General features: G+C 36.5%; 1 long non-coding RNA gene across 1 annotated transcript; it reads left to right on the plus strand.

Annotated features, from left to right (window-relative positions):
* The first annotated feature begins 22,324 nt into the window (after positions 1 to 22,324).
* On the plus strand, positions 22,325 to 22,704 carry LOC141396816 (uncharacterized). Its single transcript, XR_012411248.1, has 2 exons — positions 22,325 to 22,455; positions 22,523 to 22,704. It is a non-coding gene; the product is annotated as an uncharacterized lncRNA (long non-coding RNA).
* Positions 22,705 to 72,089: the final 49,385 nt, after the last annotated feature.

Raw genomic sequence — 72,089 nt, forward strand, 5'->3', positions numbered from 1 at the left:
GGAATATTGCAATCAAATTTTGTTTTAAAAATTGTATTAGGCATTGATGGTAATTATTTTATTGAACTGAGTCGGTGAGAATATTTATGTGGTCTATAACAAATGCATTTTAAATTACATTTCAATTGCATTTTAAATATGCGTAGCTATAAAGTCCGTCATTAAGTTCAATATTTTTCAATATGTAAATACAAAGTCGATTTTTTCGCCTAAAACAAAAGACTAAAGACACATACGTCATAGATTTTAACATTAATGTATTCTATTGGACTTTTAATTTATTTCATTATGCATACTTCCACCTTAGTGGCCTTGAATTGTCAACAAAAATTTGAAGTCATTTTTGGAATTCTTGTTCTGTAAGTCAATGTAAAAACCGATGTCAGTGTCCTAACAATTATCATTTATTTATTTTTTCCAATTAAATGAAGTCCATTTAATTTATCGACTTGTTTAATGCGCTGTAAAAATAATACAAATTGAATTAACTAATCATTCAATCACGTTTGTGCAAAATCTTTACAATGCACTAAATAAATTAATAAATTATATATGCTTGATTTTATTTTATTGTAATTTATTTTATTTTTTTATTTTATTTTATTTTGTTTTATTTAATTTAGTTATGTTCTCTTGTAGATATCCTCTTTTTTAAATCACTTTTAAATGCAGCAGATTTTTTATAAACCAATCTTTTTATTATTTTTTAACAAATATTATTATTAAATATTATTTGATAACAAAACAATTTCACTCTTAACGGCCATAACCTCCGCCACCGCCTCCACCTCCAAAACGTCCGCCGCCACCACCTCCATAGGGACCACCACCTCCTCCATACGGGCCACCACCCCCTCCTCCAGAAGGACCGCCACCACCTCCCCCATAAGGACTTCCTCCACCTCCTAACCTTCCACCACCGCCTCCTCCTCCCACACGACTACCACCTCCACCACCATATTGACCATAGCACAAACAACTGCTGACAAGCAGTAAAGCGATCACAAACAACGTTCTCATTATTATCAGCGTTCAAGTGAAACTGTCAAAGAACTTTCCGCCTATCATTCAAATGGGCCTTTTATACTGCGCAGTTTAAAGTTGTTTTTTCTTTAATATTTATGTAGGTATTTTACTGATAACTAGGGGATAATTTTTTGAGATTTTTGCTAAACAAGCAAACAGATTGCTACAATAAACAATTGTTTTATTACAAATGTTGGCTTTAAATGAATTGGAGTCAATTAGGGGTGCACAGTGCGAAATATGGGAACTTTTGTGGAACTTTACTCAAAAATTAAGTACATAGAACTAATGAGATTCTTTTGGAATTTCATTGCTAAGTATCCCATGACAAATGCCTCATATTCAGGTTTGGAATTTACACCGCGAAACAACTAGAAATGCTCTTAAAAATTGCAATATTGTTTTACAATATTTATTTTCATTAAAAATTGCTTCCAGTTTTGCAAAAGTAATAGGGTGATACAAACAAATGGGAAGTTAGTTGACTATAGTTTTTTTGTCGCTGTTATAATTCTTCACAATTTTTTAATTATTTGGCTTTTATAGAGTTGTAATATCTAATTTAGTTTGGTTGCTATTCGTTCTCCAAAAATGTGTTTTTTTTTTTCTTCTTTGAAGTGACACATCTCGAAAAATCAAGTTTCGAGAAAAACGCGTTTTAAGTTGGCGGTTGAAATTTGACTTCCCAACATAAAAAGATTATTACACTAAAACTAAAATAAATACTTGGACCATATTTTGCAACCAGACAGCCAGATATCAATGTTAAATTTCTGTGTATGATCAAGCATGATTTGAAGTGTTTTAGTGCTTCATAAACTCAAAAAAACTTTTGTGTTGAATTATGCGAAACTCGTAGTAAATGAGCTGTAACGAGTTTTAGAGATATCAGCATGAACATTTGACACAAGATAAAGTAGAAGTCGTAGAAAAAATAGAAATTGCTAACCCAGAAAACGCATTTTTTGAGTTATGTCACTCTTTGAGTAAATGAGCGATATATATTTTTGAAAATTTGATAGAAGGACCGGCATTAGACGTCATTGTTAGTTTAGTTTATGCCATAATGGGTCCACCAATACTAAGAAATGCTGCTTTTTATAGTTTGAAGACTATTCTTGCTAATTTCATTCACATTATATAGAAAAAGTGGTCAAATTTGAGTAGTTTTCGCAGGACATCGTAAAGTACCTAAAACAAAACATAGGTACACCAGATGCTGTTAGGTGATAGACTCATTTGCAGAACCGTCTAATGAGATAAACATATGCCCCTCAATCGATACGTTCAATTTGTAAAATTTATGTTATATTTTACAAATTGAACGTATCGATTGAGAATATGTTTATCTGTTATATCAATGGGGTGACGTAGGGGATGGAAGATACCAAGGAACGGTCCTGACCGGTTTTAACATGGCAAAGCCCAGGATTTATCTTGGTCCCTCTTTCATCTCATGTGGACATTGACCTCCCCGTGGTGTCACCTGGGGAACTGCCGTTAACACCCGTTAAAGGTAGTGAGCTAACATAAGAACGGTAAAAACATGGGTTTGGGCGTGAGGTTAGTAACCCTCCCCTAGAAAAAACAGCCTACTATGAAAAAACGAAAGAAAAGAAAAACAAACCCCTCTAAAGTTGACGAACCCTGCAAACGTTTTAAGGACCATGATCTGCGAATCTGCACCTGGAATGTTCGCACTCTTTATAGAGAAGGTGCAGTCTTCGCATTGGCAGACGTACTTGAAAAGTACAAGGCCGATATTACTGCCATACAGGAAATACGATGGATTGGGAAAGGCGTCACAACAACACCTAAAGGTGACGCACTGTATTATAGCTGCCATGACGTAAAGCATAAGTTTGGTTGCGGATTCGTAGTTAGTCGGAGACTAAAACATCTGGTATCCAGCTTCACCCCAGTGAATGGAAGACTTGCTGCAATTCGAATAAAAGCTAAATTCTTCAACATTAGCTTTATTTGCGCTCATGCTCCCACTGAAGAAAAGGACGAACAGACCAAAGATATATTTTACGAGCGCTTAGAAGGAACATATGACCGTTGCCCTGCCCATGACATTAAAATCATTTTAGGCGATTTTAATGTCAAAATTGGAAAGGAGAATATCTTTGGCCCAACAGTCGGGAAATTCAGTCTCCACAGTGAAACATCTGACAATGGTGTGAGGCTGATAGACTTTGCAGCTGCAAAAAACATGGTAGTTAGCAGTACCAGTTTTAATCATCTCGATATTCATAAGGGCACCTGGCTGTCTCCAGATCAAAGAACAAGTAATCAAATTGATCATGTTGTGATAGATGGAAGACATTCATCGAGCGTGTTGGATGTACGATCGTTCCGAGGAGCAAACATAGATTCGGACCATTACCTTGTTGCAGCAATGGTACGTACCCGTCTAAACGTTGCAAATAAAGCACGAACAGACACAACGCGGAAGTTGGACATCGATAGGCTGCAAACACAACAGATAGCCACAGCATATTCCAAACAACTAGCCCAATTGCTTAACGCGAGCACTCCTTGTCCCGATAACATAACAACACAATGGCAAAATATTGCCCACTCCATGCAAACAGCCACAAAATCCATACTTGGATACCAGAGACCTCCACAAAGGAACTCATGGTATGACCAGGAGTGTCGTGCTGCTACCGAAGAGAAAAATGCGGCATATAGAGCTATTTTACAATCAGTAGCAACGCGTAGCGTACGAGAGAGAAACGTCTTTTCCGCAAGAAAAAGATAGAAATGCAAAAACGGGAGTGTGAAAAAATCGAGATGTACAGGAGCCAGAATGATGTCCGAAAATTCTACCAAAGAGTGAAACATCAAACAGATGGCTTTGGTACAGGCACATCCTCCTGTAGAGACCAGCAAGGTAATCTGGTAACAGATACAGATAGCGTGCCCAGGATATGGAAAGAACATTTTTCAAAACTGTTGGTATCCAATAGCAGCGAAGACCACGAATATACCACAGATCCAATCCCAGAAGATGGTATTGAATGTATACCACCCGGCCAGGATGAGCTAAAAACAGCAAGCAACCGGTAATAAAGCAGCAGGAGCCGATGGCTTACCAGCCGAGCTGTTTAAAACCGGAGGCGACGCGCTGATAAGGTGTATGCATCAGCTAGTTAGCACCATCTGGCAGGAAGAACTGTATGCTCCAACTACAGGGGCATAAGTCTTTTGGTAAAAATCGGTTCAGATTTCAATATAGCCCCCATATATATCTTCGCCCGATTTAAGGCATTCGGTGCACGAAACACGCTATATATGTCCGATTTCATTGAAATTTGGAATATGCGACGGAATTTAGTCTAGAAATAAGTGTACCGAATTATATAGAAATCGGTTCAGATTTGGATATAGCCCCCGTATATATTTTCGTCCGATTTAAGGAATTTGGTGCACGAAACGCGCTATATATGTCCGATTTCAATTAAATTTGGAATGTGCGACGGTATTTAGTTTAGAAATAAGTGTGCCAAATTATATAGAAATCGGTTCAAATTTGGCTATAGCTCCTATATATACTCTCGGCCGATTTTAGGTATTTGATGCACGAAACGCGCTATATATGTACGATTTCAATAAAATTTGGAATGTTTGCCGGGATTTGGCCTAGAAATAAGTGTGCCTAATTATATCGACCGTGGTGCAATGGTATGCACACCCGCCTTGCACACACAAGGACGTGGGTTCGATTCCCCGGCCAGGCAACATCAAAACACTTTTCAACGGTGGCAAGATACCCCTCAGTAATGTTGGCGACATTTCCTGAGTATTTCAGCCATGTAAAACTTCTCTGCAAAAGTGGTGTCTTAGACACGCCGTTCGGACTCGGCGATAAACTGTAGGTCCCATATCATTGAGCTACTCGTAATATGAATCGGGGTGCACTCATTGATATGAGAGAAGTCTCCCTTGTCCCTTATGGGATGTTTGTGGAACAATTATTATATATTATTATAATTATATCGAAATCGGTTCAGATTTGGATATAGCTCTCATATATATTTTAGGCAGATTTGAAGTATTTAATGCACGAAACACGCTATATTTGTCCGATTTCAATGAAATTTGTAATGTGTGACGGTGGTTAGTCTAGAAATAACTGTGGCAAATCATATCGAAATCGGTTCAGATTTGGATATAGCTCCCATATTTATTTTCGACCGATTTGAGGTATTTGATGCACGAAACACGCTATATATGTCCAATTTTGATGAAATTTGGACTATGTGATTGGTCAACAAATAAATGTGAAAAATTATATCAAAATCTGTTCTGATTTGGATTTAGCTCCCATATATATTTTATATATTCAAAGTGGTGTAGAGTATTATATAGTCGGCCCCGCCCGACTTTATCCTTTCCTTACTGGTTTTTAAACAAATTTTCAATTTTTATCTTTACTACAAAAACTACTGAACCGATTTTTCTGAAATTGTCAGGGAATGAACAGGGATGGCCTCCGGTAAAAATAAAATATGCTACATATTTTGTTTGAGATTAAAAAAACGCTACATTTGCAATAAAAACCAATGTATCGGTTTGAAAATTTACGAATTTATCTAGAATCTAGGTGCTTCTTTAGGGCCTAAAGATCCGACACAAACATCCCATAAGGGACAAGGGAGACTTCTCTCATATCAATGAGTGCACCCCGATTCATATTAGCTCAATGATATGGGACCTACAGTTTATCGCCGAGTCTCCAAAATTACTTAACCGATTTCCATGAAATTTGCAGCAACTGCTCATGGCTTGCCGTGACAATGTATACTATATGATTGTCAGAGGAGGTGGGGTACTTTCCCACGCCTTTCTTTTTAACGCTATATGTATATGCCAAACTTATGATTATATCGGTTTCAGCATTAATTTTGGGAGACAATGGGGTTGTGGCCCTGACCTTAGGTACATATTTGGAGCCAAAATACCGGACCACGTCCACTTTTTTAAATATGTTTTATCTTGAAAACTGATGACCACGGCCACTCTTTTCAATACATTATTTTTTCAAAACTACTGAAACTAATTTCATGAAATTCTCAGAAAATGTTCAGGAATGTCCCGTAGTCCAAAATGCTATATATTTGTTGATGAATTTCGGGGGCCTATTGTTTTATAATCGCTATATTTGCTAAACTTATGAAGGCATCGGCTTGCAAATGAATTTTTGGAACAATGATGGTTGCGCCCCTGATCAAATGTTCTTTTTTGGTGCTCGAAGTCCCGACCATGCACATTTTTTAAGTATGTTATATCTCGATAACTAAGGAACCGATTTTCCTGAAATGTTGTGGAATGTGCCATGGTACACGTAGGCATTAATTTTGATAGTGGCATGGTATTTCACCTATTAAGAAAAACTATATATTTACAAATTTCCTAAAATGGTGAATTTCAAAGGTCCATCAGCCATGAAAACCTTAAAACATATAATTCTCAATAAGAGTTAGAATTAAACTTTACCATTTTTTCAAATTTTATAATTAGATCGTTTAAGGATAAAGATAGGGGACATGGCGATAATAAATCCTAACCATCATAAATGGACAAACAAATTCGTAAGAGAAAAGAAAGGTTACCGACAAAATCTGTTGATAAATTTAAAATCCGCAATGAATAACTCGGTTTGGCAATGGACCCGAAGAAATGAGGCAACCAATACCTATTTTTGAATTGTTAACCATAAAATCGGACCCGGGTCTGCTAGTACTAAAACTAAAATATCTCAAAAATATATTTTTTGATTTTCTTTTCTGGGGGATGGGCGGTTAGGCCAAAACAAGGATATGTGCTGTTTTATTAGAACATTTTCTATTCAACGAATACACATTTTCTAGTAAACTAAACTCGGTGTGCAATAATTACCTAACATCTTCAAAATATCTCAAATGGGGGACTCCTCATATTGGATCTACAGCAAAACGAGAACCTACTTTTTTAATATTTTGCAAAGCGGTTTTCTACCTACGAAGAACAAAATAAAATGCCAAAATACAAACAGATAGGTTGGTAAATGTGCTTGGAACCTTTAAAATATGTCATATCGGCCGCTCAATGGGTACTATACCAAAACGCGAAAAGATATTGACAAAATTTTGTACATATGTTCTCCATCCACTAAAACCCCAATATACCAATTTGCACCAAAATTGGTTGAAACATGAACCTAATACGTAAAAACTGACTATATCGTTCCTGTGCTTCGGATACCTCCCGCACAAAATTCGGAAAAAGTGAAGTTTATTAGCTCCTCTCGCATCCTTTTGATTCTTTTTTCAGAAGTTTGTTCTAGCGGCCTCATTTACAACGTTATAATTTTTTCCGGAGTAAGTCAATACATTCTGAGATAGTGGCCCAAAACTCTGTCGACACATATGGCTATAGCGCATGATAACTTTAAAACATTTTCAAAAAAAATTTCCAAACTGTTTTTTTTTTGGTCAGTGGCTGAGGATATAAATCCGTCAACACAACTGACTAATACTTTCTTACTTGTTTTCAATTTCAAGGGAGATGTTTGAAAATGTGTATCTGATCATTTGATTTTTTTTATCTTCCTTTTGTTTGCATTTCTGAGCATACAATATTTTACTATTTCTCTTAAAAGAAATACGCCCATAACAACCCAAACCTTGTATAAAAACCAAAATAATAATTCTTATTTGTTCTGATATGTGGATTTTGTTTCAAAATTTGCTGATCATTCAAATCTACTTGGGTTTTTTTCGTAATGTCAGTGCTACAAAAATTCTTTTCAAAACGTTTGACAAAATTTCATCAAATTGAAAAGTTTGATGCGCATTTCAATGTTGCCTCCTCCTAAACTGTTGACCCCATCTCACCTAATACATATTTCTGAGAATACAAGAAATGCCACTTTTTTACCAGCTAATCATTAAACATTAGCGTCATTTTTGTAAACCTAGATTACAAGCATCAGCTAATGAAAACAAATGAGATATATATATGTAAATAAAACTATTTACATTGTTGTAAGCAGTTTTCTTGTCAGAAAAAAGGGGAAATCCTAAGTGAAACTTGATAATAGAACAAGGCAAGTAAACAACCGTAAATTTAAAACGTGATTTCAAACAAATGAAAAAAATACTAAACGAAACACGTGATTCGAACCCATCCAATCGATCGATTAGCCTAACGGAATTTTGTATAAATAGCGAAAATTATCGGTGGGAAAATATCATTCAACAAAATGAATTTCTACGCTTTATTTGCATTTGTATTGGCCTTATTGGCAATGGCCATGGGTAAGTAAAGGACTGGAAGAGATGAAGGAAAATTGGGAATTTATTTAAAAAAAAATTCTTTTGTTCCTTTTTAGGCAATCCTTATCCAAATCCTAAACCCTTGCCAGGAGGTGGCGGTGGCGGAGGAGGCGGTGGTGGCTCCTTTGGAGGTGGTGGTGGCGGCGGAGGCGGTGGTGGTGGCAAGTAATTGCTTTGCCAGCCTAGCTTAGTTCCTAGTGTTTGATAAAGTCTGTGAAAATTATTGATTAGTTTATGAAAATAATAAAAAATATAATTTTGAAAAAAAAAACAAGTAAGAGCAGGCTATAGTCGGACAGGGCCGACCATGTGATACCCTATACCACTATAGATTTGCAATATCTTTCCTCCATGGATAAATATAACCTGTACATTACAAATTTTACCAATTTTCACACAAAAGTTTTGGTCCATTTAACCCGCTAAATATTATCCGATATTCATGTTGCTTTGCACACGCCTTCTCCATCATAAACTTAACTTTTGTGTAAAATTTCGCGGCGATCGAACTATTATTGCGACCTACAGAGCGGCTACAAAATCGACCAAAAATTTTGTTTTTGGTCCATTTCATCCCTTTAATATTTCACGATCATCGCCAAAAACTAATCAGTTCTATTCTGGTACAACCCCGTCCTTCATACTAAATTTCGTGACAATCGGTCCATAATTGCGGCCTGTAGCTTGATTACAATTTTTAATGGACGGACAGACGGACGGACGGACGGACGGACACACATAGCTAAATCGCTTTATCTCGTCGAGATATGAAGTTTGGTATACCACATGAGGGGTCTACGACGAATATTTCGCGGCGTTACATGAATTTTTGGGAAAACAAACTTATTATACCCTTTTCCACATTGTGGTATAGGGTATAATAAATAAATTTTTAATTTTATTAAAAATGGAAATACATGGTGGTATTTAAATTATCAATTGGGAGTTTCATCATGTTCTATAAAAGAGCCCTACGGATGTCTTCTACTCTATAGAAGGCATCTGCAGTGGTATTCCATTCAATAGAAAATCTATACGGAGGTCTTGTATTTTATGAAAGACCCCCCGGAGGTTTCTATTATTAATTGCACTTAGAAGGTCTAAGGTACAATCTTACGGAGGTCTTCTATTCTATAGAAGACCCCTACAGAATCGAAGGTAGAAGACCCCTACGGAAGACTTCTATTCTATTGAAGACCCCTACGGAAGACTTCTATTCTATGGAAGACTCCTACGGAGGTCTTCTATTCAATGGATGACTCGTACGTAGGGCTTCTTTTCTATGAAAGACCGCTACGGAGATCTTCTGTTCTATGGAAGACACCTATAGAAAGGCCTCTGTTGCTTCTACAAAATCTCTGTTGGCTATAATAGAACTTATATGGTATGATGTTCCCCATAGAAGACTTCAAGAGGTAATTTTTTGCCTATAGAAGGATTCGAAAAGTCTTCTTTTACCTGTATAAGTTCTCAAAAGGTCTTCTCTTTCCCATAGAACTCAAGAGACACTCTAGTCCCTATTGAAAACCTCAAGAGGTCTGCCGTTGACTATAGAAGGCGTCGAGAAGTCTTTCGTTGTCTATGAAGACGAAGAGAAGTCTTCTGCTGCATACAAAAGGGATCTAATGTTTCCTATGGAAGACCTCAATAGGTCTTGTGTTGGCTATTGAAGACGTCGATTTCGACTTGTCTCTACAAAATTTCTGTTGCCTATAGAAGACCTCATGGGACCATCCTTTCCCTTTAGATGACGTTGTGGCGAAGCAACCATTGGATTTTTAGTTTTCATTTTTTTTAATATAGTAGGTATACACATTTTTTGTTTGTAAAATATTTTTTTTCAGTCTCATCGGAACATTCACTCGTTACATCTGTTTCAACAATAAATATTTGTGCATTCCACATTGGTGATCCCGTACATTGAATACGATGTCTCGCAAAGAAAATTCTGCAAACGCAAACCTATGCGTTGGTGATGGAGTCACTAACAACGAACCAATTCCTCAATCAGCTCAATTTTTGCCTCAACAAAATTCAGCAACAGCTGCCGTTAAAATTCCACCGTGTTGGGAACAAAATCCTAAATTGTGGTTCATTCAAGTGGAGGCAGTTTTTAAAGTCAACAGAATTACTAGGGGTGAAACAAAATTCGATCATATATTATGTAATCTGAAACGCTAGAGTTTGTATCGGATGTTATCTTGGCCACTGATTTTCGTGGATGTAAATACGAAGTTATAAGTTAATTGCTGCGTTTACGGAATCAGACGAGAAAAAGCTTTGCAGGTAGGTCATGCAATTGGTGATCAGAAACCAAGTCATTACTTACAATTTATGGCCAATACAGGACTGTGTCAAGTAAGTGATTCAGTTTTAAAGTCATTGTTTTTGGAGCAGATGCCCGAAAATATGCGTATTATTGTTGGTAACAATGGTACATTGGATGAAATAGCGGCACAAGCAGACAATATCATGTAGCAATTATCTCCGTCCATTTCGACGGTTTCAAATAGCATAATTTCCCTTAATGCAATATTGGACAAAATAGATGCACTTGAGAAACGTTTTGTGGACATGCGATCTCATTCCCCTTTATCAGGCCTTTATTCCCCTTACAAGATTTAATCGACGCATGAGAAGTAGATCAAGAAGTCGCAACATTAGAAGGGAATATTGCTGGTATCACAACACTTTTAAAGACAAAGCTTTAAAATGTGTTTCTCCATGTTTGTTTCAAAAAAAACTAATTTTGCATTCGGACGTCGCGGCATCCGAATTTATAATCATGGCGCCGTTTTATTAGAGATCAATGTTCCAAATATGATTTTTTTGGTAGACACTGGAGCTGACGTTTCTGTTGTACCAAAATCCTTCCTCGAGAAGTTACTGTTATCATTAACAGTAAAAGTATTGCCGTTAATTTTTTTGCTGCGAATGGTACACCAATTAAAACATTCGGAACGAGTATTGTCCCATTGGACCTAAGTCTACGGCGCAGTTTCAAATGGAGATTTGTTATAGCGGATATAACCAAACCAATAATCGGTTCAGACTTCTTAACACATTTTCATATACTTCCAGAACAAGTAAAAAAGTATCAGTCGGCTTTGCCGACAGAGATATACCCTCAGCCTGTGCAAATTGAAACACTTTTTTTCACAAAAAACTAATGTATTAAGGGGGTTTCAAAATTTTGGTCGTATGAACCGACAAAAATGTTGATTAGGATTAAAGTTCAAAAATTTTGCGAAAAGGTACTTAAAGGAATGTATCGACAAAGACCATGGGGGTGCCATAGGGGGTTTTACACTGTTCGGACTGTTTTCTCAAGAAGTATGGACTTGCCCCTGAAACAACTTTTACCATCGTAATTGAGGCAGCGAATGTAAGCTGCTTCAACAAAAATCAAAGTGATTCAATAGCAGGTCTTAAAGTGAACTTATCAAAAATTTTGTGGGGGAGGTACCGGATGGAGTGGAAACATATAGTCCATATTCGAACCTGATCTATATCTGGTAGATATTATGAGAATGTGTAAAGTATTGACCAAATCGGTCACTCCCATCTACAGTTATCGTGCGCACAATTTTTCCGAATATTTTTGAACTTTTGTGGGGTAGGTACCTGAAGGAGTGGACCGATATGGCTTATCTACGAAATTAAAGTAAGTTTGGAAACAATATTACGTAGGCCAAATTTTGGCCGGAATCGGCCTTTCCGTTCGAGAATTACCTTGCGCTTCCACCCATAAACATGGTGGCATAGGGTTTGTTTTTCAACTTTCAGGCTATTTTTTTCAGGAAGTATGGACTTGCCCCTGAGGAAACTTGTACCTTCGTATAGGGGACAGTGAATACAAGATGTTACAACAAAAACCAAGGCGATTCGAGAGCAGGTCCTAAACTGAACATTTCCGAAATTTTGTGTGGGAGGTACTCGAAGGAGTTTACCGATTGAGTCCATATTGGAACCTCATCTTAGTCTGATAGAAATTTCATAATGTGCAAAGTATGGACCAAATCGGTTACTCCCTTCAAAAGTTATCATACGCACAAATTTTCCGAACATTTTCGAACTTTTGTGGGGGAGGTACCGGAAGGAGTGGACCGATATAATCCATCTTTGAACTTGAACTAAGCTTGGACAAAATATTACGAAAGCCAAATTTTGGACCGAATCGGCAGATCCGTTCGAGAGTTATCTTGCGCTCCAACCACTACACACGGTGTCATAGGGTTTTTTGTAACTTTCAGGCTATTTTCTCAGGAAGTATGGACTTGCCCCTAATGAAACTTACAGCGTCGTATAGAGGACAGCGAATACAACTTGCGTAAACAAAAATCAAAGCGATTCGAGACCAGGTCCTAAACTGAACTTTTCCGAAATTTTGTGTGGGAGGTACCCGAAGGAGTGGACCGATTGAGTCCATATTGAAACCTCATCTAAGTTTGGTAGAAATTACACGATGTGCAAAGTATGGACCAAATCGGTTATTTCCTACAAGAGTTATCGTGCGCACAAGTTTTGCAAAAAATTTTGAACATTTGTGGGGGAGGTACCTGAAGGAGTGGACCTATTGTAACGTGACAATATGTTCACGTACATAATACAAGAACTATTACCAAGAAACGCCCCTACATACATCGCTTCGACAACACTTGCCTACCTGACACTAGTGGCATCACAGGTCACACACTGCTAAATTTAACTCCAGTGTATTTTTACAACCATCGTAATTCATACTTATGGCGAATAATTCTCATTCGCTTCATACTCTTAGTTATTAAAGTATTTCAGTTTTGGAGGCAAATGGCGAGCTGGCTACTGCAGGGAGTTAGATACACGGGTTGGAACTAAAGACTGCTCTAAATCCGCCAACGTACACCTTGGTGTTACCGAGTTGGGAATACCTTTTGGGAGCTACCCATTAAATTGTGGTAGCTAATAAATTGCACTGGACCTTCGGGTTTTTCAGTTCTATAGGGCCTTCGGGTCATCTGTTCCATTCGGCACTGGACCTTCGGGTTTTCCAGTTCTACAGGGCTCTTGAGTCATCTGTTCAATTCGGCACTGGACCTTCGGGTTTCTCAGTTCTACAGGGCCTTCGGGTCATCTGTTCCATTCGGCACTGGACCTTCGGGTTTTTCAGTTCTACAGGGCTCTTGAGTCATCTGTTCCATTCGGCACTGGACCTTCGGGTTTTCAGTTCTACAGGGCCTTCGGGTCATCTGTTCCATTCGGCACTGGACCTTCGGGTTTTTCAGTTCTACAGGACTCTTGAGTCATCTGTTCCATTCGGCACTGGACCTTCGTGTTTTTCAGTTCTACAGGGCCTTCGGGTCATCTGTTCCACTGTTTGGGTAGTAGTAGTACATTGTAGAAACTAGACCGTAGTCCTAGACTAACACCCGAGCGACGAATTTATCGCGTCAATATCCGAACGCCGTACATATCGCCTGCCGAACACCGATACCCGAGTATCAACACCCGAAGCCGTGTTCCCGAACATCAACAGCCGAACGCCGAAGCCATCGTGTTCCCGACCATCAACAGCTGAACATATCTTCTTCCCGATCATCTGCAGCCGAACACCGAATACATCGTCTCCCCGATCATCTGCAGCCGAACACCGAATTCATCGTCTCCCGATCATCTGCAGCCGAACACCGAATTCATCGTCTTCCCGATCATCTGCAGACTAACACCGAATTCATCGTCTTCCCGATCATCTGCAGACTAACACCGAATTCATCGTCTTCCCGACCATCTGCAGCCGAACACCGAATACATCGTCTTCCCGATCATCTACAGCCGAATACCGAATACATCATTCACACCCGAACACAAACAACACCGTTTTCCCCGAAGACTAACCCGCTAATTCAACACGAGCTCCTCAGCTGCCAAACCCCAGCGAGTCTGCATAATACTTACGCAAACTATTAATCCAAATATATACCCATTGGATTCATTCTTATCGCATTTAAACACAAGTAGATTGTAAATTAGTATTTAATCAATAAATCCCCGATTTAGTCCCCAGGAAAGGGAGAATACTAGTCTTTTCATTTCGTAAGGTTTAGTGGGTACTTATGGAGACCTTGGACGCGACTGAGATTACCCCAGCCGACGAGAAAACCATCGAATCTGGATAAAATATTTCGATACCCAAAATTTGAACCCAATCGATTGATCCGTTCGAGAGTTATCGTGCGCACCAGCCTGCCAGACAGACAGAGAGACAGACAGACGGACGGACTTTGCTAAATCTACTTAAAATTGTCTGAAACGGATATCGTACAAACATACATTGGGGTCTAAAACCATTATTTCGATGAGGCACATTTTTAGTCGTATCAAAGTGTAAATACCCTCTTTAGCCTAAAGGCTGAGGGTATAAAAAGATTAATAAAATATATATTGTGACCGCAGATAACGAAAATGTGAATAAAAACGGTCCAAAATCATATATAAAAAGCGAAAGCTTCTGGAGATGTTAAATATTATAGCTACAAATTTCTTTTGTTCAGAGACTCATAATGAAATTTGATTTGGAACATTTCTTCTTTTGGCACAACCCCCAAAAAGTGAGGTATTTTAGGAGATTTTGACTCAGTATGGAATAAATTTTAATTAAGAGTCTAAAAGTTTAACAAATAATTTCTACCTATAATACCAAATACCTATAATATCAAAGTATTTTACTCAGATATCTAGTTTATTCTGTGACTTGAAATTTTGTGTAGAATATTTCTTCTTTTAACACTTTTCGTCTAGAACTAAATTTCATGTTACTTTCATGCATCAACTCGAAAAAAGAACAAAACAAGTTTATTCAAAAAAAATATTTGGGTGTTTTCTTGGCAAACTTGATGTATATATTTTCTTGATATATATTGTAAATACATATCTAATTTATTCGGCGACTTATATTGAAATTTAATGGAGAACATTTTTGTCTTTGACGTCTTCTATCTAGAATGAAGTTTTGTGGGACAAAACTTAATAAACTCAGATAAAGTACAACATTAACCCTAAAACGTGATTTTACTTTTGACAGATTCCTGGCGTTTAGGTACGATTTAGAGTTTTGGTGTATTCGGGGGCCTATAGTAAAATTATACGACAGATAATTTTGTAGAATATTTTGATCTGATATGATCACATTTTAAATGAGTTTTTATACGTTTTTGAAAAAAAAAGAGACAAAAAAGACCGGTGTAGTGACTCGCATGAGGATTAATTTTTTTCATAAAAAGATACCCCGCATTGTTGTCAGTAATATTTCCAAAGACACTTTATACCTTAAATGCAAGGATTCCAAGGAATCTGATGTCGAATATTTCAACTTGCCACGCCTATTTTGGTTACTTCCCTACGTAAACTTTCAAAACGCCGATACACGTGTCTTCTTTTTTTCGGTCTTCTTTCATAATCTGGCCGAATTATCTTGTTATTATTTTTAGTGTTTTACAGTGATATTATACAAATTAAATTATTTTGGATGAAATTAAATGTTTTTGGACTTAGCAAAAAATATTCGTTTTAAATGTTGATTAGCTAGAAAATGGGTAAAAATTGTGTCTTTTCTTGTTTTCTCTCGATTTGTGATTAAACCACACTTATCACGATTTTGCTGTTAATGTGAAATTAGGAGCTAACTAAATAAGGATCATCGCACTAATGTATAACTTTTCAAAATTTGATCTGCGTCTGTCATTAAATGATGGTGACGTTTTGAAGCCAGATTTTAAGTGCTTTTTAATATTTTCTCCTAGTCGCGTTCCGCAAACAGGGGTTTTTCAAAAAATCATTCATAGGATTGTACTACTCGCGATTCTGAGTTATTTTATATGTATATCGTGAATGTAGTCTGCACAGCTTCACAGAAATCTAAAAGTTTGTGCGAACATTTTTTCTAAAAATCATATTTTTCGGGCCTAATTTTTACAATTGTCGTTCGATTTCCTCGTACTTCATTGCAAATTTTAGATTTTTACGTTCCGGATTTAAAAACCCTTTTTAACCTTTTATATGAATGTACATAGATCCAAATCCGACCATTTTCTTAAGAGATTCAAGAAAAAAAATTATTTTTTGTCCCAAGTATGAGCTTAGTTTGGCTATAACATCCAAACTATGATACCAATCTTTATAATTGTGGTCTGTAAAGTTTTGATTCAAAACAAATTTTTATGTAATTTAATTTTTTTTGATATCTTAAAGTGGAGTATTCCCCCAATGGCTTAATTTCATTTATTACCGTCTATTACATAGAGTAATGTTTTTCAAAACGAACTGACAGCGTTGCAAAATTTTACTGATCGCTACCAATATCATGATTTCATCCCGGCGAAGGGAATTATCAATTGGCTTTTGAGCTTTTTGAAATGATGCCTTTTTCAGCGAAAAACCGAACTCTTTAAGTGTCTAGTATTCTCAAATAAATGAGAATCACACTCACTTTTCGGCTTTTCCAAAAAACATCAGAACAAACATATTTGCAAACAACTATCAGCACGTATCAACTAAGAACTCATCGAGTTCTGTAAGTTGAAAAACATCATCACAGTTGCCTGTGAGTGATTGTTGTTGGAATTTTTTATATTTTTACAAATTATTTTGTAAAAAAAGTTGGGTTACATTTAAAATTTTTTAATTTTTTGTAAATTCCGCAAATGCTGAGTAACATTTTACAAATATTATACAATCTACTGGCTAAAGTCACTTCGTGATAACTTTTGGTGACAATTGTTCTCATTAAAATTATTAGCATCTCGATAATAATTTTTTCTTACAAATCAGAATTTTTTTTCTGCAACACCAAAAGGTGTGCTCGCGAGGGGATTCGTACTGGGGAATTTTTTCTTAACCTATGTATCAAAAATCGTTGATGTATCGCGAAAAGAAAAATGTAAATTTGTTGGGAATTGAAGATGAAAAAATTGGCAACATTTCCCATTTACACTTTCATACGGGCAAAATGTTTAAATAATAGTTTTAGACCTCATTTAAATAATAGTTTAAATAATAGTTTTAGACCTCAAGTATGTTTGCTAGAGTTGGGTAATCTAGTTCCTAGTTCCTTGTACTAGTTCCAAACCGTATGAGTAACATCATGAAATATACTTACTTACTTAGCTGGCCCATTACGGAACATTTGTTCCATAGGCCGAACTAAGACAAGATCTCCATTCCTCTCTATTTGTTGCTTCGCACTCTGGAATACCGCGCCTTTTCATCTCATCATCCACTTGTTTGCGTCATCTATTCCTTGGCCTGCCAATTCTGCGTGCACCGCCAAGCGGTCCGTATTTATACGCCTTTTTAGCGGGTTCATCATCGCTCATTTTTATGGTATGGCCTAGCCAACGCAATCGCTGCATCTCGATACGTTTAACAATATTGATGTCGTTGTATAGCAAATACAGCTCGTGGTTCATACGACGTCGATATTCACCGTCAACGCAAATTGGTCCGTAGATCTTTCGAAGAATTTTTCTCTCAAACACACCAAGCACTGCCATATCTGCTTGCGCAAGTACCCAGGCTTCGGAGCCATACATCAGCACGGGTAGTATCAGTGTTTTGTAGAGCGTTATTTATGTTTGACAAGATGTTTGTTTTTAAACTGCTTACTTAAACCAAAGTAGCATCTGTTAGCCAATACAATTCTTCTTTTTATTTCACAACTGATGTCGTTTGTTGTATTTACGGAGGTGCCGAGATAGACAAAGTCTTTTACTACCTCAATATTATAGGAACCAACAATGGACGCATTGCGCGTCGACACCATCAACTTGGTCTTCTCACCGTTTACCGCCAGACCCATTTTAGCAGATTCTCCTTTGACCTTTATAAAGGTATCAGTTACTTCTTTTACTGATCTGTCCATGATGTCTATATCAGCAGCATAAGCAAGTAACATGTGACTATTGGTGTAGATTGTGCCACTTCTTTTGATGTTTGCCTCTCGTATAACCTTTTCTAGCAGGATGTTGAAGAGGTCACACGAAAGGCTGTCTCCTTGTCTGAAACCTCTTTTGGTACCAAACTCTTCGGAGAGGTTCTTTCCTATTTTAACTGAGGACCTCGTGTCAGTCAAAGTCATTTTACAAAGCCGGATGAGCTTTGCTGGGATACCAAATTCAGACATGGCTTGGAATACCTTTGAACGCAGCGGGCTGTCGAAGGCTGCTTTATAATCGACAAAAAGGTGGTAGGTGTCGATCTGCATCTCTTGGGTCTTCTCCAGGATTTGCCGCAGGGTAAATATCTGGTCAATGGTGGACTTGCCAGGTTTAAAGCCGCATTGGTATGGTCCAATTATCTCGTTGGCCATAGGCTTTAGTCGTTCGCACAATATCCTTGACACGATCTTGTAGGCAATAGGGAGTAGACTTATGCCCCTATAGTTAGAGCATACAGTTTTATCTCCCTTCTTGTGGACGGGGCACAGAATACTCAGGTTCCAATCGTTGGGTACTCGTTCGTCCTGCCAGATGGTGCTAACTAGCTGATGAATACACCTTATCAGCGTGTTGCCTCCGGTTTTGAACAGCTCGGCTGGTAAGCCATCGGCTGCTGCTGCCTTATTATTCTTCAGCCGATTTATTGCTGTCCTTACCTCATATTGGCTGGGCGGTATACATTCAATACCATCTTCTGGGATTGGGACTGTGGTATCTTCGTCGTCTTCGCTGCTATTGGATACCAACAGATTTGAAAAATGTTCTTTCCATATCCTAAGTACACTATCTGTATCAGTTACCAAATTACCTTGCTGGTCTCTACAGGAGGATGTGCCTGCACCAAAGCCATCAGCTTGATGCTTGACTCTTTGGTAGAATTTTCGGACTTCATTCTGGCTCCTGTACATCTCGATTTTTTCACACTCCCGCTTTTCCATCTCTCTCTTTTTCCTGCGGAAAAGACGTTTCTCCTCTCTCCTTTTCTCCCTGTATCTCTCTCGTGCGCTACGCGTTGCTACGGATTGTAAAGTAGCCCTATATTCCGCATTTTTCTCTTCGGTGGCAGCACGACACTCCTGATCATACCATGGATTCCTTGGTGGAGGTCTCTGGTATCCAAGTATGGATTTTGCGGCTGTTTGCATGGAGTGGGCAATGCTTTGCCATTGCGCTGATATGTTATCGGGATGAGGAGTGCTTTGATTAAGCAATTGGGCTTGTTGATTGGAATATGCCGTGGCTATCTGTTGTGATTGCAGCTTACCGATGTCTAACTTTCGTGTTGTGTCTGTTCGTACTTTGTTTGCTACGTTTAAGCGGGTGCGTACCTTTGCTGCAACAAGGTAGTGGTCCGAATCAATGTTTGCGCCTCGGAACGATCGTACATCCAACATGCTCGATGAATGTCTTCCATCTATTACAACATGATCAATTTGATTTCTCGTTTTCTGATCTGGAGACAGCCAGGTGCCTTTATGAATATCGAGATGATTAAATCTGGTACTGCTAACTACCATGTTTTTTGCAGCTGCAAAGTCTATCACCCTTATACCATTGTCAGATGTTTCACTGTGGAGACTGAATTTGCCGACTGTTGGGCCAAAGATATTCTCCTTTCCAATTTTGGCATTAAAATCGCCTAGAATGATTTTAATGTCATCATGAAATATAACGTGTGATATTAAGTATACGCAGTTTGTTCAAAGAAAAATGTGGGCCATTGGAACTGCCGAGTGAACTATGTATATAGTTCCATATAGTTCCTTTGGCACAACTCTAATGTTTGCACAAAATTCGTTTAAAGAGTCTATTTAGCAATTTCCGTCCGCCGATTTGTCTCGAGCGCATCACTGATTCGGTCCAAAATTTGGCCTTCGCAATATGTTGTCCCAGCTTATTTCAAGTTCCAAGATGGATCATATCGTTCCATTCTTCGGGTACCTCCCACATAAGAGTTCAACACTTTCCACTAAAATGTTACGTGCAATTATCTTGAATGGAGCAATCGATTTGGTCCAAACGTTGGATCTCCTAATATTTTGTCCAAATTTAGTTTAACCTCGAAAATGGTCCATATCCGTCCTTCCCTCAGGTCACCCCCACAAAAGTTGAACATTTTTATACCCTCAGCATTTATGCTAACGAAGATATATACACATTCAAACGGGCAAAATGTGCCTCTTCGAAATAATGGTTTTAGACCCCAAGTATGTTTGTACGAAATCTGTTTCAGACAATTTGGAGTCGTTTTAGCAATGTCCGTCCGTCTGTCTGTCTGGCTGGCTGGTGCGCACGATAACTCTCGAACGGATCAACCGATTTGGTCCAAAATTTGACCTTCGTAATATTTTGTCCAAACATAGTTTAAGTTCTAACATAAGCAATATCAGTCCACTCCTTCCGATACCTCCCCCACAAAAGTTCAAAAATGTTCGGAAAAATTGTTTGCACGATAACTCTTGAAGGGAGTGAGCGATTTGGTTTATACTTTACACATCCTAATATTTCTACCAGATATAGATCAGGTTCGAATATGGACTATGTTTGTCCACTCTTTCGGGTTCTTATCACACAAAATTATGTAGATGTCCACAGCCAACGAAACTGCGCGGAACCCATCGATTTTCATTCATTTTCCTCAGATAAAATATCAATCATTGAATTGGAAAGGCAGAAATTTAAATTATCTTTACCATATTTCTTTTGATTCGGGCTTATAAAGCTATCAAATGTGACGTCTTTGTACTTTTATTGTAGTCATGAAAATATTGAACCCAATTCAGTATACAACGATATAACGATTTCTTCATAAGAGTCCTTTTTGAGTTATAAGCATCGATTTTCATCATATTCCAATACCCTAATACAATTTTTTGCCCAATATTAGTTGGTAGTGGACACTCACGGTCTTTATTTTTAATTATAAGTTGTTTTTTTTTTGTAAAAGTTTTCGACATCTGACAAAGGATTTGTGCAAATTCTTATGGTGGTTCTATCCTGGTGAGCCATTAAAACATGCCAATATTTTGACATTTTTTCATAAAGCGACCAAAAAGCACCCTTATAACGCATATGTGAAACAGGTTAGGTATTGAAAACTCTAAATGTCCACAAAAATATAATTTTCAATTCCTCTCCTATCGTTAGATATAACGGTATTTGTAGGCAAAATTGGTTCTATTCAGATGAACCGGAGTGTATTAATATAGCTTCCATGTAACGGGTTTTTATCACAGTTTCAGAATAAAAGGCTTTCTTTTGGAAAATTTTTAATTCAGGGCAATGTTTTGCATAAACCAAAGGAAACTGAGTATTCAATTTAGCTTCCATAGCAAAATTAAAGCCTTAAATGATGTTTTTAACCCTAAAATGTGTTTTAATTTTGCATATTGCTGGAGTTTAGGTAAGATATAGAGTTTTGGTGTATTCTAGGACCTATAGTAAAAATTGGTGGCAAACAAATGTATGGAATATTTTGATCTGATACGACCACATTTTATAGGAGAAGGGACCAAAATGACCACTTAAAGACCACCTGACGGTTAAATAATATGAAAAATAAATCCAGCGACCCGAAAAACATATGAACCCAAGCTTAGGTCAAAATCCATTCATTTTTAGAGTTTTGGCCAGGTTTTTCGTAAAATTGGACACTGTGCCATGGCATAAAATTATTGGCCCTGAAATGTGATTTATTACCTTCTGCCATCATGTTGTATCTAAGAAACAGATTGTCTTCTGGGAATAGAAATTAAAATTCACGTTCGTTGCCTTAATTAAGTTTATGTAACAATTAAATCATGCATTTCAAAACATCGTATCAATTATGGATAAATTTCCATTGTTATTTTGTAATGGGACATAAAATAGTTGATAATGTTTTTCCACAGAAAAAGGGGAATTCCTTTGAGAGTAACAATGACACCTAAGACACGTGAACTATAGTTGAATATGTTTTTGTAAAATAAATATGTATGAATGTAGCTACTTACATGTAGTCGTTTTAAATATTACATATTATTGTTTGAATTTTGTATAAATAGTCGGTAAATTACTGATTAAAACATCATTCAACAAAATGAAAATCTACGCTATATTTGCAGTTGCATTGGCCTTGTTGTCATTGGCCATGGGTAAGTTGAGGCACTTGTCCTGAAATGTGTTACAATAAAATAATTGTTGAATGATTTTTGTTTCTAGCTAATCCCAATCCAAATCCTCATCCTGAACCAAAACCTTTGCCAGGAGGTGGTGGCGGCGGAGGCGGCGGTGGTGGTGGCAAGTAAAATTGCCAAACCGGAAAATCAATGGAGGCCGACACTTGTTAAAAATGTTGTCAACAAATTAAATTGAAAAATAAATAAAAATTAGAAACGCTTAAATCTTTTATGCTTTATTTAACTCAACATATGCCTATCCTGAATTTTAATGGGAATATACATACAATAGTGGAAAAGTGAGCAATTATACAAGGATACAAGTCCCTAATTTTAAAATTTTAATAGGTTACAAAATAAGTTTTAGAAGTTTTCTCAGTATTTTTTTAGGTGTTTGGGCCTAATTATAAATATAAGTTTTAGAAGTTTTCTGAGTATTTTTTTAGGTGTTTGGGCCTAATTATTCCACAAACAGACCCAATTAGCAGAGTCTACAGAGTATACAATTTTAGCATTTTAACAAAGAACACACAGACTTCTAAGAACTTTAGTGCGATAGGTGTATAAAGGAGTGTCCCTACCTATTGGTATATTTAGTTTCCCATATCTCAGGAAGTATTCGCTTCGCCTAGCAAAAAGATATATATAATGTTGTAGTCCTGATCACAACGACCATCCGCTTAATATGGATAAAAGCGCAAACGTTTCGAATTTTTGCGGAGGAGATACTTGAAGGAACAGACCGAAATGTCCATCTTGGAAGTGAATCTAATTTCGGGACTTTGACTTCGCAATTTGAAAGGGCCTATAAAGTTAATTTTATAAAGTATACCATTTACCGCTACAGAGTGTTGCCCAACCTTTCTCATCATCACTGCTACGCCGCTTGGTTTAAACCTTCTGGTAGAATAATCGAAGTATTATCAAATTTTCCAGCAGAGACGAAGGGACTAAAACGCATTTTACATTTAGCATGTTTTATAAAATATGCACCATTTAAGTTGTCAATTCCATACAATATCTGTCAAATAAATGACGTAAACTCCAAAACACCTGTTTTAAGTGCAATTGTAAAATGCGTTTAACCTGTTGACTTTTGTTTGTCATTTACCTAACTCTGATGAAATTTATGTACGGTTCTCAAAGACAGATAACACTGCTCAACAAAATTGAAAAAGTTGAATGTTTCAACCGATGTTGTTTTTAAATGAAATCGGCGAGTTATTTTCAAATCCGGTCGCGGTTTTTCTCCATCAGCTCTTGTTCTAGAGATATAGCTCAAAATCGGTTTTTACGAGTTTTACCCAGAATTTCGTTATTTCCGGATACAAACAAATATTTTTTGTGGGGTTTTCGACACTAATATATTAAGGAGATTTTGTACGTTCGATACAAACTGTATTTGAAATAATTATGGTGAATATATATAAAAAAATATAGAAAATATACGACGGACCTTGTAAAAATTGCATATTTTGAGTACGGGGAAGTCATAGGATCTTCATATGGCATACCGGATATGCTTAGGGTGTCTACTATATGGTCCAGTATTCAAATATATAATATAAAGTTCATAGCGCCCATGATTCGGTCATAACCTAAAAATCATCATGAAGATTGCTAAGGAAAAGTAAGACATTTACTTGTGGTAATGATATCAGTGGTAAATGATATCTCTTTAGCAGTCTTCATGACGATTTTTACGTTATGGCCGAATCATGGGCTCTATGAACTTTATATTATATATTTGAATACTGGACCATATAGTAGACACCCTAAGCATATCCGGTATGCTATATGAAGATCCTATGACTTCCCCCGATGACGTAATCACAGCTTAAAGTACTCAAAATATGCAATTTTTACAAGGTCCGTCGTATATTTTCTATATTTTTTTGATATATATTCACCATAATTATTTCAAATACAGTTTGTATCGAACGTACAAAATCTCCTTAATATATTAGTGTCGAAAAACCCATAAAAAATATTTGTTTGTATCCAAAAAAAGCGAAATTCTGGGTAAAACTCGTAAAAACCGATTTTGAGCTATATCTCAAGAACAAGAGCTGATGGAGAAAAACCTCGACCGGATTTGAAAATAACTCGCCGATTTCATTTGGAAACAACAAAAACTTCGGTTGAAACAAAAGTCGTGTTGACCAGTGTAATCGATATTGTCATGTTGTCATTGTCCTTTTGACTTTTACCTAGTTTTGGTTCACAAAAAATCCAATATTTTGCTTTTCTGTATATTCAGTATTGGTTATACAGGCAGCTTGGGTGCATCTAAATTATTAACCATAAAGTGCTTTTGCTATGGCGAACACTTTGCACAGTGCAATTTGTATAGAACCCCAAGATTCTTCATAGAATGCTATAGCTTCGTTCCCGTTCCTTTTTAGTGGTAAAAGTTGCTTTCAAAAAATTGCAAAATTTTCCAAAATGTTCAGGAACAGAAAAATTGTAGATATGTGAAAAAGTGTAAAAATTAAAAAATTTCAACACTTTGAGTGTAAATCAGACTATATAACAAAAGAACGCAAAAATATATGCTTTCTTCCAGAACTAAAAACTTTTTACAATTTTTACCACTTTTACGAAAAACCGTTTCCATACACAAAAAAGTGGCTGAATGGCGCTCTCTTTAAAAACTGTTTACACAACAAATTTGAGCGTGTAGAAAATAGTAACATGTTTGCCGGCGTCTGATTGGTTAATACGCCGGCTTTGACATTTGTTCCAGATTTTTTAACGTTTTTTTCATTTCTCCGTTCCCGTACTTTTTTAATAAAGTTGTATGTGTATTTCATTTTTCACATTTCGCTCTTTTACTATTTTTACCATTTAAAAAGTACGGAAACACACATATAATTTAATACATTCAATTTCAATAATTTCCAATTGGCCATCTTCGTCTGAGTCTAGCCACGCCTCTTCATCGCATGAATCCTCTATTTTTGTTTTGATCTTTTATTTTTCTTTTTGTGTGTATCCATAATATTGACTCTTTTTCCTACCTATATGTACATACATATATCCCTGATAATTAAATGTCAAATTTATAAACTGCTACATTTGCCAATTTCTACACAGCCAAATTCGTCTAGCAGAAAACAGCAGAAGAGAGCGTTTTTCAGTGCCATTTTTGTTCAAAGTGAGCTGCAAATTTTGCCACTTTTTTGGAATGCGGGAATGCATTTCTAGCAAAAATTTTAAAAATAATACTAAACAATACTAATTTGCAGGTTCTGGAACACAACTTATACCATCTGAAATCGAATATTGTATTTTTCGCCATGTCCGATCTATAGAAACGTTTTAATAGGCATTCATGTGTGTGCTTTATTCAGTTTACATTTGGACCAGAATACACACCCCAGAAGGTTATCTGGTTTCTACAAGTTACCTCAAGTAGCATTGCGTTACCTACAGAAGAGCTTAAGAGGTCTTCTGTTGTTTACTTTTGACCTCAAGAGTGCTTTTGCTGTTAACAGAAGGCGTCAAGAGGCCTGTTGTGTACAAAAGAGCTGCAAAGGTCCTTTGTTATCTATGGAAAACATCACGAGGTTTTGTACGCCATACAGAAGGCATCTAGAGGTCCTCTGTTAAGCTCAAGAGGTCTTCTGCTCACTGAAGACCTCAAGAAGAGTTCAATATGAACAGAAGACTTCCAGAGGCCTTCTGTTGTCTATAGATGACCCCAAAAGGGTGTCTGTTATCTAGATAAGACCTCAAGAGGTGTTATGATTTCTTCTGTTGTCTACTGAAGAGCTGAAGAGCTATTCTTTTATCTATGGAAAACCTCACTAAGTCTTGTACTGCCAAGAGAAGACATCCAAATGCCCTCTGTTGAGCTTAAGAGGTCTTCTATACATTGAAGATCTTAAGAGATGCCCTCTGTTGAACTTTAGAGGACATCTGTCCATTGGAAATCTCAAGAGGTTAAGTGGACCAAAAAGGCATTCTGCTGTCTACAGAAGACCAAAAGTGGTTTTCTGTCAATAAAAGACCTCAATAGTTGGCCTTCTGTCTATAGAAGACCTGAACAGTTGGTCCTTTGTTGTCGAGGCTTCTGTTGTCTACAGTTGGCTACAGAAGAACTGAATAAGTCTTCTGTTATCTATGGGAAAACTGTTGTGTTGCCTAACAGGACTTCTGTCCTTTGAATATCTTAAAAGGAGTGCCTTCCGTTGTCTACAGAAGAGCTGAAAAGGTCTTCTGTTATTTATGGAGGACCACGCAAGACGTCAGAAGCCCTTATGTTGTCTACAGAATAGCTGTTATTTATGGAAGATCTCGCAAGGTATTGTGTTGCCTACAGAATACATCAAGAGGCCCCCTGTTAATCTCAAGAGGTCTTCTCTCCATTGAAAATCCTAAGAGGAGTTCTGTTTTCTACAGAAAGGCTCAAGAGATCTTCTCATTTCTGTTCAAGACCTCGGGGCTCTTCTGGTATTGTCGTCTACAGCAGAAGACCATTTGAAGTCTTTTGCAAATGACAGAAGGTCTTTTAAAGTCTTCTGTAGATACTAAATTGTCCCTTGAAGTTTTCTGTAGATAACAGAAGGTTACTTGAAGTCAGATGACCGCATGCTTTGTTGACAACCGACGGTTAACTCATGAGGTCTTATATAAACAGAAACCCTTTTGCGGCTTCATGTAGACAACAGCAGACTGGCTGACTTCCGTATGGTATTATGTTTCTTAACTCCGATGTACTTAACAACTGCGAAGCTTTCTTACTTAGCTGGCCCATTACAGAACATTTGTTCCATAAGGCGGGCCAAAAAAAAAAAATCTCCAACTCTCTCTGTTTAGTGCTTCGCTTTCTGGAATACCGCGCCTTGTCATCTCTTCATCCACTTGTTTGCGCCACCTATTCTTTAGCCTGTCAATTCTGCGTGCACCGACAAGCGTCCCGAATTTATTCGCCCTTTTTAGCGGGTTCATCATTGCTCATTCTTATGATATGGCCTAGCCAACGCAACCTTTGCATCTCGATACGTTCATCTATACTGATGTCGTTGTATAGCAGATACAGCTCGTGGTTCATACGACGTCGATATTCACCGTCAACTTAAATTGGTCCATAGATCTTTCGAAGAATTTTTCTCTCAAACACACCAAGCACTGCCTTGTCTGCTTGCGCAAGTACCCAGGCTTCTGAACCATACATTAGAACGGTTAGTATCAGTGTTTTGTAAAGCGTTGTTTTTGTTTGACGAGATGTGGCTTATTCCTAAACTGCTTACTCAGCCCGAAGTAGCATCTGTTGGTTGTATTGTTGGTTGTGTTTACGGCGGTGCCGAGGTAGACGAAGTCCCTTACTACCTCAAAATTATGGGAACCAACGTCAACAGTTGGCTCGATCTCTATGGACGCATTGCTCGACGACACCATTAACTTTTCTTCTCGCCGTTTACTGCAAGACCCACTTTAGCAGATTCCCTTTCGACTTTTTCAAAGGTATCAGTTACTTCCTTTACCGATCGACCTATGATGTCATAAGCAAGTAACATATGGCTGTTTGTATATATTGTGCCACTTCTTTTTACCTTCGCAGCTCGTATAACCTTTTCCAGCAGAATGTTGAAAAGATCACACGAGAGGCCATCACCTCGTCTGAAACCTCTTTTGGTACCAAACTCTTCGGAGAGGTTCTTTCCTATTTTTACTGACGATCGAGTATCAGTTAATGTCATTCTACAAAGCCGGATGAGCTTTGCAGGGATACCAAATTCAGACGTGGCTTGTTTCAAAACGTGAAAAATACACATTTTCAGCGCAGATAAAAAGCAAACATGTATCATTTTTATTTCTGATACATTTAGTTGCATTTTCAAGGAACAATGTATGAGTGTGGAACTGAAGTATTTTGACGAAGTTTAAGCAACACAAAGCAAATGACGATACGGAAGTCAGCCACTAATTGTATTATCCGATAGTCCGAAGAGCACTTGAGTTCTTTAATAGACAAAAAATGCCTCTCGATCTCTACTGTATACAACAGAAGGTCTCTTGATATCATCCGCAGACAACCGATGAGCTCCTGAGGCCCTCTATAGACAACAGAAGACTTCTTGAAGTCTTCCGTAGACAAAATATGACATTTTTAGGCTTTCCGTAAACCTCAAGAGGTCTTTTGTTGTCTAGAGAATACAGTGGATTCCCGAATTTTCTACCACACAACTCAAAATGTGTTAGCGGTAGTTAAACCCTTTGAGATTTGAAAGGAACCTATCTAATCTAATCTTTGGTGTTCATTGCAAATAGATTTTTTTATCCTGCTGCTGATGCCAGACAAGGAAGCCAAACACTGTCGAGGTATTAATCAGACCAAAACAGTGCTTGTGGTCTTTCAAAGCCCATTGTTTGATACCTTCTCTCATGTTAGAATGTCGAGAAAATCGGCCTCCGGAGTAGTCTAAAACGTTGAATTATCATTCATATGTGTGGGCGCCAGTGAAGCTTGGAGTTTCCCAAGAAATTTGATATCTACTGAACTGATTAACCTCTACATTTTTTTGTATTTCATCTTGCCTAGACTATCATTACGTCGGGTATTATTGGTGATTACATTCCTGAAAAATTAAATTAATATTACCTAGATTATAAATAACAACTTTATATATATTCTAAAGATGGTAATTCCAAATTAAAGAGCTAACCACAAAATCTGGCATATGAAAAAAAAATCAAACACTGTTCCTTCTGGGTCAATTGTGGGAAATAAGGTTTTATTGCATAAGAAATGCAAAGAACTATTAATTCAATTATAGCTAAAAAACAATGGCTAACAATTATTGCGACATAAAAACATGTATTGATTTTCTTGGAAAAGGGGAATTCCTTTCAATGACATCTGAATTTGAATTGTCATTGAGTGAAACCACTTTTTCTAATTAATTTATTGTATTGGGTAGTTGTGCAATATCATCCCAATCAATGATAGCTCAAATCTTCATATAAATACGTTGTAAATTACAATTAACAGCATCAGTTGACAAAATGAAATTCTACGCTTTATTTGCATTTGTTTTGGCCTTGTTGGCTTTGACCATGGGTAAGTTGGAAGATTTGTGCCGCATTTTGTGTCAATGAAGTTATTTGTAAATGATTTTTTATAGCTAATCCCAATCCAAATCCTCATCCTGAACCCAAACCATTGCCTGGTGGCGGTGGTGGCGGCGGAGGTGGTGGTGGTTTACATGGTGGTGGTGGCGGAGGCGGCGGTGGTGGTGGCAAGTAAATTTGTCATGATCCTGATACCGATAGAGATCAAATGTTTATAAAAGATACTCAATAAAGTTTAAAAAAGCATAAACAAAAAGTTTCATGGGAAATATCTCTAAATTAAATTGTCCCCAAAGGTGCAAGGAAAGGGTTATCTTAAAAGAAAGACTGAAGCTCGATTCTATTTGAGCACAGTGTTATATAGTGTCGAGCCACGCTGTACAATTCCATTTGCAGTTAAGTCTAACATACCCAAACAATAGTCAGAAAATATAGCGCTGAAAATCGAATTTGCTCTAGAAAAAAATTTCGCCAAACTGTATTTCAAATTGTGGTGATGTAGGGTATTATATAGTCGGCCGACATGGATCCTTACTTACTGGTTTATCAAAATTCATATACATTCATCATTTGATAGCACTGTTCTACAATTTTTTTCCTTTTCCTGAAATTTAATACTTAGTCTTCTTTGGTCTACAGAACTTTCCACCAGAAATCCACCACAAGTCAGTATAGGTCCACGTTTTGATACAGCCCGATATTCGGTATTTTTAAGGTTTAAGCAGCATAACATAGCCTTCGGTGGGGTGGGGTGTGATAGGTCCAAACTTTGATATAGCCACCATAGAACGGTACCTCCCGATTTTTGGTTTTTTAAGGTTTTTAGCCATATTATCCTACCAAAATGACTGCAATTTGGTATTTATTATCGATATGGGTGTAGAAGAGATTGGAAGGTACTACGATACCGCTCGATGTAAAGTCTTTTAAGGAATTGGTCTACTGTAGTGACTGTAACTTGTTATTTCGGATTCTCAATGGGTAGAAAATGAGTGATATAGTGTCATATTTTTATATATTCTCAATATGAAGGTACCTCCAGATTTTACCTCAACGCAAGTCTCATTGGTATTAAACCTTGCTTCAAAGAAAATGATATTCTTCAGGTAGCGTGGCGGAAGAACTTAGTACTTTCATAAACGAATGGAAAGTAATTGTTCCATTTTACTTCAATACAGCTCTGCCTGGCCGAACTTAAGGCCGTTCTTACTTGTTTTTATATCCTCCACTATAGTATGGACGGTAAATTAAGTATATATTTTCTTGAACAGAATAAAATTCTGAGTCGATACATCCATGTCCATCTGTCACTCTAGCGTCCACAATAATGGAGCTAGAACGTTATATTTTTGCACCAGAGTGCATTTTTGCCATAGACAGGTCAAGTTCGAAGATGGACTATATCGGCCAACGTTTTGTTATAGCCACCATATAATTTCGGTATTCGCGAAACTTCTCCACCAAAAATCATCAACATAGGTCCAGTTTTGTTATAGCCCCCATTAAACGGTACCTCCCGATTTTCGGTATTTTGAGGATTTTAGCTAAAATTTTTAAGCAAACTAGCTGTTATTTGACTGTTGAAGTTCTCTGTGGTCATAAAATTTCTTAACTAGAAATCATCCACATAGGTCAATGTTTTGGTATAGCCCCCAAATAACGGTACCTCCCAATTTTCGGTATTTTGAGAATTTTAACTACAAATTTTAACCGACCTAGGTGTAATTTGACGTTTATTGTTCTAAGTGGTCACAACACTTCTCCACAAAAAATTGGCAATATAGGTCCATGTTTTGGTATAGCCCCAATATAACAGTACCTCCCCATTTTCGGTATTTTGAGGGCCTTAGCTACGTTGTTTGACGGAACTACACGTAATCTTCCACCAAAAATGTTCAAGATAGGTCCACACTCTGATATAGCACCGATGATCAAACAATTTTTGCAACTAAAATTATTCCACTTTAGTTAAGAATATTTTATGGAACTTAACGTCTTTTTACTTGTTATACCCTCAGCATTTATGCTAACAATGGTATATACACTTTCATACGGGCAAAATGTGCCTCATCGAAATTATGGTTTTAGACCCCAAGTATGTTTGGACGAAATGTGTTTCAGACAATTTGGAGTTGATTTAGCAATGTCCGTCCGTCTGCCTGTCTGGCTCGTAACTCTCGAACGGATCAATCTATTCGGTCCAAAATTTGGCTTTCGTAATATTTTGTCCAAACTTAGTTTAAGTTCGAAGATGGGTTATATCGGTCCACTCCTTCCTGTACCTCCTCCACAAAAGTTCGAAAAATTAGTGCGGACGATAACTCTTGCAGGGTGTAACCGATTTGGTCCATTCTTTGCACATCGTGAAACTTCTACCAGGCTTAGATGAGGTTCCAATATGGACTCAATCGGGTACCTCCCACATAAAATTTCTGAAAAGTTCAGTTTAGTACCTGCCCCCCATACGACGGCACAAGCCTGAAAGTTGCAAAAAACCCCCTATAACAACGTGTGTAATGGTGTAATGTAACGGTGCCAGTTTCATCAGGGGCAAGACCATACTTCCTGAGAAAATAGCCTGAAAGGTGCAAATACCCTATGACACCGTCTGTAGTGGTTGAAGCGCAAGATATATCTCGAACGGATCTGCCAATTCGTAATATTTTGTGCAAGCTTAGTTTAAGTTCGAATATAAGCCAAATCGGTCCACTCCTTCAGGTACCTCCCCCACAAAACTTCAAAAATGTTCGGAAAAATTGTGCGCACCATAACTCTTGATGGAAGTGACCGATTTGGTCCATACTTTACACATCCTATTATGTCTACCAAATATAGATCAGGTTCGAATATGGATTATATTTGTCCACTCCTTCGGGTACCTCCCACACAAAATTTTGGATAAATTTACTTTAAGGCCTGCTCCCTTATCACTTTGATTTTTGTTGAAGCAACTTGTATTCGCTGTCTCAATTACAACAGTAAAATTTTTTCAGGGGCAAGTCCATACTTCTTGAGAAAACAGCCCGAAAGTTGTAAAAACCCCCTATAGCACCATCTGCAGTTGCTGGAGAGCTCGAACCGAATACTGTCCACACTTTGGATATCGTAATATTTCTTCGAATATTAGATAAAACAAGTGAAAAAAGTATCAGTCGGCTTTGCCGACAGAGATATACCCTCAGCCTGTGTATATTGAAACAATTTTTCCCAAAATACGTAAGTATTTAGGTGGTTTTAAAACTTTTGGGCGTTTAAACCGACAAAAATGTTGTTTAGGATTAAAGATCAAAAGTTTTGCGGAGGATATACTAAAAGGAATGGATCGACATTGACCATTATGGAAGTGGATCTCCAGCCACAACATATGGTGCCATAGGGGGTTTTTACACCCTTCGGGCTGTTTTCTCAAGAAGTATGGACTTGCCCCTGAAAAAAACTTTAACCGTCGTAATTGAGGCATAGTGTAAGTTGCTTCAACAAATAAAACCATTTAAAAAAGTGATTCGATATCAGGTCTTAAAGTGAACTTATCCGAAATTTTGTGTGGGAGGTACCCGAAGGAGTGGACAAATATAGTCTATATTCGAACCTGATCTATATCTGGTAGATATATTAGCATGTGTAAAGTATAGACCGATTCGGCCACTCACTTCAAGAGTTACCGTACGAACTTTTTTTCCGAACATTTTTGAACTTTTGTGGGTGAGGTACCTGAAGGAGTGGACCGATATGGCTTATCTTCGAACTAAAAGTATGTTTGGACAAAATATTACTTAGGCCAAATTTTGGACCGAATCGGCAGATCCGTTCGAGAGTTATCTTGCGCTCCAACCACCTCACACGGTGTCATAGGGGTTTTTTGCAACTTTCAGGCTATTTTCTCAGGAAGTATGGACTTGCCCCTGATAAAACTTGTACCGTTGTATGGAGGGCAGTGAATACAAGTTGCTTAAACAAAAATCAAAGCGATTCGAGAGATGGCCCTAAACTGAACTTCTCCGAAATTTTGTGTGGCAGGTACCCGACGGGATTGACCTATTGAGACCATATTGGAACCTCATATTACTCTGGTAGAAAGTTTACGCTATACAAAGTATGGACCAAATCGGTCATTCCCTTCAAGAGTAATCGTGCGCACAAACTATCCGAACATTTTCGAACTTTTGTGGGGGAGGTACCGGAAGGAGTGGACCGATGTAGCTCATCTTCGAACTTAAACTAAGTTTGGGCAAAATATTACGAAAGCCAAAATTTGAATTGAATCGGTTCATCCGTTATCGAGTTATCGTGCGCTCCAACCAGCAGGACAGACAGACAGACGGACGGACATGGCTAGATCGACTCCAAATTGTCTGAAACACATTTCGTCCAAACATACTTGGGGTCTAAAACCATTATTTCGATGAGGCACATTTTCGTCGTATCAAAGTGTATATACCCTCCTTAGCCTAAAGGCTGAGGGTATAATTAGAAGGTGGTGCTTTTAGGTCCACTCCTTCCGGTACCTCCCCCGCAAAAGTTCGAAAATATTCGCTAGAATGCAACGCACGATATCTCATAGACGTAGCAACCGATTTGGTCCAAAATTTGGATCTCTAAATATTGTCGAAACTTAGTTTATGTTCAAATTTGGGCCCTATCTGTCCAATCCTTGGGGTACCACCCAAACAAAGGGTCTGTTCAAAGATGCTTTGGACATTTTTACCGAAGGTTTTCCTAGTGGATATTATGTTTTTCGTAGGCTAGTATGGTAAGAAAGCCCTATCTATCGTTATCCCCGCAAATTTTTAAGCTTTAATCCTGTCCAAAATAGAGCCTCCCGATTTTGACTTTAAGTTTTTTTATCCACGTTTTTTGGACATTTTAGCACATAACGGCCAAACCATTGAGATTTTCGATCCAATACAAAGTCAAAAATTGTAGCCAAGACTGTGATTAAGAACTCTATAATACATCACAAAATCATTGGAACTCTCCTTCACGCACTTTTGGCCTTGAGAAGGTGCAAACTTTTCGGAAAATGTCGATAAATGGCACTGTGCTACAAAAGTTGACCAGAAAAATATTCAAGCGTTCTGATGCAAAATTCTATAGTGTTGGGATCCATGGACAACGAAAACGCCTTTGATTTGTTTGGGTCACTTCGTTTTATTTTTTTATAACGGTAAAAGTAGTGAAAATCTGGGTTTCTTAAATTTTCAAATTGTTGGATCGAAAATCTCAATGGTTTGGCCGTTATATGCTAAAATGTCCAAAAAACGTGGATAAAAAACTTAAAGTCAAAATCGGAAGGCTCGATTTTCGCAGTAGACCTATGGTCTAGTGGACTTTTTTGCTCAGTTCAATCCCAGGAATCAGAAACGCGAAGGACCCATTAAGGTTTTTTTCCTTCCATACAAATCGCCCCGCCCTAATCTATATACATAATTTTTTTTCTTTGGGAAAAATTTATTTCAATCCACACATGCTGAGGGTATATCTCTGTCAGCAAAGCCGAATGATACTTTTTTACTTGTTTAACTTTTATTCTATACTAACTCAGAAAATTATTTAATAGTTTTTTATGCCGATCACTTTAATTGTCCAAACTTAACACTTAGTGGTATTTTTTTGAGTTTCATTTAAGTCATTTCTCCCAAATGTTCAAATAATTACTCACACTTTTCATTGAATTTACATTGCAATTAATAACTCATTTTAATTACCGTACATTTTTATTAATTTTCTCCAAATTTTAAGTCAACTCTCAACATGAATAATTTCTGCTCAATTCTCATTTCCATAAATGAGTTCTTTTGCTAAATATGAATTTAATCTCATCTTTTGTTATCTAGTTTTAAGTTAACAGTAGTCCTTCAATAAAGAAAGTGGCAACAGCGCATGGATTCAAGTTGAATTCATTTTGTTGTTTCCTTTGCCAGTCAGGAAACCCCCTATAAAAACATAGCTCCAGGTTTACGACCACAGGGGAGCTAACACCACGCATAGATCAGATTCCAATACGGAATATATATAGGTCCACTCCTTTGCGTGTGTTTAGTTTAAGGACATTTTCTGGATCGTTTTGTTTTTTTTTTTTGCAGTTTTTCGGGGCGACCCCTGTCTGTACCAACTGATAATACTTTCAGAACTGAGAACCAATTTTGGACGAAACTTGGCAAGTCGCAAAAATATGTTCCAATGCACATCCTACATCAAGTTCAATGAAGGCCATATCGGTCTACTTCTTCCGGCACCTTTCTCACAAAGATCAATGTTATCGCTTAAGTGATCTTCAAGGGCTCTTCGACGATTGTTTTGAAATTTTGATCAAAGGTAGCCTTGTGATTCTTACATAATGAACCAAAATCTATAAAAACAAGTAAAAAGTATCAGTCGGCTTTGCCGACTGAAATATACCCTCAGCCTGTGTAAATTGAAACACTTTTTTCCCAAAAAAAACTTACATATGTGTTTAGGTGGTTTCGACAAAAATGTTGATTAGGATTAAAGTTCAAAAGTTTTGCGGAGGAGGTACTAAAAAGAATGGACCGACATATACCACGGGGTGCCATAGGGGGTTTTTACACCCTTCGGGCTGTTTTCTCAAGAAGTATGGACTTGCCCTTGAAAGAACTTTTAGCATCGTAATTGAGACAGCCAACGCACAGTGGTCCCACTTGTATGGGAAGGTGCGACAAAAATATTTATAATCGTCGGATCGATCTGATTTTTTCAGTATGTGCTAAAAATAATTAAAAAATACTTTAGCCAAAAAATCATCAATATGGGTCCAGTTTTTCCTATAGTCCCCATGTAGCGGTACCACCCTGTACTTTGGTATTTGGGGTTCGCAATGGTCAAAAACCTTCTGCGCCAAAAATTGTGCGCTTAGGTCCAGGTTTCGGTATAGACCTCATATTACGGTACCTCCCGATTTCAGGTATTGTGAAGATTTTATCAACATTTTCGGCCCGAATTGGTTGTAATTTGCAATTTGGAGTTCTCAATGATCAAAAACCTTCTGCGCCAAAAATTGTGGTCTTAGGTCCAAGTTTCGGTATAGCCCTCATATTAGGGTACCTTCCTATTTCAGTTATTTTGAAGTTTTTATCTACATTTTCGGTTCAAATTGGTTTTAATTTGCTATTTGGAGCTCTTAGTGGTCAAAAAACGTCTCCGTCTGGTATCGTGGACAGGAAAGGAAACAAATTATTCCATTTGAGGTCAGAATATTTCATGGTAGTTGATATAATAAAGTTCGGTGTGACCGAACTTTACATTTTTACTTCTTTTTCATTTTATATGTAGCATCATACATATATCAAAAATATACAAATGTAAAAAATACACTCATAAGTAGATCCCAAAACAAAAATGTCTAAATTATTAAAGAAAAAACTCAAAACATACAATTAAAACACAAAACAAAGAAGAAACTGAGCATACAGTAATAGGGCATATTCACTGAAACGACCAGAGGCATCGTCAGTATTTTTAATGTCACGCACGGAAGCGCAAATATATGCAGCTGGAACCAAATTTTTTGTAAAATTGACACTATTTCGAACATTCTTCAAAAAATTTGGAGAGTGGCGAAGGATGGCGAAGTTAGTAAAACTCAACTTAAATTTTTAGGACTTGGAAACAAAACTCCACAAAAAAGTATTATAAAAAATGTGATTTCCAGCACATTTTATGCGAATAATGTGTACAAAATTTTATGCAAAAGTAATTAGAAAACCGTGTACTCAAACTTCCATTTCGAAAAAAATAATTTCATCCTTTCAATTTTGAGTTACTTGCATTGTAAGATGTCACAACCTTACTGATGTTTCTAAAGTTTTTAAGAGAACATATGTAAATGTCAACTTCTTCTGTTTTGTCTTGTTAAATACCGTTATAAATTACAAAAACAGTGCTGGAATATTAAAATATAATATGTTTAGAGATAATTTGCTGAATTGTCGCAGAGATTTGCTGATATCGATTTTTCGATTTTTGTCGCAGGTTGGGACCAGTGTGCAACGCAAGTTGGTTCAACAAAAATCAAAGCAATTCGAGAGCAGGTCTTAAAGTGAACATATTCGAAATGTTGTGGGGGAGGTACCGGATGGAGTGGACAAATATAGTCCATATTCAAACCTGATCTATAGCTGGTGAATATATTAGGATGTGTAAAGTATGGATCAAATCGGCCACTCCCTTCAAGAGTTATCGTGCCCACAATTTTTCCGAACATTTTTGAACTTTTGTGGGGGAGGGTCCTGAAGGATTGTACCAATAAGGCTTATCTTCGCACTTAAACCAAGTTCGGACACAATATTACGAAGGCCAAATTTTGGACGGAATCGGCATATCACTTCGAGAAATATCTTGCGCTCCAAACACTACACATGGTGTCATGGGCGTTTTTTTCAACTTTCAGACTATTTTCTCAGGAAGTATGGACTTGCCCTTGATGAAACATGTACCTTCGTATGGGGGACAGTGAATACAAGTTGTTACAACAAAAACCAAGGCAATTCGAGAGCAGATCCTAAACTGAACTTCTCCGAAATTTTGTGTGGGAGGTACCCGAAGGAGTGTACCGATTGAGTCCATATTGGAGCCTCGTCTAACTTTGGTAGAAATTTCACGATGTTCAAAGTAAGGACCAAATCGGTTACTCCCTTCAAGAGTTATCGTGCGCACAAATTTTCCGAACATTTTCGAACTTTTGTGGAGGAGGTACCGGAAGGAGTGGACCGATATAACCCATCTTCGAACTTAAACTAAGTTTGGACAAAATTTCGGAAAAGTTCAGTTTAGGACCTGGTCTCGAATCGCTTTGATTTTTGTTTACGCAAGTTGTATTCGCTGTCCTCTATACGACGCTATAAGTTTCATTATGGGCAAGGCCATTCTTCCTGAGAAAATAGCCTGAAAGTTACAAAAAAACCCTATGACACCGTGTGTAGTGGTTGGAGCGCAAGATAACTCTCGAACGGATCTGCCGATTCGGTCCAAAATTTGGCTTTCATAATATTTTGTCCAAACTTATTTCAAGTTCAAAGATGGATTATATCGGTTCACTCCTTCCGGTACCTCCCCCACAAAAGTTCGAAAATGTTCGGAAAATTTATGCGTACGATAACTCTTGAAGGGAGTAACCGATTTGGTCCAAACTTTGCACATTATGAAATTTCTACCAGACTTTGATGAGGTTCCAATATGGACTCAATCGGCAAACTCCTTTGAGTACCTCCCACACAAAATTTCGGAAAAGTTCAATTTAGGACCTGCTCTCGAATCGCCTTGGTTTTTGTTCTAACATCTTGTACTCACTGTCCCCTATATGAAGGTACAAGTTTCCACAGGGGCAAGTCCATACTTCCTGAAAAAATAGCCTGAAAGTTGAAAACCAAACCCTATGACACCATGTTTATGGGTGAAAGCGCAAGATAATTTTCGAACGGAAATGCCGATTCCGGCCAAAATTTGGCCTTCGTAATATTGTTTCCAAACTTAGTTTAAGTTCGTAGATAAGCCATATCGGTCCACTCCTTCAGGTACCTACCCCACAAAAGTTCAAAAATATTCGGAAAAATTGTGCGCACGATAACTCTTGATGGGAGTGACCGATTTGGTCCATACTTTACACATTCTCATAATATCTACCAGATATAGATCAGGTTCGAATATGGACTACATATATTTGTCCACTCCATCCCGTACCTCCCACACAAAATTTTGGAAAAGTTCACTTTAAGACCTGCTATTGAATCACTTTGATTTTTGTTGAAGCAACTTACATTCGCTGCCTCAATTACGATGGTAAAAGTTGTTTCAGGGGCAAGTCCATACTTCTTGAGAAAACAGCCCGAAGGATGTAAAGCCCCCCTATGACACCCCATGGTCTATGTCGGTCCATTCCTTTAAGTACCTTTTCCCCAAAATTTTTTAACTTTAATCCTTCTTCTTCTTCTTTATTTGCCAATCCGTGTTCGGATGTTAGCGATCATACAATTATAATTCAGTGTTACATAATTTAACTTAACTAATTGTTAATATTATAGTACAATTAAATATGATCTATTCAATTATCGATAGGCTTCGGTTTCTGGCGGCATTTAAAAGAATTCGTTCGTTTTGCACACCCGTCCATTTTTTAATGTTACTTATCCATGTTGTTTCTTTTCTTCCTCTGGGTCCTTTTCCATCGATATTGGTCTGTATAATGGCTTGGAGCAGCTTATATTTTTCATTCCTCATTAAATGGCCCAAATAGGCAGTTTTTCTGGTTTTTATCATACGTGTAATTTGAAGTTCGGTATTCATGCGTCTAAGCACTTCTTCATTTGAGATACGTTCAGTCCAACGAATTTTTAAAATGCGGCGATATATCCACATTTCAAACGAATTTATTCTTTTCTGATCTGTTACTTTTGCCGTCCAGGTTTCGGCTGAGTATAGTAGTACTGGCCATATGTAACATTTAACAAAGCGCATTTTTGTTGTTAGGCTTATATCGTGACTGGTAAGCGTTTTTTTATATTTAAAAAATGAATTTCGCGCCATTTCAATTCTGCACTTGAATTCTTTCTACATATCCCACTGATCATTAATCCTAATCAATATTTTTGTCGGTTCATACGACCAAAATTTTTAAACCCCCTTAATACATAAGTTTTTTGTGAAAAGAGTGTTTCAATTTGGGTATATCTCTGTCGGCAAAGCCGACTGATACTTTTTTACTTGTTTTTTTTTTGCTTTTTATACCAAATGAATTTTTCACTAATTATCTACCGAGATTTAAATTCATTATAATATTTACTGTATCCCAAATTATCTGCACTTCTCGCTTTTATTTATTTTCGAAGAAGCGACTGAAGAGCTAAATTATGATTGTGAAAAAATTTGCAAATATTCGGAAAGCTACGTATGTTAAAGACATACTATTTTTAAATGTGCAGGAATTCAATAAGGTTGAAATTATGAAGAAACTTAAATGAGAAAACTTAATTCTGGTCTGGTCTGGTCCAAACGAATTGTTCTTTTCAAAATTGAGTACTATTTACTAAACACTGTTTAGCTTGCCCAGAAAGTCGTGAAATCAAAATTCCCTCAGATAATATCAAGATTTGTTAACGCTGCTTAAATTCTTTGACGTAATATTGACATACATTTGCTGAAAACAGAATCGACGCTCTTTGTATTGAGTCCTCTTCCATTGTCCCTTTTTTCTACGATTTCAATATTTTTTAGTCAGCCGTATGCCATAACAAATAAATCTATTATATAAAACTGAAATGACGTTCGAACGTGAATCAAAAGTTCGAACAATTTACAAACGATTTGTTTCGTGTTTGTCTTAAAATATTCATATTTATCCAAAGAAGGATCTGACATATTTTTTGTTTTAGATATCGCGAAATATCCGCGAAAATTTGCAAAACTATATTTTGAAGAAAGATTTTCAGAGAATATTGCTACATCGCCTGAAAGTAACATTGGCTATATGAATCTTTGAAATTCCACATTGATCTGGAGATATAGTATCGGTATATCCAAAAAATGTAAAAGTAGTATGGGAATATCTGCAGAACGGTAACAGATATAGTCTCCAAAATTTGGATGTGTGACGCAAAATGATTTGGAAATAAGTATGCCAAATTATATTGTAATCGGTTCAGATTTGGATATAGCTCCCATATATATTTTCGTATGTCCAGTTTCAATGAAATTCGGAAAGTGTGACCGAATATGGTCTACAAATAAGTTTGCCAAATTATATTGAAATCGATTCAGATTTGGTTTTAGCTCCTGAACATATGTTTGGCCGATTTCATGTATTTGATGTACTAAACACGCTATGAATGTTAAATTTCAATGAAATTTGAAATGTGTGACGGAATTTGGTGAATAAATAATTATGCCAAATTATATTGAAGGTATTCCAAGCCATGTCTGAATTTGGTATCCCTGCAAAGCTCATTCGGCTTTGTAAAATGACTCTAACTGACACAAGATCTTCAGTTAAAATAGGAAATGACCTCTCCGAAGAGTTTTGTACGAAAAGAGGTTTCAGGCAAGGAGACAGCCTTTTGTGTGATCTTTTCAACATCCTGCTAGAATGGTTATACGAAAGGCAAACGTCAAAAGAAGTGCCACAATCTTCACCAATAGCCACATGTTACTTGCTTATGCTGATGATATAGACATCATGGGACGATCAGTAAAAGAAGTAAACGATACCTTTATGAAGGTCGAAGGAGAATCTACTAAAGTGAGTCTGGCGCTAAAGGGCGAGAAGACCAAGTTGATGGTGTCGACATGCAATGCGTCCATTGAGCTCGGACCAACTGTTGAAGTTGGTTCCTATAATTTTGAGGTAGTAAAAGACTTCGTATACCTCGGCACCGCCGTAAACGCAACAAACGACATCAGTTGTGAAATACAACAAGTAAAAAAGTGTTAAGTTCGGCCGGGCCGAACTTTTCATACCCTCCACCATAAAATATTCTGAACAAAAATGGAATAATTAGTTTTCATTCCTGTCCCCAACTTTAAGTGGGTACGTTAAAATGTCAGATAATGTCAGATAATGTACATAAAATGCTTCATTCGGGAGGCCCTTTTTATGGTGCCTATATCTAGGGGTTATAATAAAACATGTACCTATGTTGACAGTTTTTGATGGGAGCCTTTAATGTCAAATAACTCCTAATTCGTTTAAAAATTGTAGCTAGAATCCTCAAAATACCGAAAATCGGTACATAACGTGGGAACTTCAATGTCATAAACAGCTAGTTCGGAGGTACATATGTACATATGTTGCAGAATTTTTGTTGGCTTTTAAATTTCAAATTACAGAAAGTTCGTCCAAGAAATAAAGCTAAGGTACGGAAAATGGGGAGGTTTGTTTTGGGGCTATACCAAAACATGGACCTACGTGGTTAAACATTTGAAGTAAAATTATTTATATTAGTGCTATGTTGAAAATTGTTGATGCAGATGTGTGTTAACCACTACAACCTTCAAATGTCAAATTACAGTTAGTTCGGTTAAAAATTGTAGCTAAAATTGCAAATTACTAAAAATTGTGAGGTACCGTTATATGGGAGCTATATCCGAACATGGACCTATGGTGACATTTTTTATGGAGATGTGTTGTGAACACTAAGAACTTCAAATGTCAAATTACTGCTAGTTCGGTTGAATATTGTAGCTAAAATCATAAAATTACTGAAAATCGGGAGGTACTTTTATATGGGAGCTTTATCAATACATCGACCTTTCTTGGCAATTTTTGGTGGAGAGGTGTGGTGACCACTAAGAATTTCAAATGTCAAATGTTGAAATTACAGATAATTCGGTTAAAACTTGTAGGCAAAATTCTCAAAATACCGAAAATCCGTTATACCAAGGTACCGTTATATGGGGCTATACCAAAACATGGACCTACGTTCATAATTATTTCGAATATAAGTTTTTTGGTCACTAAGAACCCTAAATATCAAATTATAACTAATTCGGTCTAGAAATGTGAATTTAAACGTCAAAATACCTGAAATCGGGCTGTAACGTTATATGGGGGCTATTCCAAAACATGGACCTATGTCCACAAGTTTTGTTATATAAGTTTATTGACATTTAAGAACCCTAAATGTCAATTTATAGTTAATCGGTCTGAAAATGTAACTAAAAACGCCAAAATGCCATAAATCGGGGGCACCGTTATATGGGGGCTATACCAAAACGTGGACCTATGTCCACAACTTTTGTTATATAAGTTTAGTATCGCTTAAGAGCCCTAATTGTCAAATTATAGCTAAATCGGTCTGAACATGTAGCTAAAAACGTCAAAATCCGTAAATCGGGGGACACCGTTATATGGAGGCTATACTAAAACGTGGACCTATGTCCACAAATTTTGCTATATAGGTTTACAGACATTTAAGAACCCTAAATGTCAAATTATAGCTACATCGGTCTGAAAATGTAGCTAAACACGTAAAAATACCGAAAATCGGGGGTAACGTTGTATGGGGACTGTACCAAAACGTGGACCGATATAGCCCATCATCGAACTTGACCTGTCTGCAAACTAAAGACGCATTTTCCCAAAATGTCCGACAATTTTGGTGGAGAGGTGTGGTGACCACTAAGAACTTCAAATGTCAAATGTTCAAATTACAGCTAATTCGGTTAAAACTTGGAGGTAAAAATCTCAAAATACCGAAAATCAGGAGGTACCGTTATACGGGACTATACCTATGTTCATAATTTTTTCGAATATAAGTTTTTTGGTCACTAAGAACCCTAAATATAAATTATAGCTAATTCGGTCTAGAAATGCGACTTAAATCGTCAAAATACCGTAAATCGAGGGATACTGTTATATGGGGGCTATACCAAAACGTGGACCTATGTCCACAACTTTTGTTATATAAGTTTACTGACACGTAAGAACCCTAAGTGTCAAATTATAGCTACATCGGTCTGAAAATATAGCTAAAAACAGCAAAATACCGTAAATCGGGGGTACCGTTATATGGGGGCTATACCAAAACGTGGACCGATATAGCCCATCATCGAACTTGACCTGCCTGCAAATAAAAGACGCATTTTCCCAAAATTTCAGCGTTCTATCTCCATTTTTGTGGATGCTAGAGTGATTACCACAGACGGACGGACGGACGGACGTGCACAGATCGACTCAGAATTTTACCCTGATCAAGAATATATATACTTTATAGGGGTGCAAATGAGTATTTCAATGCGTTACAAACGGAAAAACAAACTTAATATACCCTCCATACTATGGTGGAGGGTATAAAAAAGAATTGTATTGGCCAACAGATGCTACTTCAGCTCAAGTAAGCACTTTAAAAACAAAGCCACAACTCGTCAAACAAAAATAACGCTTTACAAAACACTGATACTACCCGTGCTGATGTATGGTTCCGAAGCCTGGGTACCTTCGCAAGCAGATAAGGCAGTTCTTGGCGTGTTTGAGAGAAAAATTCTTCGAAATAAAATACTGAATTTCTGATTCGTTATATAAGGGAGCAATTTTGATGTCAGTAAAAGTCATCATTATAGTTCGCGTGTACTTATAGTCAGAAAGGAATTAACCAAGGCTACATATACTAAATACTACATATCCGACACGCTTCTTAAGACGGATGAGTGAAAAATAAACAGTTACATATATTTTTCTTATGACATTTCTAAATCATTATTGGAGTAAAAATTAACAATACAAGTGAAGTTATCGCACTTGGAAAATATTACTCCCACGAGTAAAATAAATTCAAACATAGTATTATTCTTATTTTAATTCTCTTTTTTAAAGAAAAGATCTACATCCAATCTGTCGAAATTGTGTAAGAGTATATGAAATTTGTAAATGTTACCTACGTAGGAGTACCTATAGTCGGAAAGGATTTAGGAGGAGGGTTACCTCCTGCTCCATACAAAAATACCATGTCATAAGCTCCATACACAGCACTGAACGGGTAGAAAACGCCGCCATCCTATATTTATGCATTGAAATATTTAAAAATGGCAGCATTTAAAGTTTATAATATATCTTATTGCTTTATAATATACCTTATAATATACTTTATTAGGGGTAGCGAAGCGCACCGGGTTCAGCTAGTTTTATATAAAAATAAATTTATTTTTTTTTTTTAATATATTATTTTATTATTTTTTGTTTGTTTTGTTTATTGTTGAAGATTCAATCTCATTTGATTGCTTAAGCTGGAGTATTCCCTCAATGGCTTAACTTCATTTATTACCCTCTATTACAGAGAGTAAGACAACGTTTTTTGAGCTACTTTAACAAAATATTACTATTGTTTCTCTAAAATAATTTTTGTTTTTTAAATTTCAAATGAAAACTTATATTGTTCCGAAGGTTCTGTACTAGAAATATTAATTTTTTTGTTTGAATCAGGGTTTCGGAGTCGAGGTATTTTTGGGCCGACTCCGACCCCGCCTCCAGACCAATTTTTTTCACGACTCCGACTCCGTGTGCAAATTCCTATACCGCTAAACATGAACAAAATATTCAACAAATTTTAACTTTTTCGTATATTTGGGCCCATAGAGGCTAATCTATTGGTTTTTCCTAACATATTCTTTAGAAAAGACATCCGTTCGAATATAATACTTAACTACAGAACATAAATATGAAGTAAAATTCATATCTATGTATATTGTTGCTACTGAATCTTACATTGGAAAATAGCAACAAAGTACAACTTACTTACTTAGTTGGCCCATTACAGAACATTTCTTCCATAGTCCGAACTAAGAAAAGATCTCCATTCCTCTCTGTTTTTCGCTTGATTTTTTGGAATACTGCGCCTTTTCATTTCTTCATCCACTTGTATGCTCCATCGAAGCTTAGGCCTGCCGATTCTGCGTGCACCGCCATGTGGCATGTATTCATACGCCTTTTTAGTGGGTTCATCATCGCTCATTCTCATGATATGGCCTAGCCAACGCAATCGTTGCATCTCGATACGTTTAACTATATGCATGTCTTTGTATAGCTTATATAGCTCGTGGTTCATACGACGTCGATATTCACCGTCAACGCAAATCGGCCCGTAGATCTTTCGAAGAATTTTCCTCTCAAACACACCAAGCACTGCCTTATCTGCTTGCGCAAGTACCCATGCTTCGGAGCCATACATTAGCACGGGTAGTATCAGCGTTTTGTATAGTGTTATTTTTGTTTGACGAGATGTGGCTTTGTTTTTAATTGCTTACTTAAACCATAGTAGCATCTGTTGGCCAATACAATTCTTCTTCTTATTTCACAACTGATGTTGTTTGTTGCGAAGTCTTTAACTACCTCAAAATTGTAGGTACCAACTTCCACAGTTGGTCCGAGCTCTATGGACGCTTTGCGCGTCGACACCATCAATTTGGTCTTTTCGCCGTTTACCGCCAGACCCACTTTCGCAGATTCTGCTTCGACCTTCCTAACGGTATCAGTTACTTCCTTTACTGATCGTCCCATGATGTCTATGTCATCAGCATAAACAAGTAACATTTGGCTATTGGTGTAAATTGTGCCATTTCTTTTGACATTTGCATCTCGTATTACCTTTTCCAGCAAAATGTTGAAAAGATCACACGAAAGGCTGTCTCCTTGTCTGAAACCTCTTTTGGTACAAAATTCTTCGGAGAGGTTCTTTCCAATTTTAACTGAGGACCTAGTATCAGTTAATGTCATCTTACAAAGCCGGATGAGCTTTGCGGGGATACCAAATTCAGACATTGCGTGGAATACCTTTGATCGGAGGGGACTGTCGAATGCTGCTTTATAATCGACAAAAAGGTGAAATGTGTCGATCTGCATCTCTTTGGTCTTCTCTAGGATTTGTCGCAGGGTAAATATCTGGTCAATGGTGGACTTGCCAGGTCTAAAGCCACATTGGTATGGTCCAATTATTTCGTTGACCATTGGCTTTAGTCGTTCGCACAATATCCCTGACACTATCTTATAGGCAATAGGGAGAAGACTTATGCCCCTATAGTTGGAGCATACAGTCTTATCTCCTTTCTTGTGGACGGGACATAGGATGCTCAGGTTCCAATCGTCGGGTACGCGTTCTTCCTGCCAGATGGTGCTAACTAGCTGATGCATACACCTTATCAGCGCGTCGCCTCCGGTATTAAACAGCTCGGCTGGTAAGCCATCGGCTCTTGCTGCTTTATTATTCTTTAGCCGGTTGATTGCTGTTTTTACCACATCTTGGCCGGGCGGTATATATTCTAAACCATCTTCTGGGATTGGATCTGTGGTATCATCGTCTTCGCCACTATTGGATACCAGCAGATTGGAGAAATGTTCCTTCCATATCCTGAGCACGCTATCTGTATCTGTTACCAGATTACCTTGCTGGTCTCTACAGGAGGATGTGCCTGTACCAAAGCCATCTGTTTGATGCTTCACTCTTTGGTAGAATTTTCGGACTTCATTCTGGCTCCTGTACATTTCGATTTTTTCACACTCCCGCTTTTCCATTTCGCTCGTTTTCTTGCGGAAAATACGTTTCTCTTCTCTCCTTTTCCCCCGATATCTCTCTCGTGCGCTACGCGTTGCTACTGATTGTAAAGTAGCTATATATGCCGCATTTTTCTCATCGGTAGCAACACGACACTCCTGGTCATACCATGAATTCCTTTGTGGAGGTCTCTGGAATCCAAGTATGGATTTTGCGGATGTTTGCATGGAGTGGGCAATATTTTGCCATTGTGTTGTTATGTTATCGGGACAAGGATGCTCGCGTTAAGCAATTGGGCTAGTTGAGTGGAATATGCTGTGGCTATCTGTAGTGTTTGCAGCCTATCGATGTCCAACTTTCGTGTTGTGTCTGTCCGTGCTTTATTTGCAACGTTTAGGCGGGTACGTACCTTTGCTGCAACAAGGTAGTGGTCCGAATCAATGTTTGCGCCTCGGAACGATCGTACAACCAACACGCTGGATTTTAATGCCAATAGATGGATTTGTAATAGATGGATTACAACATGATCAATTTGATTATTTGTTCTTTGATCTGGAGACAGCCAGGTGCCCTTATGAATATCGAGATGATTAAATCTGGTACTGCTAACTACCATGTTCTTTGCTGCTGCAAAGTCTATAAGCCTCATACCATTGTCATATGTTTCACTGTGGAGACTGAATTTCCCGACTGTTGGGCCAAAGATATTCTCCTTTCTAATTTTGGCATTAAAATCGCCTAGAATGATTTTAATGTCATGGGCTGGGCAACGGTCATATGTTTCTTCTAAGCGCTCGTAAAATATATCTTTGGTCTGTTCGTCCTTTTCTTCAGTGGGAGCATGAGCGCAAATAAAGGTGATGTTGAAGAATTTAGCTTTAATTCGAATTACAGCAAGTCTTTCATTCACTGGGGTGAAGCTGGATACCAGATGTTTTAGTCTCCGACTAACTACGAATCCGCAACCAAACTCATGCTTTACGTCATGGCAGCTATAATACAGTGCGTCACCTTTAGGTGTTGTTGTGACGCCTTTCCCAATCCATCGTATTTCCTGTATGGCAGTAATATCGGCCTTGTACTTTTAAAGTACGTCTGCCAATGCGAAGACTGCACCTTCTCTATAAAGAGTGCGAACATTCCAGGTGCAGATTCGCAGATCATGGTCCTTAAAACGTTTGCGGGGTTCGTCAACTTTAGAGGGGTTTGTTTTTCTTTTCTTTCGTTTTTTTCATAGTAGGATGTTTTTTCTAGGGCGACGCCCAACCCCAAGTTTTTAACGTTCTTATGGGTGAACGCGCTACTCACTACCTTTAACGGGTGTTAAAGGCAGTTCCCCAGGTGACACCACGGGGAGTGTCCACTTGAGATGAAAGAGGGGCCAAGATAAGTCCTGGGCTTTGCCATGTTAAAGCCGGTCAAGACCGTTGCTTGGTATCACACTACCTACGTCACCCGTAAAAAAAAAAACAAGTAAAAAAGCATTAAGTTCGGCCGGGCCGAACTTTTCATACCCTCCACCATAAAATATTCAATCCTGTCCCCAACTTTAAGTGAGTGCGTTAAAATGTCAGATAATGTACATAAAATGCTTCATTCGGGAGGCCCTTTTTTATGGTGCCTATATCTAACTGTTGACAATTTGTGGTGGGCTAGAAATTGGGAGGTACTGTTATATAGGGGTTATAATAAAACATGGGCCTATGTTGACAGTTTTTGATGGGAGCCTTTAATGTCAAATAACTCCTAATTCGGTTAAAAAATTTAGCTAGAATCCTCAAAATATCGAAAATCGGTACATAACGTGGGAACTTCAAATGTCATTAACAGCTAGTTCGGAGGTATCTGGGCTATACGAAAATATGAACTTAAATGAACAATTTTTGTTGACTTTTAAATTTCAAATTACAGAAAGTTCGTCCAAAAAATAAAGCTAAGGTACGGAAAATCGGGAGGTTTGTTTTGGGGCTATACAAAAACATGGACCTACGTTCGGTTAAACATTTTAAGTAAAATCCTCAAAGTACCGAAAATCGGGAAGTATCGTTATATGTTGGGGCTATGTTGAAAATTGTTGATTCAGATGTGTGGTGACCACTACAACCTTCAAATGTCAAATTACAGTTAGTTCTGTTAAAAATTGTAGCTAAAATTGCCAAATTACTGAAAATTGGGAGGTACCGTTACATGGGAGCTATATCCGAACATGGACCTATGTTGACAATTTTTGATGGAGAGGTGTTGTGACCACTAAGAACTTCAAATGTCAAATGACTGCTTGTTCGGTTTAATATTGTAGCTAAAATCATCAAATTACTGAAAATCGGGAGGTACCGTTATATGGGGGCTTTCTTGACAATTTTTGGTGGAGAGGTGTGGTGACCACTAAGAATTTCAAATGTCAAATGTTCAAATTACAGATAATTCGGTTAAAACTTGTTGGTAAAATTCTCAAAATACCTGAAATCGGGCGGTAACGTTATATGGGGGCTATTCCAAAACATGGACCTATGTCCACTAGTTATATAAGTTTATTGACATTTAAGAACTCTAAATGTCAATTGATAGCTAGTAGATAAAAACGTCAAAATGACGTAAATCGGGGGTACCGTTATATGGGGGCTATACCAAAACGTGGACCTAGATCCACAACTTTTGTTATATAAGTTTAGTTACACTTAAGAACCCTAAATGTCAAATTATAGCTATATCGGTCTAAAAATGTAGCTAAAAACGTCAAAATACCGTAAATCGGGGGGTACCGTTATATGGGGGCTATACCAAAACGTGGACCTATGTCCACAAGTTTTGTCACATAAGTTTATTGACATTTAAGAACTTCAAATGTCAAATTATAGCTTCATCGGTCTGAAAATGTAGCTAAAAACGTCAAAATACCGTAAATCGGGGGGTACCGTTATATGGGGGCTATACCAAAACGTGGACCTATGTCCACAACTTTTGTTATATAAGTTTATTGATACTTAAGAACCCTAAATGTCAAATTATAGCTAAATCGGTCTGAAAATGTAGCTAAAAATGTCAAAATACCGTAAATCGGGGGGTACCGTTATATGGGGGCTATACCAATACGTGGACCTATGTCCACAACTTCTAGTATATAAGTTTATTAACACTTAAGAACCCTAAATGTTAAATTATAGCTACATCGGTCTGATAATGTAGCTAAAAACGTCAAAATACCGTATATCGGGGGTTACCGTCATATGGGGGCTATACTAAAACGTGGACCTATGTCCACAAGTTTTGTCACATAAGTTTATTGACATTTAAGAACTTCAAATGTCAAATTATAGCTTCATCGGTCTGAAAATGTAGCTAAAAACGTCAAAATACCGTAAATCGGGGGGTACCGTTATATGGGGGCTATACCAAAACGTGGACCTATGTCCACAACTTTTGTTATATAAGTTTATTGATACTTAAGAACCCCAAATGTCAAATTATAGCTAAATCGGTCTGAAAATGTAGCTAAAAATGTCAAAATACCGTAAATCGGGGGGTACCGTTATATGGGGGCTATACCAATACGTGGACCTATGTCCACAACTTTTGTTATATAAGTTTACTGACTTTTAAGAAACCTAAATGTCAAATTATAGCTACATCGGTCTGAAAATGTAGATAAAAACGTCAAAATACCGCAAATCGGGAGGTACCGTTATATGGGGGCTATACCAAAACGTGGACCTATGTCCACAACTTCTAGTATATAAGTTTATTAACACGTAAGAACCCTAAATGTTAAATTATAGCTACATCGGTCTGATAATGTAGCTAAAAACGTCAAAATACCGTATATCGGGGGGTACCGTTATATGGGGGCTATACTAAAACGTGGACCTATGTCCACAACTTTTGTTATATAAGTTTATTGATACTTAGGAACCCTAAATGTCAAATTATAGCCAAATCAGTCTGAAAATGTAGCTAAAAACGTCAAAATACCGTAAATCGGGGGGTACCGTTATATGGGGGCTATACCAAAACGTGGACCGATATAGCCCATCATCGAACTTGACCTGCCTGCAAACAAAAGACGCATTTTCCCAAAATTTCAGCGTCCTATCTCCATTTTTGTGGATGCTAGAGTGATTACCACAGACGGACGGACGGACGGACGTGCTCAGATCGACTTAAAATTTTACCCTGATCAAGAATATATATACTTTATAGGGTCGCAAATGAGTATTTCAATGCGTTACAAACGGAAAAACAAACTTAATATACCCTCCATACTATGGTGGAGGGTATAAAAAAATTATTCAGTATAATACGGCGTTTATATTATAGTTTTTTGCAGGGTTAACCTTCTTTATTAGGATTTATTTGAAGTATACACAATGGAAATGGCATTTGAAACGCAGGCCCACTGGGTTAACCCGGTTATATGTAAACGGCCTATAATAAAAACACAAAAGGGATTTACGTTATCAAGAAAATTTAATTTATTGTGTCAATGATGTATGAATTATCGGAATTCTTTAATATCTCCTTGCAACGCCAAGTCTGCTTCAACCACAACTTTTATATTTAGCGCTTCACAAAAAACGCATGACAAAAACAAATGCTAAATACTACATTGCATTTTGATAATACATAACGCCATACAAAAAAAAAAAGAAAACACCGACAGTTTTAAAATATCAAAATAATTTAATAGATTTAAAAATGTATGACACTTTTATTATTAAATTTTTTGCATTTTTGTTTTGGAATGTTGTTTATCTACTGAAAAAAAAACAATAATAATACATATTTAAAACTACAACAAAAGCAAATTTTTTAAATGACAATATTTTCTGTAAAAATTCTAGATTATGATAGTTCCTACCATCGGTATTGTTAATGATTTTGAAACAATATTGCGGAATTTCGAAAGTTGTTTTTGTTTTTTATGTTTGGAACAAAAGATGGTATTTTTGGATTGCAATTACAATGCTTGAACAAAACAAATAAATTGTTGGAACAAAATTTGATATTTTTGTTCCAACAAAAGCGAAAAATATTTTTTCTCTGCGTGTACGTTTTTTCCATCTTTTGCCCAAGAAGAACCCCATGTAGCATACTTTTTGCAGATAATATATTTTTCTTTTTCTCTATGTGTGTTAACAATGAGCCGAAAACTCTTTGAGTGTGGAAGCCACAATTAAGTGGTTTCACATCCTTAAACCTAAACTAACCTTGCCATTTTTGAACTAAAACAGAATCGACACTATTTGTATTGCGAGAAGTTTGCCATGTCATTTTCCCTTTTAATTTCATTGAAATCTAATGCATTAGTTTTAACTTAGGATGTGATCAATATCTTTGTAGCGGTTAATACCATAAACAATTTTTTTAAATATATTATTTTTTTTATTTTCTCAATTTTTTTACAAAAGCTTTACAAACAACTAGGAACTAAGCTCGGTTAGGCAAACAAATTACTTGCCACCACCACCACCTCCGCCGCCACCACCACCATGAGAGGAGCCACCACCTCCGCCGCCTCCTCCGCCACCACCAGGCAATGGTTTAGGATTGGGATTAGGATTACCTACAAAAGAGCAAATTAATTTTATTGAAATTAATGCTCAATCCTTCTTTCTCCATTTCAAGTCCTTTACTTACCCATGGCCATTGCCAATAAGGCCAATACAAATGCAAATAAAACGTAGAATTTCATTTTGTTGAATGATATTTTCCCATCAACAATTTTCCCTATTTATACAAATCTCTCTTACAATAAGTTTTTTAAGTTTTTGTTTTGCTACGTTTGTTTTTTTTATACCCTCCACCATAGTATGGAGGGTATATTAAGTTTGTTTTTCCGTTTGTAACGCATTGAAATACTCATTTGCGACCCTATAAAGTATATATATTCTTGATCAGGGTAAAATTCTGAGTCGATCTGTGCACGTCCGTCCGTCCGTCCGTCCGTCCGTCTGTGGTAATCACTCTAGCATCCACAAAAATGGAGATAGAACGCTGAAATTTTGGGAAAATGCGTCTTTTGTTTGCAGGCAGGTCAAGTTCGATGATGGGCTATATCGGTCCACGTTTTGGTATAGCCCCCATATAACGGTACCCCCCGATTTACGGTATTTTGCCGTTTTTAGCTACATTTTCACACCGATTTACCTATAATTTGACATTTATGGTTCCTAAGTGTCAATAAATAAATATAACAAAAGTTGTGGACATAGGTCCACGTTTTGGTATAGCCCCCATATAACGGTACCCCCCGATTTACGGTATTTTGCCGTTTTTAGCTACATTTTCAGTCCGATTTAGCTATAATTTGACATTTCGGGTTTTTAAGTGTCAATAAACTTATATAACAAAAGTTGTGGACATAGGTCCACGTTTTGGTATAGCCCCCATATAACGGTACCCCCCGATTTACGGTATTTTGCCGTTTTTAGCTACATTTTCAGACCGATTTAGCTATAATTTGATATTTAGGGTTCTTAAGTGTCAATAAACTTATATAACAAAAGTTGTGGACATAGGTCCACGTTTTGGCATAGCCCCTATATAACGGTACCCCCCGATTTACGGTATTTTGACGTTTTTAGCTATATTTCAGACCGATTTATCTATAATGTGACATTTAGGGTTCTTAAGTGTCAATAAACTTATATAACAAAAGTTGTGAACATAGGTCCATGTTTTGGTATAGCCCCCATAAAACGGTACCCCCGATTTACGGTATCTTGACGTTTTTAGCTACATTTTCAGACCGATTTAGCTATAAATTGACATTTAGGGTTCTTAAGTCTCATTAGACTTATATAACAGAACTAGTGGACGTAGATCAATGTTTTGGAATAGCCCCCATATAACGTTACCGCCCGATTTCAGGTATTTTGGCGATTTAAGTCGCATTTCTAGACCGAATTAGCTATAATTTATATTTAGTCTTCTTAGTGACCAAACAACTTATATTCGAAAAATGTATGAACATAGATAAATGTTTTGGTATAGCCCCATATAACGGTACCTACTGATTTTCGGTATTTTGACATTTTTACCTACAAGTTTTAACCGAATTAGCTGTAATTTGAACATTTGACATTTGAAGTTCTTAGTGGTCACCACACCTCTCCACCAAAATTGTCTGAAATTTTGGGAAAATGCGTCTTTTGTTTGCAGGCAGGTCAAGTTCGATGATGGGCTATATCGGTCCACGTCCCCATAGTCCCCATATAACGGCCCCCCCCCCATTTACGGTATTTTGCCGTTTTCAGCTACATTTTCAGACCGATTTAGCTATAATTTGGCATTTAGGGTTCTTAAGTGTAAATAAACTTATATAACAAAAGTTGTGGACATAGGACCACGTTTTGGTATAGCCCCCATATAACGGTAACCCCGATTTATGGCATTTTGACGTTTTTAGTTACATTTCAGACCGATTTGCTATAAATTGACATTTAGGGTTCTTAAATGTCAATAAACTTATATAACATGTGGACATATGTAGGCCCATGTTTTGGAATACCCCCATACAATGTTACCGCCCGATTTCAGGTATTTTCACGTTTAAATTCACATTTTCAGACCGATTTAGCTATAATTTGGTATTTAGGGTTCTTAGTGACCAAAAAACTTATATTCGAAATAATTATGACTGTAGGTCCATGTTTTGGTATAGCCCCATATGACGGTACCTCGGTATAACGGATTTCGGTATCCCATATAACGGATTTTCGGTATTTTGAGAATTATACCTACAAGTTTTAACCGAATTATCTGTAATTTGAACATTTGACATTTGAAATTCTTAGTGGTCACCACACCTCTCCACCAAAAATTGTCAAGAAAGGTCGATGTATTGATAAAGCTCCCATATAAAAGTACCTCCCGATTTTCAGTAATTTGATGATTTTAGCTACAATATTAAACCGATCTAGCAGTAATTTGACATTTGAAGTTCTTAGTGGTCACAACACCTCTCCATAAAGAATTGTCAACATAGGTCCATGTTCGGATATAGCTCCCATATAACGGTACCTCCCAATTTTCAGTAATTGGCAATTTTAGCTACAATTTTTAACCGAACTAACTGTAATTTGACATTTGAAGTTTGTAGTGGTCACCACACATCTGCATCAACAATTTTCAACATAGCCCCAATATAATGATACTTCCCGATTTTCTGTACTTTGAGGATTTTACTTAAAATGTTTAACCACATAAGTCAATGTTTTGGTATAGCCCCAAAACAAACCTCCCGATTTTCCGTACCTTAGCTTTATTTTTTGGACGAACTTTCTGTAATTTGAAATTTAAATGCCAACAAAAATTCTGCAACAAAAATTGTTCATTTAAGTTCATATTTTCGTATAGCCCACATACCTCCGAACTAGCTGTTAATGACATTTGAAGTTCCCACGTTATGCACCGATTTTCGGTATTTCGAGGATTCTAGCTACAATTTTTAACCGAACTAGGAGTTATTTGACATTAAAGGCTCCCATCAAAAACTGTCAACATAGGTCCATGTTTTATCCAGGTCCATGTTTATAACCCCTATATAACGGTACCTCCCAATTTCTCGCCCACCGAAAATTGTCAACATACATAGTTAGATATAGGCACCATAAAAAAGGGCCTCCCAAATGAAGCATTTTATGTACATTATCTGACATTTTAACGTACCCACTTACAGTTGGGGACAGGAATGAAAACTAATTATTCCATTTTAGTTCAGAATATTTTATGGTGGAGGGTATGAAAAGTTCGGCCCGGCCGAACTTAACGCTTTTTTACTTGTTTATTCTGTTATCAAGTTTCACTTTGGATTGCCCCACGAAATATTTGTTTGTCTTGAATGCTAATAATGATTTATTTAATTGAATAAACAAACAACAATAACAGTTTATTTCATAGTCTGTGTGTAATCTAGGTTGACAAAGATTATACGACATTTAATATTGTTATTTTAATTATGTGACAGGAAAATGCTGTTCTGAAATTCTGAGAATTTTAGTTGGAGAATAAGCAACTTTTGAAATGCACCTTTAGTTAATAATTTATTAAAATTAATCTAATGCGATTTTAGTAGGGGATTGCAGCATTTGTTTTCAGCTCGAATAGTTAAGATAAATGACATTAATTGCTCATTAAATTTGTTTCAAAATTAATTGCACAATTTATGTTATAGAATTAATTCACAATACATTAGAGTACGATGTCATGTGAAATAGCAAAAAATCAAAGATCATTAGTTTAAACAGCCATGAAAGTAGGTCATACCCAAAGTGTTCTTGTAAGACATGTTTGAAGTCAAAAATATGTTAACATCATAAACAAGTAAAAAGTCTCAGTCGACTGTTAACGACAGAGATATACCCTCAGTCTGTGTGAATTGATACTTTCATCTGTGTGCAATATAGAATCAAATAGCGGATACGCAACCCAATTCCTTTTCTCTTGATGTGCTTGAGAGGAAAATTCTTCGAAAGATCTACGCGGCAATTTACTTTAACGGTGAATATCGACGTCGCACAGTGGTTTTCTGTAACATTTGAACGGATAGAGATATTTTCATAATTTGTTCGACAGATAATATAATCAGCTTTCGGTCAAGTAGTTGGAGAGGAATTTAAGGCCAAAGATAAAAATTTGAGTTTTTTTTCATATTTTACATCAAAATATGAGTGTTTTTGAGGTTTTCATAAGTTCTAACAATTTAGGAAGGTCAATAAACAAACCATAATAAAAACAAAAAATTAAAAAAAATTTTCCAAGTTTTTTTCTTTAAAAATTTAATTTTTGATACTTTAATGTTGATAGTTGACCTTTGATCTGGTAATTCTTCAATAGTTTGTTTGGCTCGAGGTCAGTAATAAAACAATGATAATTTTGCTTTATTATTTTATTTAACTTCCGATATTTCGATCGTCTTTGACGATCATCATCAGGGAATTCTGATTTTAAATAGAACATAAAAACATAAATTACATCAATGTCAACAAAAATACATTAAATAATAATTACATTTTATAACAACTTCACTTTCTTTCTATTGCACAGGTGATTTGCTACTGAAACTTATGTTCTTACTCTCTTAATTGTTTGGTCTTTTGGACAATGTTCCTATATATTTGTGCACAGTGTTCTGTGTCAGTTTTGTAATTCATGCGACTTTCATTCGGTACGTTAATAATATGAAGCATTTCCAACATATATCTGCGCTTATAATTAGTTTCTTGTGCCATAATTTTTACGTCCTTAAGGTTTGGAGTATGGCCTGTCTGCTAGCAGTGCGCAGCAAGAGCTGTCTTTTGTTCCAATGGTTTGTTTTTGAGCTTTAAATCAGACTTATGACCACTAAGTCTGGTTTTGAGTTTCGTCTTTGTAGTGCCAACGTATACCTTCGGGCATACGTTGGACTTGTCACCGTTACATCCTATCTTATAAACTACATTTGATTTGTCTTCCTTTGCGATTTTGGATTTGGTTTTGCCGAAAAAATTGTTATTGGCGTTGTTGCTCCTGAATGCCAGTCGAAATTGGTCCTTATTATATAAACTAGAACTGGAAAATCGCTCCGAGAATCCTGGAATATACGTCGATCTTTTATATGTTTTGGCTTCTCTTTCTTTTACTTCAGGTTTTTGTGCTTGAACATATTTTATTAGCTCCGTGATCGTTTTATTAGGAAAATCATTCATCCTCAGTATTTTACGAATTTTCTTCTTATTTTCAGAGTGAAATTTTATATCACTGATATTGAGAACTCTATTTATGTATATTAAATCACACGGAAGGCACGCCGAGATAAAGAACTTTTAAACATGCATTTATACAAAACAATTAAACAAAAATACAGCGATGAAACTCAAAATATCATCAAACGATACACAAAATGTACCAGGCAATCAGGACGCCTAAAATCCACAACAACCTTTCTGATAAAATGCAGAGAAACAGGTATAATACCAAATTTTATTCAAAATACAACAAAGAATGTAAACAGTGTATTCAATACCAACAAAACTTTGCCGCCAAAAATTAAGTCAACTTTAGACACACACCTGTACAATTTTCATATGAAAATTCTCAAACTTCTCCTAAAGCATAAACACCAACAACTACACAGCAAAACAGAAATCTTGAGAGTCATGAAAACTCAACTTTCTAACAGATTAGAAAGAGACGATTTTGCCACACTAATTGAGAGCGAAAATATCATTCTCGCAACACAAAACAGCAAACATAAAACAACCCATAAGAAGAAATTTAACAATGTAAAACAACAACAACTTACTGAGCTGAACTTACAACAAAATAAAGGGTGGTTTGTAAACACAACCAACACAGACATGGCTTCTTTCTCTTGGTCCGAAGTTCTCGCTACCAACAACAAGGACAACGTTTCCTTTATTTAACATCATTGCAGAAGGAGAGGATTGCATACAGACGATAGAGAACAACAAGAGAACGCTAGAATCAATTTAGTTTCTCTTATTGACGACTATATGAAGAAAACAAAATTGGGTAGGAGAGACCGGTTAACGTTAGACATAGTGGCTCAAACAACGAAATTTCTAAAAGAAAATAATGATATATTGGTATTGAATGCTGATAAAGGGGGGAAAACGGTCATGATGTTGAAATCCGAATATGAGTCTAAAATGCACAAAATACTGAATGACATGTGCACCTATAGAAGATTGAGACAGGATCCTACAACGGGATTACAAGATAAGAACAATAGAATGGTAACCAGATTATTTGACCTAAATTTGATTAGTGACTTTGAGAAAAAGAAATTGACAAACAAAACGTCTATGGCTCCCAGGATTTATGGACTTCCCAAAATCCATAAGGAAGGAATACCCTTAAGACCAATATGCTCCTGCACAAATTCGCCAACATATGAGTTGTCAAAGCATATGGCATCTATTTTAAAAGCTCTTACCAAAGAATCAAAATATAATATAAAAGATGCGATTGAATTTAAATCAAGACTGAAAAACGAACATATTGACGACGATGAACTTCTGATTTCTTTCGATGTCATATCGCTATTTCCTAGTGTACCAGTAAACCTGGCAATCAACACTATAAAGGAAAAATGGTCTCTCATCAAGGAATATACGGACATCCCCATGAATTTATTTATAGAAATCGTCACTATATGTATAAAAGACTCAAGATACTTTGTCTATAATGATAAAATTTATGAACAATTGAAAGGGATGCCAATGGGGTCGCCAATTTCACCTATCATTGCTGATATTGTGATGGAAAAATTACTTGACGAATCGATGCAAAAATTAAGAGTAAAACCCAGAATTATAACAAAATATGTAGACGACATATTTTGTGTCATAAAGAAAAATGAAGTTGATAACACATTAGAGATATTGAACCAATTTAATAAACAGATAAAATTCACAATGGTATGTGAAAAAATGGACAATTACCATATCTTGACGCTGTAATACATAGACAAGGCAATATTCTCCTCTTAGACTGGTATCAAAAAACCACTGCATCGGGAAGACTTATAAATGTTTACTCTAAACATCCTAGAAGGATTAAGATAAATACTGCGACCAATTTTATAAATAGAGTTCTCAATATCAGTGATATAAAATTTCACTCTGAAAATAAGAAGAAAATTCGTAAAATACTGAGGATGAATGATTTTCCTAATAAAACGATCACGGAGCTAATAAAATATGTTCAAGCACAAAAACCTGAAGTAAATGAAAGAGAAGCCAAAATATATAAAAGATCGACGTATATTCCAGGATTCTCGGAGCGATTTTCCAGTTCTAGTTTATATAATAAGGACCAATTTCGACTGGCATTCAGGAGCAACAACACCAATAACAATTTTTTCGGCAAAACCAAATCCAAAATCGCAAAGGAAGACAAATCAAATGTAGTTTATAAGATAGGATGTAACGGTGACAAGTCCAACGTATGCCCGAAGGTATACGTTGGCACTACAAAGACGAAACTCAAAACCAGACTTAGTGGTCATAAGTCTGATTTAAAGCTCAAAAACAAACCATTGGAACAAAAGACAGCTCTTGCTGCGCACTGCTAGCAGACAGGCCATACTCCAAACCTTAAGGACGTAAAAATTATGGCACAAGAAACTAATTATAAGCGCAGATATATGTTGGAAATGCTTCATATTATTAACGTACCGAATGAAAGTCGCATGAATTACAAAACTGACACAGAACACTGTGCACAAATATATAGGAACATTGTCCAAAAGACCAAACAATTAAGAGAGTAAGAACATAAGTTTCAGTAGCAAATCACCTGTGCAATAGAAAGAAAGTGAAGTTGTTATAAAATGTAATTATTATTTAATGTATTTTTGTTGACATTGATGTAATTTATGTTTTTATGTTCTATTTAAAATCAGAATTCCCTGATGATGATCGTCAAAGACGATCGAAATATCGGAAGTTAAATAAAATAATAAAGCAAAATTATCATTGTTTTATTACTGACCTCGAGCCAAACAAACTATTGAAAAATTTAATTTTTGTCCAATATTAAAAAATACTCTTTGGGGTTTCATAAAACTCTTATAAAAACACATACATTAAAAAAATCCCCAGTTGTGTAGTGTGAAAAGCTATAATTTACACAGAAAAAAAACAAAATTATGATTTTTTTACTAATTCTGTTCATAATTTTTTTGTCCATAATTTGAACGCACCTCTTTTAAAGCGCATGGACAATTTTTTTATATTCATGTACAAACTTCTATTTTTTTCAAAAGTATGAAAAAATACAAAAATAGATTTTCTAGTTTCCCTTACTTTCCCCATTATTTGCTCTCTGGTTTTTGACTCTCTCTCTCTCTCTCTCTCTGCGTCTCTCTCTCGAGATTCCCTTTTCATGCAAACACCGGTTTTTGTGCTTCGCCTATAAATCACAGCCGACCAAGAAGAGGGCACACAAAATTCTCAATATTTGCACGTATGCTGCAAAACAAAAACAAATCAAAACATTTGTGTGCTCTTTCGTTGCGTTCGGGTCGTGTGTGTGAATTGCCGAAAAACTTCGTATCTTTAAAAATATCAAAGCACGACATTGCTATAAATATGTTGTGGTTCGTTTTGCTTCTATTGTTTTTGTCTTTCCTCCCCTCCATCGTATCTATTGCCACATTGAATTTGTAAGGTAAGTGCACCAATAGTCGGCACTTTAAGGATTTGCCTAACTTCAATCATTCACCATTCCGAGTAAATTTTTCCGATTGCTATGAACTAAAACTTATTTGCTATTGAATTATTTCTTATAAAAGTTGAGAAAAACGCGAATTTAGTAAAATAGTGATTTTTTGCCAGTAGTCGGCACCATTTCCCAATTGTCGGCATGACATGTTCCAGTAGTCGGCATATCGTATTTTAGCAAAGAAATGTTATAAGCTGATCGTTTCTTTAGTTTTAAACAACAAAAAACGCAATTATACACAAATAATTCTTATTTTAATCCATATTGCATTTAAAAATTAAATAATTTTTAGATTTTGTTAACATTTGGAATTTAAGTTAAAATTTAGTTTTTTAGGTGTTTATAACATAAACTTAATAAGTCGGCATCAGCTAAAATGTCAATTGGTTTTTTGCATTTTTTGTTCACATTCCAATTAATTTTGTATCAAAAAGTAAGAAAATTTAAATATGTTGCTTAAATAAATTAGTGTTGTCTATAGTAAGTAACTAAAACCTAATTGTCGGCATGCCACAAACGCACTCACTTTAAACTAGACCTAATATAGCCTAAAATCGAATAAAAACTCATTTCTTATAGAAGTTATTTTTATTAATTAGATTTTGAAGTATTTATTTAACATACTTTTTCAATTTCCCGACTAGTGGTACATGCCGGACTTAGGAACACTTACCCTATCAAGAAAGCACAAAAACCTGATTGAAATAAAGCTAAACACTTTACACTAATAAATTAAAGTTGTTTTAATAAAATATTAGAACAACGACTATGGGATTAAGCCTGAATATTTTGAAAAACAAAATAGAAGTCGTCATGCCAAATAAAAACCCCAATCCTCCTAATTGTGAGACCGGGCACCGTCGAAATGTTGTTTATACCAACAAATTAGTTATGTGTTTTTTCGTCGAGAATTGACGAACGCATAGCACTGGGAAAGATTTGGTTTTGTTTGCAAGTGAAGTTGCTCGAGTTTAGGTAGTGCCAAAGAAATTCTCGATCAGAGTGTTTCTTTGCACACGTATCTATTTGAGCGGGCAATTGACACTTGGGTATAAAAAGTTTCTTGTTGAAAAACAAGAAACAAGGGAACTGATGAAGATCTGTGGCGAGATCTGAAACTGTAGTCTTCCCTGCCTTACCCCTTGGTAAGCATCGCAATTTTTTTTTTTGATATAGTTCACATATACAATTTTTTAATTTCTTTAGCATAAATGCAACACCTAATGACTCAAGCTAATGCTGATGGACCCCTTGGTAAGCATCGCCAATTTTTTTTTTTTTTTTTTTGATATAGTTCACATGTACAATTTTTTAATTTCTTTAGCATAAATGCCACACCTAATGACTCATGCTAATGCTGATGGACTCAATACGTACACAGAAAAAAAAATAATTACTACATTACAGGAATAGTGTTCATAAAGTCTTGCCAAGGTTCAAATTTTTGCATTTCTGAGAGATTGAAAAAAAGAAAAATTTTGGGGAGTTGTTGTTTTTGGTATTATTGACTAACAACCACCACACACCACCCAAACCAAACCATAGACAAATTTTGCTGCTTTTTAATAATTAATGCTTTTACTTTGTATTATTGTAATTTACCGTTTCTTCTAATGGATTTTCACTGTAGTTGTTTTTATCGTCTTGTGAACATAGCAGAACAATACGAACCAGATGTACATACATCAGGGACGAGCTTCTTTGCTTAGATCGGTGGTGCTCAAAATATTTTGTGCATTAGTCTCTCTGAGCGAGTCTTTCCTTTGCTAAACCACGACAGTTGAGAATAAAGAGAAAATATGTTGTTGTTGCAGTCATGTTAACGTATATGGGTGATCTTGGCTGATCAACATTTAGTGGTTGCTAGACCTGTGACCAGTAAACATGTGGGTGTGTGCGGTTTTGTTCAGTGTCCCCACTAAAATTATGCGTATATCCATGCACATGTTTACTTGTCGGCTGCTCAGCGACGACTGATTGTTATTCTCACATACGTTAACGTATATGGATGATCTTGGCTGGCTTAGATCGTATAGTGAGGGCGCCCACTGAGTTGTTTTTGCATTTGCTTCTCTCTCTCTCACGTACAGTGTAAATGAATGAAAACAAACAAAAACATAATGTGGTTGTTGCTTTTTTCACTCATACGTTCATACATGTCTTCGCTTTGGTTGTATTTCTGTGGTCGTCGCTGACATACATACATGTTGAGTCTATCAGCACTAGGTTGAGATATTAGATCAGAGTGAGGCAGAGAAAATTTTTGGGTCTCTCTTGTGCTCTCAATGAGCGTAAATTTGTTGTTGTTCACAACGTGTTAGCATCTACACCAGAGTGAGGCAGAGAACATTTTTGGGTCTCTCTTGTGCTCTCAATGAGCGTAAATTTGTTGTTGTTCACAACGTGTTAGCATCTACACAGGCTGTGAGCGATAACAAATTTACGCTCACTTAGAGCAAATGGGCTCTCTTGTGAGTCACAATGCCTCCTCCTGATCTACACAGGCTGTGAGCGATAACAAATTTACGCTCACTTAGAGCACATGGGATCTCTTGTGAGACGCAATGCCTCCTCCTGTATTAGATGTTGCCTTTATATTAAAGAAATTTGTAGTTGCGAACTATACAGCCAAACACTTTGTTTTTTTTCGACACCAAATGAACTGTAGTTGTTTGGTTTTTTTAAGAATCTCTGAATTTTCTGAAGTATCTTAAGAATCTTCGCTCCGAATTCGTTCCGATTTATAATCGATTATCTAAGGGATGTTTTTGTTTGGTTGTTATCGAAAAACAAAGTTTTTGTTTATGAAATTCGCATATACAGTTTTTAGTATTTTTGAATATAAATGCAACATATAATAATTGAAGCTAGTGTTGATAGCTTCAAGTTACACGTGCAGATTATTCTACTATTAATCACCAAATGATAACACCAGGAAAAATCATTAGATCTTTTGAAATTTAGAATCTTTCATAAATAGCGAATTAAAAGAAAATTGTCTCTGAGTGGGGTTTGTTATGTGTTGTGTCAATATCAAAGCCCAGTGGGAAAATGTAATCGATGGGAATCGAACGGGTAATACAGAGCCACTATGTTTTATTGATTACCGAATACATTATTCGTAACACGGTGCATGTCCTAGGAAAATAATATATTCCTTTATAGTATCCATAGAAAGCATCGTGTAATCTATGGGTATATTCTTTTATAGTTCTTTAGTAATATATAATGGAATTCATATACTGGAATGCATCGTATTATGTATGTATTCTTTTTTATACCCTCCACCATAGTATGGAGGGTATATTAAGTTTGTTTTTCCGTTTGTAACGCATTGAAATACACATTTGCGACCCTATAAAGTATATATATTCTTGATCAGGGTAAAATTCTAAGTCGATCTGAGCACGTCCGTCCGTCCGTCTGTGGTAATCACTCTAGCATCCACAAAAATGGAGATAGGACGCTGAAATTTTGGGAAAATGCGTCTTTTGTTTGCAGGCAGGTCAAATTCGATGGTGGGCTATATCGGTCCACGTTTTGGTATAGCCCCCATATAACGGTACCCCCCGATTTACGGTATTTTGACGTTTGTAGCTACATTTTCAGACCGATTTGGCTATAATTTGACATTTAGGGTTCTTAGGTGTCAATAAACATATATAACAAAACTTGTGGACATAGGTCCACGTTTTGGTATAGCCCCCATATAACGGTACCCCCCGATTTGCGGTATTTTGACGTTTTTACCTACATTTTTAGACCGATTTAGCTATAATTTGACATTTAGGGTTCTTAAGTATCAATAAACTTTTATAACAAAAGTTGTGGACATAGGTCCACGTTTTGGTATGGCCCCCATATAACGGCCCCCCCCCCCCCCCCTTAAGTTAATGAACTTATATATTAGAATTTGTGGACATAGGTCCACGTTTTGGTATAGCCCCCATATAACGGTACCCCCGATTTGCGGTATTTTGACGTTTTTAGCTACATTTTCAGACCGATGTAGCTATAATTTGACATTTAAGGTTCTTAAGTATCAATAAACTTATATAACAAAAGTTGTGGACATAGGTCCACGTTTTGGTATAGCCCCCATATAACGGTACCCCCCGATTTACGGTATTTTGACGGTTTTAGCTACATTATCAGACCAACTTAGCTATATTTTGACATTTAGGGTTCTTAAGTGTCATTAAACTTATTTAACAAAACTTGTGGACATAGGTCCACGTTTTGGTATAGCCCCCATATAACGGTACCCCCGATTTGCGGTATTTTGACGTTTTTAGCTACATTTTCAGACCGATGTAGCTATAATTTTACATTTAGGATTCTTAAATGTCAATAAACTTATATAACAAAAGTTGTGTACATAGGTCCACGTTTTGGTATAGCCCCCATATAACGGTACCCCCCGATTTACGGTATTTTGACGTTTTTAGCTACATTTTCAGGCCGATGAAGCTATAATTTGACATTTGAAGTTCGTAAATGTCAATAAACTTATGTGACAAAACTTGTGGACATAGGTCCACGTTTTGGTATAGCCCCCATATAACGGTACCCCCGATTTACGGCGTTTTGACGTTTTTATCTACATTTTCAGACCGATTTAGCTATCAATTGACATTTAGGGTTCTTAATATCAATAAACCTTTATAACTAGTGGACATAGGTCCATGTTTTGGAATATCCCCCATATAACGTTACCGCCCGATTTCAGGTATTTTGAGAATTTTACCTACAAGTTTTAACCGAATTATCTGTAATTGGAACATTTGACATTTGAAATTCTTAGTGTTCACCACACCTCTCCACCAAAAATTGTCAAGAAAGCCCCCATATAACGGTACCTCCCGATTTTCAGTAATTTGATGATTTTACCTACAATATAAAACCGAACTAGCAGTAATTTGACATTTGAAGTTCTTAGTGGTCACAACACCTCTCCATCAAAAATTGTCAACATAGGTCCATGTTCGGATATAGCTCCCATGTAACGGTACCTCCCAATTTTCAGTAATTTGGCAATTTTAGCTACAATTTTTAACAGAACTAACAGTAATTTGACATTTGAAGGTTGTAGTGGTCACCACACATCTGCATCAACAATTTTCAACATAGCCCCAATATAACGATACTTCCCGATTTTCGGTACTTTGAGGATTTTACTTAAAATGTTTAACCGAACGTAGGTCCATGTTTTTGTATAGCCACAAAACAAACCTCCCGATTTTCCGTACCTTAGCTTTATTTTTTGGACGAACTTTCTGTAATTTGTTCATTTAAGTTCATATTTTCGTATAGCCCAGATACCTCCGAACTAGCTGTTAATGACATTTGAAGTTCCCACGTTATGTACCGATTTTCGATATTTTGAGGATTCTAGCTAAAATTTTTAACCGAATTAGGAGCTATTTCACATTAAAGGCTCCCATCAAAAACTGTCAACATAGGCCCATGTTTTATTATAACCCCTATATAACAGTACCTCCCAATTTCTAGCCCACCAAAAATTGTCAACAGTTAGATATAGGCACAATAAAAAAGGACCTCCCGAATGAAGCATTTTATGTACATTATCTGACATTTTAACGTACTCACTTAAAGTTGGGGACAGGAATGAATATTTTATGGTGGAGGGTATGAAAAGTTCGGCCCGGCCGAACTTAATGCTTTTTTACTTGTTTAATTAATTTTTTATTTATATTTAGAAATATAAGGATTTTATGTAGGTAAAAAAGTATTCATAGAATACAAAAAAATATATATTCATTCATTAAAAACAGAAATTATATACTAGTTTCCAAGCTTTGCCTTCGTCTGCCACAACAACAAAATCCTAATACACCTGAAGATCGGCTTTACCACCCGTGAAACGTAGTGTAATGGTTGGATGCGTGGGACTTCGGTAGACTCCTAATTTTTCAATGTATCTCTAAAGGCCTAACAGCTCAACTCGAAAGAGAATTAATTAGAAATTAAAATAGTTCATTACAATTTTGTTTAAATTAATTATTGCGTTGTTTTTTTGCGTCTTTATTGTTACACGACAAAAACAAAACTGGCAAATTTATGCTGCGACTTGAAGGCGTCGGCAGATAACGGGATTACAAAAAAAAAAAAAAAATAGAAAAAGAAACATTGCATTCCCTTGTCGTATCCAGTGGGAATGTAAGAAGTAATTAATATGAATTTGTTGTGAAGTGGAATTACTCGTTCGATTCTTTACGGTATATTATATAACGTATCTCCTATAATATATTTAATAATTTAACTTTTTATCCAATTATATTCTTTTTTCGATTCTTACGGATACGTTTTGGAACGTATTGCTTATAATGCGTTAAAAAATATATTTTCAATGTAATATGTTCCCAATTTTCCCACTGGGAGGCGTCAGCGCCCAAGAATTTTTTCAGAAAATCTAATTTTTTCAGAATTTCTTTCCGAATTCGGACCGATTCTCTTAAGGAAATCGAAATTTTCCACCGAATTTTCCAGAATTTTTTTTTCGAATTCGGATCGAATTATGTCAGAAAATCTGATTTTTTTCTCCAAATTTTCCATGAATTTACCTTCGAATTCGGACCGAGTTCGTCGCGAAACTCTAATATTTTTTTGAATTTCCTTAGAAAATTCTTTCCGAAGATAATCTCGTGTGTGTGCCCAACACAAACGGAGCGGTTGCATTTGTAGTTGTTGGTGAACACTGATATAGTCTCAACGGGTTGGTGAGACTATGGTGGGGGTTGAGTTGTGGTTTGTTGATACCCCACTAAAAAATTTTTGCCGAAATCGTACCGAATTCGGACGAAATCTCTGCACAAGTTTCCATTTCTGATGCCGTCTTCGCATGCAAAACATGTCCGTTTTTGTGTGAAGCGGTTCGCAGAATTCGGAACAATTTGTCGAGGGAAATTCGAAAAGAGCATTCGAGTTTCCACAAAAATTAGTTTCGAATTCTGAAGAAAATTCGTAAAAAAATCTGAAGTAAATTGTGATTTTCGTAACAATCTCCGACAAAACTCTGAAGAAGTATTCGAAAATGTGCAGAAAATGGAATACATTTCGGAGATGTGTTTCGAGATTCTGGAAAGTTTCGGAACTTATTCTAAAAAATTTGCTACGCTCTATCCGAAAGTCGGAAACTATTCTGATGTTTCATTAGATGTTCCAAATATATTCGCCCAAAATTCTTAATCTTTATTCGGATTTGATTCGAATCTCTTGCAATTTAAATAAGAACCTCTTTATTTAAGCTATATACCTATGTTCATAATTACAATGTGGATTTATTATATTATTCACCGCTGCTGCCCGCAAACATTGCAAAATTATAGTCGCAGTCCTTCATGATAAAGTTTTCGAATGCTTTTATTTTATTTTTCTAAAATATAATTAAAAATATTGATTATTCCATTATGTGTTTGCAAACTTACAATTTTAATTTGCGATTTAAATCACAAAATAACTTGTTCCGCTACGTCTTTGTCAATTAACAGTTGCTAAATAACAAAAAAAAAAAAACAAACCACAGCATGCAAACAAAACAAAAACTCTACCTCGTCTTTGTAGTTCTTAAAATAATCTCTCTGGGAATTTACTAGCGAGAAAGAGAAACGAATCAAAATTTCCCATCAGAGAATGTGCAGAATATTGGCAGATTTTCGAAAACAAGCACAAGAAAATGTGCAGAGATTCCTTTAAAAAATGGCTGATAATAGGTTCAACTTCTGAAGGAAATTTTGAGAAATCGGAATATTTTCTGATCATACATTGGAAAAACTCTTAACAAAATCTAACATCAGAGCGCTCGGCAACAATTGTTCAGTGGGACATTGTCAATACGATGGTGGGACGACGAGACCATTCAAAAGAAACCGAAAACAAAGTGATTTTGCATCTCATGAAAATCTTGCATATTTTTGAAAAAGTAGTGGCTTTCGGATGGAAGTAAGAAACTGCACGTGTATCTTATGTGAGGTACCTGTACAGTATGAAAAAACTACATCACGAACGAAAATATGTAATAATTCTTGAAATATTTTTTTCTGTGTATGTACATATGATTTCCATTGTTCTGCTTTACAAGATAAATCATTAGGAAAAATCATTAAAAGAAACGTTTAAAGAACAATAATTACAAAATAAAATAAATAAAAAAACAATTGTGCCGGCGAAAAAAATAAAAAAAAAGAACTCACTAATTTTTTTTAAAGCTCTCTGTAGTGCGATTCTGTAACTCCTTAACGACAGAATTAACGACAAATGTCGGTAGTTAACGACAATTTTCGGTAAGTGCTATTTTGTATACAAATTTTAACGACTGTTGTCGGTAAATTTTGTCGTTAATCACCGAAAATTATTGTTAAGTTAACAACCAAAAAAAAGTAGTCTTTAAGACTTAACGACAGTACATTATTACAATATTTTGCTGATTTCTTTTAACAACGGCGTTTTATATGAACATATGTTATGTTAATAAGAAGGGTACACAAGGTAATTTCCGCCTTATTGAGAAATGCATTTACATAAGTGTTAACTGTGTAAAATAACATGGGCCAGCTTCGTCACTGTTGTGCTTTCGACAGCGCCGATTTTATTGAAAATGCATAAACATCATCAGAGAGATCTTGTAGATCTTCGATTAAATCATAACTTTCCTTTAGACCACCTTTATGTAGCATCAATTAAATCGGCGATGGCGAAGGCGCAACAGTGCGAAGCTGCCCCATGCTACCCTACGTATGAAGACTGCGCTAACCCTTGTTTTACTTATTAAAGAGGAAAAACGTTAGCTAATGCTTCAAAAGAACTCAAGTGTGGTACTGCTATGTAAGACCTATACCAATGTCCTTAACACTATCTTTCTAGAAGGCTTTCGTTGGCTTTAATTTAGCATTGAGGCCAACACGTGAATAGTATTACTATAACCTACTTTGTTCTGTGATAATCTTATAGATTTAAACTCAGCATCCCTAACAATCAGAATGCTAAAAATGGCGTATACGCTTGGATTTTCGAACTTTTCATACTCTCCGCTATGAAATATTGGATATGTGAATATATAATATAGACCCAAAATATGATCCCAACTTTTAATTAAAAAAATACAACTGCTACTTTTAAATCACACACACAATAAAAACATCTTAAGAAATGCTTCTTTGCTGGCATCCGTAGTCATCCAAAAGACACACATTTAAGCCACATTCCTTCCTTAAACGAGTTATGTTTTGTACTCGCGACGAAATAATGTTTTCAGCTTCAAAATATATTTTAATTAATATTAAAATATAACATTTGACATTTCCTTCCCATCGATTTTCGTCGGTATGAGTTAACGATTTCTACAATCGTTAACATAAAGTTACAGAATAGCACATTCGTTAACTCAACCGAATATTTTCGTTAACTACCGATGTCGGTTCGTTATTAAAAAAAGTTACAGAATCGCACTACTGATCTGAAACCAATATTTTTCAAATTAAGAACAGCTTACATAATATAGACAAATCTCAACATTGGAAACGCTATACCTAATATGTATGAATTAATTTTTTCTGTGTATATGGGAAACGCAATCGAAAAAAGCACAAATTTTTTATACCCTCCACCATATGGAGGGTATAATTAAATTTGTCATTCCGTTTGTAACACATCGAAATATTCGTCGGAGACCCTATAAAGTATATATATTATTGATCAGCATAAAATTCTATGTCGATTTGACCATGTCCGTCTGTCCATCCGTCCGTCCGTCAGTCCGTCCGTCTGTCTGTTGAAATCAAGATACAGCTCGCAGTTTTAAAGATAGAGAGTCAAAATTTGGTACAGAAGTTTTTATTACTTGCAGGATGGTTGGTATTGAAAATGGGATATATCGGTCCACGTTTTGATATAGCCCCCATAGAACGGTACGTCCCGATTTTCGATATTTTTAAGGTTTTAGCTTCATTATCCTACCAAAATGGCTGAAATTTGGTACGTAGCCTTCCTTAAGGGTATAAAACTTTCCCCCATAATTTTGTCGGTATCGGTCCACACCTTCATATAGCCCCCATAGAACGGTACCTCCCGATTATCGGTATTTTGAAGGTTTTAGCTTCATTATCCTACCAAAATGGCTGAAATTTGGTACGTAGTCTTCTTTAGGGGTATAAAACTTTCCCCCAGAATTTTGTCGGTATCGGTCCACACCTTCATATAGCCCCCATAGAACGGTACCTCCCGATTTTCGGTATTTTGAAGGTTTTAGCTTCATTATCCTACCAAAATGGCTAAAATTTGGTACGTAGTTTTCTTTAG

Source organism: Musca autumnalis, unplaced genomic scaffold (assembly GCF_047663935.1).
Source record: "Musca autumnalis isolate F117 unplaced genomic scaffold, ASM4766393v1 scaffold_3, whole genome shotgun sequence".
Lineage (NCBI taxonomy): Eukaryota > Metazoa > Arthropoda > Insecta > Diptera > Muscidae > Musca > Musca autumnalis.